The 72,089-nt window shown below is 35.4% G+C and overlaps 2 non-coding genes and 1 pseudogene across 2 annotated transcripts; all 3 read left to right on the plus strand.

Moving 5' to 3' along the window:
• The first annotated feature begins 22,185 nt into the window (after positions 1–22,185).
• On the plus strand, positions 22,186–22,287 carry LOC122121543. The gene has a single exon (XR_006149965.1). It is a non-coding gene; the product is annotated as a U6 spliceosomal RNA (small nuclear RNA).
• Positions 22,288–38,664: 16,377 nt separating this feature from the next.
• Positions 38,665–38,761, plus strand: LOC122121540 (annotated as a pseudogene).
• A 19,467-nt stretch (positions 38,762–58,228) lies between these two features.
• On the plus strand, positions 58,229–58,335 carry LOC122121536. The gene has a single exon (XR_006149963.1). It is a non-coding gene; the product is annotated as a U6 spliceosomal RNA (small nuclear RNA).
• The last annotated feature ends 13,754 nt before the right edge of the window (positions 58,336–72,089 follow it).

Genomic DNA, 72,089 nt, shown 5'->3' on the forward strand with positions numbered 1-72,089 from the left:
GCTTTAAAACCTGGCAGGAAGTCTGCTAGACTCTTTGAAATAAGGCTCAAAGTGTAGAGCTCTGGCTTTGAGCAAATGTTATTAGAACAGTATCCTCATGGTTTCAGTTCAAGATCCATGGCTAACCCTCCCCTCCCCCCTAAAAACATCCACTAAACCATTAGATGTGAACATGTGAAATGATCCTCAAAGAATGGTGATACTGATGAAAGAACCCTAATTCTAATGACAACTTGTGGAATAGAGCTATGTGCTGAGTCCTTCATAGGCTGCTCTGCGCTGAGTCCTGCACATGGTGCTATGTGCTGATCCCTTCACAGGGTGCAGTGTTCTGAGTTCTGCATTGGGTGCGGGGTGCTGTGTCTTTCACGGGATACTTTGTGCTGAGTCACGCAAAAAGTGCCATGTTCTGTGTCCTTCACAGAGTGCATTCTTTCATCTGTTCCATGAAAGAGCTCCACAACTGAGATGATTATGCGGAGAATATTGAGGCACAGATATGTCCCCATGGTAGGGACAAAATTATGTATTACTGAAGACTAGTGAGTTGTCTCCTGCAGACAAATGTTTGGTTTTGTTTTTTTCTCAGTCATGAACCTTCAACTAGTGGCCTAGGTGCTGTACCTTACCTCTTGGGCTCATGGCTAACACTCCACCTGATGGAATCAAGGACCCCCTTGCAGCAGAGGCCACAGCCTAGGGGTTTATAGCTGAGGTCTCTCATCCTGCCTTCTCAGGAAGCTGAGATCTGAGGATATGGTTTCCATACTATCCCAGACACAAAAGATACCATGAGACTATCATCTCCAATTCACCACTAAGGAACATGAAGTGGAAGCTGGGTGCTTGTTGCTCATGCCTGTCATCCTTGCTACTCAGGAGGATGAGATCTAAGGATCATGGTTCAAAGCTAGCCTGGGCAGGAAAGTCCTTGAGACACTTAGCTCCTATTGATCACAAGAAAAGCTGAAGTGACGCATTGGCTCAAGTGATAGAGCACAAGACTTGAGCTGAAGAGCTCAAGGACAGAACCCAGGACCAGACTTCAAGTCCTACAACAATAAAAAAAGACAGAAACAAACTAACAAACCTGAAGTAGAGGGTTGGGAATGTGCCTTAGAGGTAGAGTGCTTTGCATGTATGAAATACTGGATTTAATTTTTCAGGATCACATCAATAAAAAAAAAAGTCTGAAGTGGCTCTGTGGCTCAAGTGGGAGAGGGTTATCCTTGTACAAGAGAAACTAGGTACAGTGCTCAGGTCCTGAGTTCCACCTCAAGGAATGGTGTATGTGCCCATGCACACGTGCGATGGTGTACAAACACACACACACACACACACACACACACACACACACACAGACTAGAAATGATGTTTTTGCACAATATGTTAAAGCTCCGGGCTTCTGCACTGAGCTCATGGTCAGCACCCAGGCCCTGTGTTCAACCCCAAAATCTAGCCACCCAGGACCCAACTAGGAGAGGTCAAAGGTTTCAAAAGCTGATGAGCTTCACCATCCATAGATGACAGGAAGCTTTGTGATATCCGACATATGCTTGGATTTTCCAAGCTTCCGGAAACCTAGGAGAGGCATCATAGACCCATCAATGCCCTCAATGAAACATTTCATAAGGTTCAGTGCCTTAGTTTTCTACCAGAAGGACTCCTGAATTATATTGAGCACTGTATCTGAACACCAGAATATAATCTCACAAAGGCAAGATAAGTGCACAGGACTTGGCCTGCCACGGAAGGTGACACAAATGAAGGCTTCCTGTCAAACCAGAGTACTGGGGAGAGAGATAGGTTGGGGTACAAGGAGACCTTTTTCTCCTGACCTTCAGAGCCTGCCAACACTCATCCTCACTATCTGACCCAGATCGAGTTTTTTGTTAAACAGGTGTACAAGACTGAAACCTTTTGTCTGTCGATCCAGACAATGCAGGAGACTTCTTCCAGCAGGCCTGGAATGCAGAGAAACCCTCAGGCTACATTGGGAACAGTGAGGAGAGCCCTGGAACATGCACTTTCATCAAAGCAGTCTATGTTATGAAATCATTTTATTGAATACAAATTTCCTGGCTTGGTGCCATTCATCATAGCTTCTCTGGAGTTTCACCTATAGGAATATATCCATACGTACACAAAGATATGGATGTACAGTCTCTATTTTTCTAACTACAAAATGTGAATATTTTAGTTTATTTCCCCAATGACACTCAAACTACATTCAATAACATTATAATTGCAATGATTATAAAACAGTATATTGTATTACAAACAATAATAAAAATATTAAGAAGACAGAAAATCAAAGGATTTGGAATTCTGAATACATCCGTTTTTTAAGTACAACAAAAAAATTAAGATTAACAGCACAACATGTTTTATTACTTTAGTGCTATAACAACAATTTCAATACAAATAAGAATATACTCCAATCATCATCTAAATAGATATAGTTAGAATTGTTTTTGAAGCCTAAGAGAAATAAGTATACAATTATAGAAAGAAATAAAGGAGAAAAGATATTGAAATTGACAGAAAATGTTTGCATGGACTTTAGTTTACATGAGAAAGCAAAGTTGATTTTTCACAGAATATAATACCAGCCAGATTCAAAAGTACTGACAAAAAAATATTTAAAAGTCTATACTTTTTGAGGAGGCAATTCCTAGGGATGAACTATGAGTCTAGGCATTGTCCCTGAGTTCCTTTTGCTCAAAGGTAGAACATTAACCTTGAATCACAGACCCACTTCTGGGTTTTCCTGTGATCTCTTAGAAATAACAGTGTCATGGACTTTCCTAAGCTGCTTGGACTCAAACTCAGATTCTCTACATCTCAGCCTCCTGACGAGCTGGGATTACAGAGAGAAGCCTCTGGCACCTTCTTTCTTTTCTTCTTCATTTTTTAATCTGGACAATCTGATGCCTTAATAGGGTCATTTCAATGGTTTGAATCTATAAGTTAACTACCCAAAGTTCTTTATAGCTGCTTTATCTGAGAAGGATTTTCTCTCCTTATCTTCCCATCTGGTCACAGGTCTGAAGACAAAAGTGAGAAATGAGTGTCACCGGATTTGGGAGCAAATGTCCACAGGACATGCCAGCTCCATCACTTAGAATTGAGCTGCAGTGAATTTACTGAGGATGAGAGGACCAAAAGCTGGCGTGATCCTCATACTGTCTGCATTGCTCCTGTTGCCTATAAAATAATATAATTATGAGTGTTGTGTGTCTCCAACCTTAAGTGTCTAGAACACACTAGAAGCATCTTCATGTATCTCTTTTTCTCTAGTGCCGCTTTAGATTTAGACTAAAGGTTTCTGTGGGGGATCTAGCTGAATCCCTGAGGAATGCCGCTTGAAGCCTCTTTGGGAAATCGCAGTTCAAAGTCAGCCTGAGCAGGAAAGTCTGTGAGACTCTTATCTCCAATAAACCACTAGAAAACCAGAAGTGGAACAGTGGCCCAGAGGGTAGAGCTCCAGCTTTGAGAGAGAAAGCTGAGCAGGAGACAGAGCCTAGACCAGGCAGGAAAGCTGGTAAGCGCTTATGTCCAATTAACAACCAAATGGCCCGAAGTGGAGCTGTAGCGGTGGTGAAGCCTCAGCCTTAGGAAAAAGCTGAGGAATGCATCGGGCCCTGAGTTTAAGCCCTGGGATGGCCACAAAAAAAATTCAAAAAGAGAAGGCCATGTTTATGTATCAGTGCCCTACCTACTTATATGAATTTTACTTTCCTGAGTGCAAACAGACCGTATGCATTGCTTCTGCTTTTATTTACTAGTTTATTTTTCAGATATGCTCCTTGAGCATATAGAATCATTCTCTTCATTTCAGGCCCATGGCTTTTCTCTTGCAGGGTTCCAGGCCGGTGTCCTTATATGAGACACAGTGAAGCTTTCAGCAGCCATTATTTACATTTTATTATGAGGCCAATGCAGGAATAGTCACAAATCAGGCAGGAGAAGATAAGATCAGGTTTCGTAGATGTAACCAGTATCCAGAAAATTAAACATGGGGATGTAAAATGATAGCATACACATGTTAAAACTACCATTAAGGAAAAGGTGAGGGGGCTGGGAATGTGGATTACTGAGAGAGTGCTTGCCTAGCATTCAAGAAGCCCTAGGTATCATTCCTCGGAAGCACATACACTGAAAAAAGCCAGAATAGTTGCTGTGGCTCAAGTATTAGATTTCTATAGACAGTGCCCAGGCCTTGAGTTCAACCCAAGCACTGGCAAACAGATACGTAGGTAGGTAGTTAGGTAGCTAGGTAGGTAGATAGAAAAATAGATAGATAGATAGATAGATAGATAGATAGATAGATAGATAGATAGATAGATAGATAGATAGATAGATAGATAGATAGATAGGTAGACAGACAGATAGATAGATAGACAGACAGACAGGAAGGCAAACAGACAGACAGACAGACAGACAGAAAGAAAGAAAGAGAGAGAGAGAGAGAGAGAGAGAGAGAGAGAGAGAGAGAGAGAGAGAGAGAGAGAGATAAGAAAGAAAGATGATTGATGAACCTGGTCTTGGGTGTCAGAAGGAAAGATGGGAACAATTCCCAGTCATGAGACCTTCTGGAATGTGTTAGGCCACCAGCATCACCTTCACACAACCACAGAGCAGGAATACTGCCTCTTTTCCACTTCTCAGGTAGCCAATGGCCCCAGAGACAAGAGAGCAGCGCTAGATTCCATCTCAGGTGCTTGGAGAGAGAAGAGAAACAGCCCTGCTTCTAGTTGGTCTGAGGATTTGCAATAATTATGTGGAGAATGTAGGAAGGAGAATGGACTGGCAGAGGTAAAAGAAGGGCCTTTAAATCTGATAGATGAGTCAAAAACCCACTTCCTAAGACCAGAGAGCAGAATTTTTCTACTCTATTCTTCCCCCCTACCCCACATAACTGGCTCTCTACTGGCAAGGTAAAGATAGACTGAGGGTCCCTTCACCTGAGGAAGGAAGGATAATTAGTCATTGTTTGAAGAGGCTGAGAAAAGCCTGACACTGGTGTAACTCTAACAAATGTTTCAGGTTTCCCCACATTGCTTCCTGTGCCTGGAATGAATGAACTGGTTTTGCAGCTCACTTCCCTGTTGAGTGTGTATATTCTGCTCCTAATCCTACAGGCCTGGTCTCTGTACCTAGCCTGCCTTTTGCAACTGTTTTCTGTCCTTCAAATACAGTGTTACACTGGAGTTCTTTCTGCTAACAGGGCTAGGGCTTGGATCCTGAGAATTTCATTTGAACTCAGGATGGGTCAATAGTGTTTCTTTCCTGCTTCTCTAGCTCAAGAACTCTAAGAACATTTAGAGTGGAAGTACTTCTCATCACCAAGGGAAACACAGGAAGCTGTTGAATAACTGACTTTTCAGAAGTGGAAATCAGAGTGTCATAGACTTTCCTGCCATGGCTGGCTTCACCCTGTGATCCTGAGACCTCAGCCTCTTGAGCTAGAGGGATGGGCCTGAGCTACTGGTTCTCTGCTAGATTTAGAACTGTAATGACATTGACAATACAAGTCAACTTCTTATCACAAAAGGCTTGGGGAGCATATTAAGCTTTTCAACATTGGACCTTTCCGAACCCTGTGGACACAAGGTTACAATGCTAGAGTCTGAGAGGCTGGGCATATGGATGTGCTACATAATTAACAAATAGGAAAGTACTTTGATTAACTCTCACTTTTTTTCCAATTGTGTCTCAAACTCAAGCTTGGGCACTGTCCTTGAGCCCTTCAGCTCAAGGCAAATATTCTACCACTTGAGCCACAGCACCACATGGGGGCTTTTGGTGGATCACTGAAAATAAGAATCTAACAGGCTTTCCTTGCCTAGGCTATCTTTGAACTGTGTTCTTCAGCTTTCAGCCTCCTGAGATGCTAGGGTTCCAGGTGTGAGCCACAGGCATCTGGCCTATTGTTTTTGAGAGTCTTGGGGCTTGATCTTAGGGCCTGGGTACTCTCTCTGACCTTCTTTTTCTAAAGGTTAGTGCTCTACCACATGAGCCACTCCACAGCTTCTGGCTTTTTCTGAGTACGTGGCACTGAGGATTCAAAATCTGACATTCACGCATGCTGAGCAAACTTTTTTCCACTAAGCAACATTTCTAGCCCCACCCTGACAATTTTATCCTCACTTGCTTATCCTCAAGAAAAGGCTTCTGACTATAAACCATCTAAAGAAATCCCAATAGAAAGATTTCCAAAGATAACATAAAGCTCATATTTGGGAGAAATTCTAAACATGTGAGGACTGCAACAAATGCTCCATTTAATTATGTATTAAGTTTCAACACTTAATAAAATACTAATGAATAATGAGTCAATGTCCTAATTTATTGTGTATAATTTTATAATAGAAGTGCAAAATGTAATAAATATTATGTATAATAATTAATACAGTAATAAATTGATGAATCAAAGTAAAATAAAATACCAAATCAGTAATAAAAATCATAATATGAAATTAACATATGTATATAAGTATATATCATATATCCTACATGTATAGAAATATTTTTTCCTTTACAGGGCCTTCATTCAGGCCCTGGGAACTCTAGCCTGAATTTCTTTTCCTCATGGACAGTGAATTTCACCTTCACCCATGGTGCAAAAGGGTTACCTGGACGGTGAGCTCAAATCCTAGCAATGGCAGAAATACTAGCCCCAGTTCCAAGACAGTGACTTATTTTTTTAAAATGGAAGCAGTTTTGTTTATTCAGTTCCATACTGAACGTTTAAAATAAAGCAGTGTAGAATTTTGTAGAGCTATTCAGACATCCTTCCCTTACTTCCAAAATGCTTCTCTGAGAACTACATTCTTTTTATGTAGGTTTTTTATTGTAAAAATATTGTACAGAGTGGTTACAGTTACAGGAGCAAGGTAATGAATACATTTCCTATTGAGCATTTTTGACTTCTCCTTTGTTTTCCCCCTACCATCCCTTCCCTCCCATCTCCACAACTACCTCCCCCTACCGATGTCAGTGACTTAGTATTTCATTTTTGGTTGGCACGGGGTTTGAACTCAAGTAGTGGTAACACTTCCCTCACATTTCTACAGATTTACCAAGACCCTGAGTTCAAATCCCAGGCGGCTAAATAAAACTGGCAGTAATTGGAAACCTGGGGGCTTTATTTTTTTAAATTTAGTTAAATATTTATTCATTTATTTAGGTCAACCATGGGGCTAGAACTCAGGTTGTGGAAACTGTCTCAGCTTGGATCTCCCTAGGCTGGGGTACAGTCTCTGGACCCATAGCCGATCCTGAGATCCTAGGCTCAGAGGGCTTTCAGTAAGAAAAAAAAAGCTGCAAATCACAAAATGTGGAGAGCTTCAGAGGGCTGGGTTTTTACAATTTTTTTCTTTGCACGATGACCCTCCTGGGTCTGAATGATACGGCTGCAAAGTGGACCTGACCTGCCATTGCTGATGGCTGGTGGGCTATCAGTGCAGCCATAGGCCAACTTGCCAACATAAGTCCTGGGTTCAAATCCCAGGCCTGACACCAATGGCAAGAGATCACAAGAGACTCATTCTTATGCATAGGAATACCAATTGAAAGAGTAGTTCATGCATCAGTCTAGTCTAAAATTGGATGCAATAATCCTAGAATGCTGATTGATCTTAAGTAATAGTTTATTAAGCATGAAAAGAATAATATTCCTTCAATGGCGGTATAATAAATACCTAAAAGTTGGTAGAAACATAGTAGGTGTCATTTAATCATAGAGAGACGGTTCTAGCACTCTTTACCTATGTATATTTACTTGCATGCCACCATCTGCCTATTCAAGTATCACTGTTTTGGCCAAACCTGGGGGTCGATCTGAGCGCCTGTGGACCACCTGACAGCTTCATTGGCTAGAGGCTGCCATGCTCAAACACACCCATTCATGAATTGGGCTTGCTATGCCCTGAGTTCAGATCCTAGCACTGCCAAAATTTAATCATAAAGTAAGAAGCAGAGTGTGACACATGTTTTCTTTTTCTGAGAGAGTCTTGAGTGTCAGGCATGATGGAGAACATATCTACAAATCTAGATGCTATGTGATAGGATGTAAACAATGTAATAAATGGTAGAGGTGTCATCAGAGTCAATAAAATAAATGATAAATAAATGACTAAAACAAGAAATAAAATGAATAACCACACCAAACACAATATGGACTGAACATCTGTACCAAAGTATAAATCTTATCTTTTTTTTGGGGGGGGTTGTCTGGTCGTGGGGCCTGAACTCTGGGCCTGGGCACTGTCCCTCAGCTCTTCAGCTCAAGGCTAGTGTTCTACCACTTGAGCCACAGTGCCACTTCCAGCTTTTTTTCTTTTTGCTTATGTGGTGCTGAGGAATCGAACCCAGGGCCTAAAGCACGCAAGGCAAGCACTCTACCACTGAGCCACCTTCCCAGCCGCTATGAATCCTATCATTAAAATGTATATAAGAACTATCTTTTCCAGGCCTGAGGCTTGAGTTCAGCCCCTCTACAAGGAGGGAATGGCTGGAGACCCTGAGATACTCGTTTCTGGAGCTAGGAAGAGTCATGGAATTCGATCGATCTCATCCTTGATTGAGTCATTCGTGCATGATGCAAGTAGGAAATGATAGGCAAGACTCATGGAGTATCGATTATTTCCAAAGAAGAGTTGATGAAGCAGGACAATCATCAGCATCTTGAAATGGAGGCATCAGGAAAGATCCAAGAATCAGTATTCACACAGATTGGATTCCATCACAGGCCACCATCTCTACAAATATGTACTTATATGCATACTAGCTTCAGCTTATGAATAGATGAATATTATGCTCCTCACTTTCCCCTCGGGGGGGCTCAATCTCAGGTCCTGGGAACACCTTAGCTCCTTCATGGCACCCAGGCTGGTGTGCTCATGTGGACCCATTCACCAATTGGGTTTGCTAGACCCTGAGTTCAGATCCCAGCCCTGCCAAAAGATTCATCTTCATGTCAGAAGCCAATTGTTGCACCTGTTTTCCTAGCACCTGTGAAAGTCCTGAGTCTCAGCTATGATGGAGAATGTATAGACAACTCTATACTCATGGGAATAGGTTGTTGTCATCCAGTTCACCAGCGTTATTTCTGTCATCCTATACTCAAGAAAATACATCAATGAATAAGACACAAAATAAAAGAGAATGACTACACTGAATGCAAGATGCTGCCCACCCATGTTTGGAAATATAGATCCTCTATTTATGAATTCATGACTATATTGGCCCCCACCAGGGCTCGATCTCAGGTCCCGGGAATGGACTAGCTGCTTAGTGGCTCACAGAGTCATGTGCTCACCATGACCCATTCACCAATTGGGCCTGCTAGGCCTTGAGTTCAAATTCCAGCACTGCCAAAGGATTCATTCTGATGTGAGAAGCCTATGGTTGCACGTGTTTTCCTATCCTGTGAACGTCCTGGGTCTCATCGAGGATGGAGAATTCTATATAGGCAACTCCATACGCATGGGAATAGGTTATCATCCATGTTAGCACAGTTATATCTGTCTCCATATGCAATAAAAAACAAAATACATCCCTGACGATGACACAAAATAAAAACAATAACTATACTGAACACAAGATGCATACCACACCTGTAGGCAAAGAGAGATCCTATGTTTAAGAAAGGTGGGCTTGAGCCGGGCGCTGGTGGCTCACGCCTGTAATCCTAGCTACCCAGGAGGCTGAGATCTGAGGATCGCGGTTCAAAGCCAGCCCGGGCAGGAGAGACCGTGAGACTCCTATCTCCAAAAAACCACCAGAAAACCGGAAGTGGCGCTGTAGCTCAAGTGGTAGAGCGCTCGCCTTGAGCTGAAGAGCTGAGGGACAGCGCCCAGGCCCAGGGTTCAAGCCCCACGACCGACAAAAAAAAAAAAAAAAAAGAAAGGTGGGCTTGCTATTTTGTCCAGTGCTGGGGCTTCAAATCATGCCCTGGATCAGGCCTGACATTCTAGTCTTCAAGGATTGTGAGCTTCCCCTTCCCCTGATACCTGAGTTCAAATCCTAACACTGACAAAAGATTCATCCTGATGTCAGATGCCAGTTGTTGCACACGTTTTCCTCTCCTGTGAAAGTCCTGGGTCTCAACTAGGATGAAGAATGCATAGGCCACCCTATAACCATGGGAAAAGATTGTCATCCATGTCAGCACAGTTATACTTGTTACCATGCTTAGTAAAACACACAATACCTCCATGAATAAGAGACAAAATAAGGAGAAGTGCACCGAACACAAGATCCTGTCCACACATGTATGTCAATATAGATCCTACATTTAAATTATGAATTTATGACTATAGCCTACCTGGGGATCAATGTCAGATCCAGGGAATGGCCTAGCTTCTTAGTTGGTCACAAGTAGGTGTGTTCACCTTGGCTTATGTTCAGATCCCAGTACTACCAACAAGTGGATTGTGGACTAAGAAGCCGAATGTGAAACTTGTTTTCTTTTTCTCTGAGAATCCTTGGTGTCAGGCATGATGGAGAACATTTCTACAAATCTAGATGCTCTGTGATAGGATGTCATCAATGTAATAAACAGAATATGTTTCATCATAGTAAAATCAATGGTAAATAAATAAATAAAATAAACAATATAAGGAACAATCACACCATACATGTATGGACTGAACATCTATAGGTAAGTATAAATCCTATCTTTACAATGTATATAAATAGTACGTTTGCCAGGGCTGGGCTTGAATTCATGACTAGTGAACAGACCTGACTTTCTTATCTTCAAGTACGGTGACCTTCCCTTTCATCCACATTGCTGCAGATTTACCCACACCCTGAGTTCAAATACAAAACCTAGAAGAATAAATAGTATGAATTGCAGCCAAAAACTTCTCCCAGCAGCACAGGTGAGTGGCTGCCCCAGCACCACTCCAGCCTGTGTCAGACACCCCTCTGGGGACACTATGATCCCCTGCTTGTTTCCCCTCCCTGGCTCTGAAAAGCCACCTTTCTGTCTTGGGCATTTCTGAGATAGAGACTCTATGCTCAGGCTGGGTTGGATCGTGGTCCTCCTATCTGTGACAGGTATGCTTCACCAGGCTTGGTCCTCTGTAGTTGTGATAGTAGATATGTGACGCCATGCAATGTCATCATTTGTTTCAAAGTTCCATTCTTTGGCTACATAATGTCATTCAGTGCACACAAATGCAAATATGAGCCGGGTGCTGTTGGCTCACACCTGTAATCCTAGCTACTCAGGAGGTTGAGGCCAGAGGATTGTGGTTCAAAGCCAGCCTGGCCAGGAAAGTCCATGAGACTCTTATTTTCAATTAACCATCAGAAACCCAGAAGTGGTGCTATAGCTAAAGTGGTAGAGTGCTCAACTTGAGCTGAAGAGCTGAGGGACAGTGCCCAGGATCAAAGTTCAAGCCCCATGACCAAGTGCAAATATGATTTTAAGTTTCCCCGAAAGGAACAACAAGATCAACAATCTTCCCAAACAGAAAAAAAATAATTCCAAAATGATTCAGTACACCTACTTTTGCTGAGTTATTTAAGTTACAGCTTCTTTTCTGGACTTAGTCTCTTCTTGCAAAAATTGTCAAATATTAGATTTACAGTCAACTTCATCTAGTATTTCTTGTATCAAAAGACAAGACTATATAGTTGATGTCACTTAGCTTTCTTACAATCTTAGCTCAAAAGCAACCCAGGCAGGAGAGCCTGTCAAACTCTTATCTCTAATTAAACACCAAAAAACCAGAAGTGGACTTTTGGCTCAAGCAGTAGAGTACTAGCTTTGAGGGCAGGTGGGCAGGAAAGTCAACTGTTCAGTGACAGGGTCTAGCCTTGGGATCAAGCCCCAGAACCAGCACAAACTAAACAAACAATCAAACAAAAAATCCCAAATATTTCTTTGGGACCCTCCTTAAAAGGAGTACTAGTCTGAGAAGAGCCTTCTTTTGCTGATCATGCTCATCCTGCTTTTTTGGAATCCTTATTGCTCTGGAGAACACAGAACCAGACTAAAGGAATTGATAACTGTCTCCTGCAACAAGAGAACATCTCCAGGGTGAAATATCCATCCATAAGACACTTTAAAACCTTCATGTCTTTGTTTCTTTACTGTAGAACACTTTTAAAACAACGTTACTTTTTGTGTTCTGTGCTGGCCTTCAAATGGCACATTATTTCTTTATGTAATACTTTCAACTAGAAATTTACACAAAAGTTTTATATGAGCATAGAACACACTTGAGAAAGTCAGGAACAGAATTTCTTTCAAGCCTTGGATTCTTTTCTTATACAGTAAAAAGGAAAGCACAAGTTAACTTGAACTTTGTCATTCCGCTATATTCAATTCCTCTCCTGGGATCAGTTTCCACATCCAGTAACAGTTACTTCCAGTAACAATCGATGGTGTTGCCTGAGGTATAATGAATGTTTTCTGGTGTTGCCTGAGGTATAATGAATGTTTTCTGGGTTGACTGAAATAACACAAGAACACCTTTGTACCAGAGGTAACACGTGTTTCAGAGAAAACTTAGTAAAGGGAAAATATGAAATTTATATTGCTTATAAATACATTATCCATGAGTACATTGAGTTCAAACTTTGTACGTTCTCTGTAAATTAAGGTGTTTTTTAAATGGCAAGAAGATTCTCAGATCATTTTTTTGTGAGGTTATGTGTTGCGCATTATTTCCCAAGTGTACATGAATTAACAGTAAGGGAAACAATAGCAATTATAGGAGAAAAAGAAGTTCTGTGTTTAAGTATAAGGGTTCAATACACTATAGAATGCCAGAGCCTGCCAGCAACAAAAGGGAATACTGATTTATGGGGCAAGGATGAGAAAAAAAAAAAAGACAAGACAAATGTTACGGTCCAGAGGTCTGCAGCTCAATACTGCAGCACCATTTATTTTTAATATTCCCTAATATATACTGTTAGAAATAAAGAAGTAGCATATGGTTACTATAATCCAGAAAAACAAGGAAAATTTCAGTAAAAACAGAGTGCAGTAAAAACAAGACAAAGTCAACTGGTTAAAAGTAAAACAAACTCTACAGACATAGCAAAGCAATCCCGGGCACCTGGTGTCTTTCAAGTAAGCCAGTTCCTTGTACGTGCCTTCAAGAGAGCACAAGGGTCAAGATGACCTTTGAGCTTTACTGTTGGCTCCCAACAATAGAAGACTCTACAAATAAGACAACATTGAAACAATAAAGCCAAGTCCAGTATGTAGATTTATGAGAGTAATATAGAGAAACCATTACTCCTGCATGGAACACGAAGTATGAGGCCACTCCCTTTCTAAATCATGCTTGCTAACCAAGCAACTTTATAGATAGTAGAATGGAAGAAAAATTCTGGTTCCAATGCAAGTCACATATAAGAGCATGGACTTAACAGGAAAAAAAGTCCATCTTGAGAGTGCAGGGATTATACTAGCAATGAACTGGTGGCTAAAATGACATTTTTTTTCTTTCCTTTACATATATATATATATATATATATATATATATATTGGTGGTGGTAGTGGTCTTGGCACTTGAACTCTGGGCCTGGGCACTGTCCCTCTGCTATTCAGTGCAAGGCTAATGCTTTACCACTTGAGCCACAGTACCACTTCCAGTTTTCTTTTTTTTTTCTTTTATTCTTTATTGTGAAAATACTGTAAAAAGGGTTACAATTAAGAGTCTTTGGGATTTTCCTACCCAGGCTGGCTTTGAACCCCAATCCTGAAATCTCACCGGCACCCAGCTTAAGATCACATTTCTAACATTGTACACTCAGCATATGTAATATATATGTTCATCTATCTTTATATGAATTCTTGTGTTAAAAACTGGGCTATAGCTTAAACTTTACACTCACAAAAATGTTTGTAGTTTAAAAGTTTATACTACTGGAGAAATTAAACCTAAGAATGTAAAAGAGTCTGGGAAGTTCAGCTTGCATCCAGCCTGGACAGAACAGTCTTTGAGACACTATGTATAATTAACCAGCCAAAAGCTGGATTGGAAGAATGCCTCAGGTGATGAAATACCAGTCATGAGCAAGATTGATGAATGAGACCTGAGTCTTTTCCATACGTACATACAAACATACACATACATACAGAGGCACATTTATGTGCACACAGATACATAGATGAAACAACTCTCAGAATATGTGGAAAAGTTAAAAACAATAAAAAATATGTCCTGAGTAAGACTAGAATTAAGGGCTATGTTTTAATATTAGAAAGTCTTCAAGTAAACTTTCTTCAAAAAATTTGAGATTATTTGCATAGGTTGGGATCAGAGATAGTAAGAGAGTCATATAATCAATGTTACAATGATTGGATCCATGGAGGAATAAATCAGAGACCGCTGCATGTGCATCTGAAAATGTTCATATCCTGTGTCAAATGTTAGAACATCTTTGAAAATAGTCCATGAATAGTCTCAGCAGTCTAGTGGATAATATCACTGGGGAAGTTCAGAATTGCTAGTCTGTATCAAGATTAAATAAACCAAGAAACTATGGCTGGGCAATATAATACAAGCCTAGAATTCTAGCACTCAGACTAAGACAGGAGATTAGAGAGTGTAATTACATAGTGATACCTAACCTGGACCAGGTAGTATAATTCAGTCTTAATAAAACAATCAAACAAGAAAGTAATACACAGTCGGAAGTCTGGGCTAATTTTGACACTATGTTTTGAGAAGTCACCTTTCTTATTGAAATGCAACTCATATATAATCCTCAGTTGTGTTTTAAATGCACTCTTCATTACAGAACATTCCTACATGCAAAATGGCTCATGATTCCAATCCAAAATTTGAAAAGTAAGTAATCATCATTCTGTTGATTCCAAAGAAATGATGAAGGATTACAAAAGCTTAAGCCTGGAGAAATAGCAAAGTTTGTCTAATGTAGGACTGTAGATCTTGCCAAATTAGAATTTAGATTTAAAATATTTTGGTTTTGTATGTAATTTTATATTCTATAGGATACTACAAAATTCTTTTTAAGTAGAGGTTTAATTGACAAATTCAAAAATGATTCTTGCACTCTATTTGCTTAAGATATTCTTTCAAGTGAGTTATAATTAGAACTTAGTTAATAGATAACACCAACAGTTCATGTATAAAATGATAATGTGAATAATGTAGACAGAGTTGCCAATAAATATATAATATTAATTTATAAATTTAGAAAAAGAGCAAATTTTTGGACCTGGCCCTATGGCTCAATTGGTAGAGCACTCGATTTGAGCTGAAGAGTGCAGGGAACGCGCCCAAACCCAGAGTTCAAGCCCCATACCGACAAAGATAAAAGAAAAAAAAAGAGAATTTTTTTTATTTTTGTTGGTCGTGGGGCTTGAACTCTGGGCCTGGGCACTGTCCCTCAGCTCTTCAGCTCAAGGCGAGCACTCTACCACTTGAGATACAGCACCATTTTTGGTTTTCTGGTGGTTTATTGGAGATAAGAGTCTCATGGTCTCTCCTGCCTGGGCTGGCTTTGAACCGCGATCCTCAGATCTCAGCCTCCTGAGTAGCTAGGATTACAGGCGTGAGCCAACAGCGCCCGTCTAAAAAGAGCAATTTTTTGAGGCTTTGGTATAACATGGTATGAACAGGATAATTGTGTGACATCTTCTTTCTTCTACTTGTATGTAACACAGGAATCAGTTTCCTTAATTATGTACCTCCGTATACAATGAGAAAAAAGCTAGATTTTGGGCTTGAACTCTGGGCCTGGACACTGTCTCTAAGCCTGTTTATGCTCAAGGCTTGTGCCCTAAAACTTCAACCTCAGTGCAACTTTTGTCTGGTTTTTGCTGAGAAGTTTATTGGAGATAAGAATTTGGGGAACCTTCCTGCCTGGGTAGGCTTTGTATTGTAATCTTCCGATCTTAACATCCTGAATATCTATGATAGTTAAAAAAGTATAAATATAAATAATATTTCCAAGTGTTGTGATCTCAGAAATACCAGTGGGGGAAAAATGATGCAACCAGTTTATTGTTGTGTTCTTTCCAGAACACAGAGGGCATCACATTAGCAGAGGTGTAGTATATTTTTTCACAATAGAGATAAGCAATTCGTGATGTGAATTAAGGGAATTTTAAGGTGCACAATATAAGTTGAAAACTGTTGGACTATGATGACTTTATGGCATAAATCTTGATTGATGGTCTTAGAAATAATAGCTTACTCTGATAAACAATTGCTTACTCTTGAAGAATTAATTATTACCGATGCTTCATAGTTTTATTCTCTACCAGAATGTGGCTATTATTCTGTTGACTACTCAATCTGTAACACCCCTTTGGAAACTGCATCTATAACATGCAAACAGGTACTGTTTTGAATCTCTCAGGTATGGAATGATCAGAATTTGAAAATGAATAGTTAACAGCCATAGGAATTTTGAAGAACAAATACATATATTGTCCTCTTAACAACTTATTTACTTTTAAAAGTTGTGGGTTTCCATAGAATTAAAACTGTTTTCAGTTTTAATATGAGAAAGTACTAAATTTATTCTTTTTTCAAATTATTGGCAAGTATAATGTGAAAATATTGTCTAGTTAGATAGCATTCAAGTTGATTGTCCTCTATTAAAAATGGGTAATTAATTCAAATTAGATGTCAAATAGAATTTATTTTTTAAAAGTTACTACATAAAGAATAATATTTATTATACCAATACAGTGAAATTTTATTTCATGCAGCTTATTTTTTAATTTAATTTTATTTTCAATGTGATGTACAGTGGGGGTACAGTAATTGTAAGGTAGTGAATACATAACTTTTCAAACTTGTTACTCCCACTCTCATTTTTCTGTTTTCCTTCACCCCTTACTTGTGACAAGTTTTAATGTACATTTCCAGCATATTTTCTTATGAGTATTGCTATTACATTGGTTTATCCTTGGTCGTTTGTCTTGCCATTTTGTTGTTCCTCTTCTCTTCCCGAATTAAGGTAAATATATACACAATACACAGGGTACCCAAATCAAATGCAGCAGGGGATAAACCATAAGGAAAAACACACAGAAAATAGAAATCACATAGTACATTAAAAACAACAACCGCAAATAAAAATCTGTTTCCATATCTTGAAGTTCATTTTGCTCAGCATCAGCATAAATGGTCATATATATGCATAACAAAGCAACTGGAAAATAGTAGTTTCATGGACACTATATCATGAAAAAAACATGTGAACTGTTTTTGATGATAAAGGTAGAATTAGGATTGGTGAATTCGCAATTCTGATAAGGGAATTTTAAAAAGTTTTAAAATTATGACAGGTAAATTTTAATTGTACAAACTTTTTTTTAACAACTTAGCCTATTAAGAAAATTTAAAATTGCCTGGGAAAATAGGCTTTCATGCAAACAAATACATGGAGACTTAGTGGATAGAGAGCAATGTGGGTGAAGGTGCCTCATTTTCATACTAAACAAACAAATCTCAGAAACCTTGCTATAAATCATGTAGGGTCCCTTGAGAATTGTCCTTACCCAGGAAATATACTCTCACTGTGTTAAACAAGGTTGTAGTGGAAGTTAAATTCCAAATTCTTAAAAAAAGACATCAAAATTTTTGAATTGACCTTTAATTACCAAACAGTAATTTCCTGAAAAAGATAATTTGATAAAAATATTTAGGGAGAAAGCGCCCTCCACAATGAAAGAAGGTATTGGGTTTACACTTTTCTGATTGTAATATTTTCCACAATATTTTTGCACGTGAAGCACTGAAACACAGAAAAAAATCTGATTGGATAATTCAAACCAATGATTTCACATTTCTAAGTAGCTCAAAAAATATAATAACCTTTTTAACATGAGATAGTGAAGACTTCTCTTATTACATAAGCCAAAAAGTTTGTGGATCAGAAAAAAATTGAGCAAATTGAAAAGGTAAGAAAATGCGTTCTTTGAAGCCCTAGCTAAGCATATTGGCTTGAGCAGTGGAGGGAGGCCAAAACACTTTTATATATATGTGTTAATATTTTTGCTACCTAAAGTGATTTTTCAGAGCCTATTTGGCTCACTACAATGCAGGACAGATTGAATGAAGACATGAAAATAAATTCCACATCCAAATAAAAGAGAAACCATGAAGATAGAGCAGTGGGGGAGGCCTTATAGCCCGTCAGCTTCACTAGACTTGAAACCAAGAAGATGTGATTAATTGGAAATCAGGCAAGAGCTAAGAGGAGGACATAGAAGTTGGACATAGAAGTATTATCCATTTTAACAGACACTGTCATCCAAGGTATGGGTGATTTAACACTATTCTTCTCCATACATATTGTTGAGCAAATGCAAGACCAAGAGAAAAATAATCTATTGAAATAATTTTGTAAATAACAACTTCACTGTTCGAGATTTGGTATCTAAGGAGAGTCTTAAGAGAAGATAAAAGTGGAGTATTTTCAGTTTCCTCTAAGCATCTTGTTAGCAAATTATAACTTTGAGTTTAGAAGTGATTGAACCAAAAAGTTGAGGAGTACTTATTTTTGTGGGCATTTTAGACATAAGAAGACTTTCAAGGTAAAAGAAAAAAGTATAGCTAAATATTTGTGATCACAGCTTCTTGGACTGGTTTTTGGAGACAAAGTTTTACATTATACTTTGTCCTCATTAACATAGATGTTGGGATTTTGTGGCAACCAAATGAAAGGGGGAAGTTTAATGGACTCACTTGGACAAGTAAACAGCATGATAGACATAAAATGGCCAATAATATTTAGAGAATTAGTTTGACCAATTACTTTGCCAGAACAAAGAAGGAAAGATACAGTTCAAAATCACTTGACTTAAAAGTATGAAAAGAGTAGTGAAGAGAGATGAGAGAAAACCTAGAGGACTCTTTTCTCTCCAGTGTAGTAATGGGTTCTTGATCTTGTTTCTTCCATTCTATTCTCACAAGCTATAAACTGTGTCTCAGGACTGGAGTATCCAGTTCAGACAAATAAAACTCGCAGAAGAAAATATTTGCATTAGATGTAGGTGATTTATAACCTTAGGCAATGTATTTAAATTTGTTCAAAATTCTCCCCTAACCCAAACTGCCCAATTTGAACAGCTTTGGTTGCTTTTCCAAAAGACTGCCCTTCACCAACTATTTAAAATTTTGAGAGGTCATATACATACTCTCTAGAGATTTCCTTTTCGTTGTGATTTTTGTGTTTTTGTTGTGTTTTTTTCACTGAATTTCAAAAGGTCATGCAAGTGTGTTACAATTAAATATGTCCATATAATTGTCCAATGCTCCTGAATCAGAGTCACTTCTATCATTCTCAACCAATCCCTTCTCCACGATTTATTTGATTTACCACTTACTTTATCATATGTGTACATTGAGTATTCTAGCTGTACTTGCCCCTTGTTTCATTTTTCATTACTTCTGTATCTTTTCTATTATTCATTTCTTGTTTCAGTTTCCTGATAGTCATTCTGTTAAACTATCTGGTAATAGTTTGAAAGGTTTATATACATACCATTGAGTTTCAATTCTGCATATACTTTAATCGATGTCAGCTTATATTTCCATAAATTATTCATTTGCCATAACAATTTGCAAGACTGGAGATGTGAAGCACCTAGACATGATTTTATTCTCATCCATTTGGAAGATTCATCTTAGTCAACAAGAAAGTTTAAAAATATCTTAGAATGTATTCCTAACTACCAGTTTTTATAAATGGCTTTGTACAATGGTTTGTGATTATTTTATTTTACATGGGATAATATTTTCTACTACCTATAAGTTTGGGAAAAGGAAGAAAATTAAAATTTACTACTATATAGGAATATGATAGAAATAGATGACAGATTTCATGTTTGTCACATCTCTGATGAGTACCCATATTCAAGACTTAAAGACATATTTCTTACTATGCTAGGCAGATTGAGAAAACATAAAACAACATATGATAAGGCAACTATTCGTGACTTTTTAAAATATATCTTATTATGTGATGAAATATTTTAGTTATTGTTTAGGTTTGACATTTGGGGGGCTGATCTACTTAACACATTTCTGGAAGCCACCTACTGAACAACACAAATGGTGGGTGGTATTATTTCTACACTTTTGTGAGTGGTTGAACCGGTTTGCCATTAGTGCTGGGTAAATAAATCAGCTCTATTGTAACTTGCAGCCTAGACTTGAAAAAGTTGCAATGTCACTAAGCATCATTTACTAGTCAAATGTTATTTTGGCAAATGTGATTTTTAAAAGTTTATTTGAAAAGAAATATATTTTCATGAGATTAAATGTAGGTTATCATTGGTTTGAGAATGACAACATTTTGATACAACAGAACCAAGTTTACTGAAGTACCAGTATTTTGAAGAACTAAGGATCGTCTCAATTAATGTTTTTCTGAATTATATTTGACCTCTAAGTCAAGTTTTTCTAGCCTTGGTAGACTGATTATGGATCTATCGTTCCAGCAACTATTTTTTGGCCTACTTATGCTAGACTGAAATCTTTCATTAATCATTAGTAGAGGGGCATTAAAAATAATTTTGTGACATTTGTGAACTTTTTCACTCATATGGGCTGGTCATCTGTAAATTGAAAGTTTGAATTATTGTACTTTCTCTCAGATTTTGTGATCTCATCTTTCATTTTAAGTTGCCTTGCAGTTCACAATTTCTTACTGCTAATTCATTTGTCATAAAGAAGTGGAGCCCTTAAATATTATAGGAAATGAGAAATTGAGATGGGTCTTCAATTACTTTCTGTTGGCATGTTGCATGGGCTTAGGTGAGAAGTCTTGCCCTCGTTATCTGATAATGTAGATAACTGGGACCTGGGATCCTAGGACCCGTGTGTCTTGTAGAAGAACAATACCTATTAGACGTTATATCAGCAAAATTTGGGTATGATCAGTAGGAATGCTTCAGAAATATGGAGAAAAACATTTTGGGACCAACGAGTTAAAACAATAAACAGAGCAACAGAGTAAAATCCCTTATAGATTAGAGGAAAACAACATTTTCTTTTACTAGGGGAATTCAGAAGACCAAGTACACTTAGAAGGTATCACAAGTTTATACCAAAGACATTGCACTGATAATTTTTGTGTTCTAATATATATTCTAAGCCTAACTATTTATATTCCAATTTATTTATTGGAATAAATATCCATTTATTTGTCAAATTATCAAATAATTCTGGTAAGATTCACTGTGTGAAATATAAAATCAGCACATATAAATATAAAATATATAACTATATTTAATATAAGAAAATGTTTTGCATTGTTCTGTTGTGGTTACGGTATCAAAGGCTACTCTGTTTTAAAATAGTACTCCATTATCTCTATCTCAGTGTTTGGTAGAGTTAGACCTAAAGCTTTACCATTTGTAGATTTACAGCCTAGAGGCAAATGGAAGCATTGTGATTAAAACGTTACCAATTTACGACCTAATGTACAGAAGAAACAAATAGACTTCTCCTGGAGATATGGAAATATTTGGTGATAGAAAGGCAATAGTGTAAGTTCCTGCTTGGTTGGAAGGTCGACAGGCCAGCACATTAGGTAATCATGCATATGAACAATTTTTGCACCTTCTTGGCTTTATCTACTTTTGAAATGTTAGGTATAATAAACAATTATATTTTGATAAAATACCTTCTAGCCTGAACTGTTCTGTTTGAACGGTTCATGTCTCTATGATCCCTTGTAACTAAGATTAGTTTTGTTCCAGTAAGATAATCTATGCTGTCAAGGTAATATATCCTGGTTGGTCTGTTCCTACAAGGAAGAAGGGTAAAGGGTCAGAGAGACATATGTGCCAGTAAGACCTCATTTGGGAAATTTTAAGCTGCAGAAATTTAGAAGTAGCTCTTAAGCAAGGCTTACTTTGAATCCATTAGCTCCACAAAGCTAACTCAGTTGATAAAGCCATCACCTGTGGACCTAGCTATAAATGCTTCAAAGTATGATCAAAACTAAAATGAAAAACACTTAAAATAGTCATTGACAAAAAAAATTACAAATGTGAGCAATCAACCAAGCAATATAAGTTTTTTCCAATATACTCAGAATTTTAGAGAAATATGATCAATAGCATTTTTAGGAACAATATGGTATTCTTGTTGGAAATAGGCAAACAGGGGTATATACCTGTATAAAGATTGCATCGTTAATTACTTAAATTTACAGGATACTATATTCTTCAGCAGTACGTCTACACATATTACAACAATAAAGAGATTAAGATGGCACTTGCAAAAAGATGTTATGAAAATTTGTGAAGTATTCCATATTTTTTATTCTTCAGATGTAAGAAATGAAAAACTGGGGCTGGGAAGTTGGGTCAGTGGTAGAGCACTTGGCTTACTTGCCTGAGGCCCTGGGTTCAATTCCTCAGCATCACATAAGAAAAAAGCCGGAAGTGACGCTGTGGCTCAAGTGGTAGAGCACTAGCATTGAGCTGAAGAGCTGAGGGACAGCGCCCAAGCACAGAGTTCAGGCCCCACGAGTGGACCCCCCCCAAAAAAGAAAAAGAATTGAAAAACTGTTATTAAAAAATTGATGACAAAAATACAAGTCTAACAATGCATGTAATTAATTGAATTAAAAGTTAGTTTGACATCAGTGTGTTAAATCTACACCTTAGAAAGGTCTTTACATGGCATAACTTTTACAAAACTTTTGAAATTAGATAACATTGTCATTTTATCCCAGAGAAATAAAATAGTATAAGGACCTAGGGAAAAAGGAATCTTAAACTGTTTCTATATGGAATGCAATCTGAAAGGACACATTTATTAATGAACTTATGTATTATAAAACAATGTAGAATTCAAAGTATTATATTGAGGTGAGAATGAAATAGATTAAGGACATTATACAAACAGAATACAGAATATTTTAAAATATATTTTTTCATACCAGCACCAGAAATATCTTTAATTTCTGTATTACTCATTTCAACAGATAAGTTTAAATTATCTCTGATTAGAAAGTCACAAACTCTGCAGAAATCATTATAGAGATATACAAACAACTCTTGAATACATTCTGACATCAAAGTCAAGCAATTCACTTGGAAGAATACCATGGAATTCATGAATTTTTAAAGTAAGATATTGTTGTTGGTTTGTATTGTGAAAATATTTTGTATGGACACAAAGATGGACTGACATTTTTGAAATTTAAGAAACATAACCAAACCATTTTTGACTTAGAAGAACAATTTGTACAGCCTTCCACAACTTCAAAGAGGTAGTGATACATAATTATCCTTTTGTCAATATCAAATGCAGTTTCTTCCAAATTTTTCTTCAGACCTGGGTTGATATAATGGATCAACAGAAGGAGATCCAGTGTATCTTTGGTATTTCTATTCCCAGCAGCAAGATGCAAGGGGGTCAAGAGAACTTTAGTTTCGGCATTGGTATCTGCATCATGATGAAGTAAAAAAGAAGCCACTCTGGTATTATTCCACATATAAGTACTGTGCAGGGGTGTCCTGCCATTCACAGTTATTGCATGAATATCTGCCTTGAGACACCTACTCATGGACAATGTCTACATGTCCACTGTAAGCTTCCCGATAAAGAGGGGTATACTCATCGTCATCCTTCGTATTCACATGAGTGGCCTTTTTGGAAAGTAATCTCCACACTGTAGTAAGCCGATTATTTTCGGCAGCCCAAAGAAGAAATTTGCTTGGATACTTCTCCATTTTTTCTTGCAAATGATAAAGTTCCTCACTTTTTCATCTTGTTCCTTGTCTTCATCAGAATTGCCTAATCAGAGACTTTGAGTACCAGTGGGAATGAGGTGTCCATGTATTTCCCCAATAGTTCATGTTGGTTGAACTGGTCAGAAAAATCCAGAGAATTTTCTGCATCTGTTTTTTTCACCATGATTTATTTTCTCTGTTTCCATTTTTACTATTCTAAATTATTCTATCTGGAGAGTAGGGAATTGATGGAGAGCAGAGGAAAGATTTTCCTCAGTATTCAAAGGTACAGACTCAAAATGAGGGCCAGTGGTGTCTTCATGTGCAGGTTATTCTAGGAATGAGAAAATAGGAAATAATGCCTTCTATGTAAATGATTTGGGAAATGGCAGAGCAGAAATTGAAATGATGCAACCAAAAATATAAAAGCAAAATAAATTAGGATAATTATGGAACAGTCATATTATCTATGAGAAGCATGAAGGGGAGAGAGGAAGAGAAAGACAGATGTGCAATGACCTACCTGGCCACAAAATCCATCCCTCTTATCAATTTATAAAGCAAATAATTTTATTTTTAAAAAAGATGGAAATGGAATTTATGTATTTACTTGAAAATAGTAAATATATTTTTAGTAGCCTACATGAAGAGGCATAGCTTTGACCAAATTACAGACAAAAATCCAAATCCTTGATAATTCTAGTAACAGATCTGACTGAAATCATTTGAATTACACTTTTCCTATACAATGAAGGAATAGGTCCAGGTTAGGAAAACAACTAGAGAAGGCAGGCCAATTGTATCTGTGACAAAACTTTGTGGAAAATGGTATTGAACATTACTTACTGGTGATCCATTTACGCTGGAAGTGTGATTCTGAACTATTATTGCTTGTTGATTCTGAACTATTGCTTTAATCATTATATTCTCCAAGAAGAAAAGGTGAGATTTAATTGATAGCAAATACTACTAATGCACTTTGACTTCTCATTAAGCACCTTCAATCATCAAAATCACCCGAAGACAGTAGACAGGGCTATTTTTTTAGATGAAAACAAGTGTCTTTTAAAAAAAAAAAAAGAAGAAATTTAAGTATTCCTACAAAGGACTCCTATTTTACTACAGCATTATACATTTTTTCTAATGATGGATAACGATAAATAATGGATTGAGTAGAAAGCACTTAAAGTTCATATGTTCAATAGTGAGTTCTCTTATATTATATCATGATATTTTTTGTTTATGGTCTTAAGAAGAAATTTCCTAGCTTAAATTTCTGACAGGACAATGTCATCACTGTACATCTTGCTTCTATATTCTCAGTTTTAAATTACTATCTAAGTATGTGCTTTAGATAATTATAGAGGAAAATGTAGAAACCACACTGGTGGCTCATGTCTTTAATCCTAGCTAATCAGAAAGATGAAATCTGAGGATTGTGGTTTAAAACCAAACCAAGCAAAGAAAAAGTCCTTAGATTCTGATTTGAAAGTAACCAGCAAAAGCTAGAAATGGAGCTGTGGTACAAGCAGTAAAATGCTAGCCTTGAAGAAACTAAAACAAAAAACCAACAAATTGTGGGACAGAGCCAGGCCCTGAGTTCAAGCCTTAGTATTAGCACCAAACAAATGAATTAATGAATTAATTAAAATAAATTAAGTGGTCACATGTGGCGAGGCAAGTAAAATGTAACACCCGTGGTGACGGGATTGTGTACTATTTTGTATTGAGGTAAATTATCATTGGTCCTAATCACTAATATTTAAGTTGAACCTTTTTTTACTAAACCCTGAATTTAGCATGCATGTATATGTGTGTGTACATGTGCCCACATGTGTGTATGTGTATATGTGTGCGTTTGCTATTGCAATATTGCTTGCCAATGTGGACAGGATGAGGCTGAAAAGAGCTAACTGTGTTGCAATGTTCTATTTATCAGTATTCTCTCATGTCATTTCAGTGGAACCACCCTTCAATAACATCATCATAATCGAGGCATTTACAACAATAAGTTAGATAAAAGAGATCACTTTCAGCTCTTATTGTATGTTAGGGAAGAAGATACAAACATAATTAGGTACTAAGTTATCACTGTAAGATGACTGTCAGTACAAAATATGTATTTGACCTCTTAAATTGGTTATACTTTTAACGTATACTCATGGAGTGAGTTTGACCGACTTGACCAAACAGGTATTTCTCTGTGTTTATTCCTGTGAAACACCAAGTGGATAAACTCTTTCCGGATTTCTGTTGAAAACAACTCTCTTTGTAAGATCGTATCTATTCTTTTCTTTTTTTTTTCTTTTGAAAATACTGTACATAAGAGTTACAATATCATGGGCAAGATAATGAGTACATTTCTTATCAAGCATTGTAGCCTCCTAATTTGTTTTCCCTTCCCATCACTTCCCACCCTCCCCCTGCTCCCCCACAATCCTCCCCCCCCACTCACGAAAGTTGTAAAGTTCGTTTTCGACATAACGACTTGTACATCTCATTGTTGCAATGGGTCCACCTGTACCCCTATTTAAACCATTTGTTTTTCCCTATCCCCTCCACAAATTATACTGACATCAAATACAGTGAAGGCAGGGATTACACTGTGCGGGAGGGACATACAAAGCAACAAAGAAATTATCTTATAAATGTGTTAGAAACAATCGCATGAAAGAAAAAAAAAACCTTTGAATACATATCTTAGGGTTCATTTCCCTAACATCACCTTATCTGACCTTTTGTGCTTGACTCAGACATATACTAGATATTGCAAATAAGGGAAACCATGGGACCTATGTTTCTTTGGGCCTGGCTTACTTCACCTAATATAATTTTTTTCGAAAGCCTTTCCATTTCCTATCAAATGGGGCAATCTGTAAACTTGTTCAACCACTTTGGAAAGTAGTATGGAGGATCCTCAAAAGACTCTTCATAGAGCTCCCCTATGACCCAGCAATTCCACTTTTTGAATTTACCCAAATGTTTACAAACAAGACCACACTAAAGCTATAAGCACGAATATGTTTATTGCAACATTATTTACTATAGCTAAGATATGGAACCAACCCAGATGCCCCTCAGTAGATGAATGGATCAAGAAAATGTGGTATATATACACAATGGAATTCTATCCCTCCATCAGATCATATCTATTCTCACTAAGATAATGAACCCTGTTTTTTATTAGGTTTGAATATCCCATCATTTTGACTGAAAATCACTATTGTGGATATGCTTATTAGATATACATTTCAAAAACAAAAAAAAAGCATGTGTCACCTCCAGATTGTAGATGCATTTGAAGTTGTTTTGTAAATGCAAAGGGGTCTTCACTAACTGCCTTTTGTGGGAGTAACTTTCATAACTTTAACAAATAATGTTTTCAAATATCTTTTCCAGTATAAATAACATCCCAGAGAGAGTCTTGCAATTTCTCAAAACCCTTTGAATATTTTAGTATTATTTCAGTTCATTGACTATAGAGCTACAGACATTTCTGAAATAAATATTGTTAAAATCTGAAAATGTAAGTGGGTATATAGACTTTTTTATGCATCTTTTTATGAAAACCCAGTTTTTCTGAAACTAAATGAAACAGAATATAAGAACGTAATTTAATTAGGTAAGCTAATTATTAGTGTAGCTTTGTTTTCTCTTAATACAGTAATTTGAATGTAGGTGATGTAGTTAAATTATTTCCTTTGTGTCACTGTGCTTCAGTTATTTTTAGAATTTTTCTAGTTGTAAGAGTGAATTTGTAGTATAAATAAAGGTCTTTAAAATGATTAGGATTAATCTTGTGTTTTGTGTCTTACTCCCAAGAAAATACGTTATTTTCAAGTGTTAATAGTTTGTCAATATCATTCTCATTATCATAAGGAATTTAAAAAATGCATTATTATTGTTGTCTTTTTAAACCAATTGTATTCACAAGTTAATTCATGCTTAGGTCTTGGTGTCTATGATTTTTAACCTATCCTTCCTTACACTAATGATAGGTCAGATTGTATTTTTGAGTATATGAAAGGTAAAATATTTATCTGGGTCAAATGTGATTTTTATATCAGTCTTGCTTTAACAGCATGTTAAAGTAGTACCTTTCTCTCAAAATGTTGGGTATAAAAAGCAATCAAAATACTTCTAATGGTAACCAACTTAGGTGAGGTACAATGTGGAAATGATTGGTCCATAAGAGCTGCAGTGTGTTTCCATCAGGAATTGGGAAGATCATTCTTTCAGTAAGACTGGTAAACAGATGGGGTAGAATATGATTTCTACTATTTTGAGCTAGCTGGATGCATTGGATCATTTCCACCATCCTGCACTATCTACAGGCTAAGATTGGAAGGATTGTAGAATCCAGACCAGCCACGGGAGGAAGCTAGACGAGTTGGTGTGCAATTCTGATGCCATTGAAGATGGGAAGGCTTAAACGACAGATCAGGTGCATGTTCTTGTGGAAAGAGAACCCCTATCCTAAAATTAACCACTGATATGACACCAGCAAGAAAAATATCCCAAGTTGAAATCCTCATAATTTTCCACAACCAAAATAAGTATATACATTTACATCCAAAAACTTAGTACAATCTGTTCTTTGCACTAATATCAGCTTTATCTAATTATCATATGATGTGACAGAATAGTTTCTTTATTAAACGTAAGATATATTTGAAAAACCTAGAAAATTCTTTCTCACTTATTAAGTGCAATCGAATGTCAAATTGCCTCATTTCTTACATATTTGATGACCACTATAAATTCATGTTATGATTATTTTTAATAGTAATATATATATATTTATTACTTTATTTGTATCAGTTTTTAAACTTTTTGCTTCTCTGCTGAAGCTAAAATATATTCAACATCAAAGTATACTCCTTGAGGTCTTAGGGCAGTTTTTTACAAAGTTTTTAACAATGGCTTCTAAGAATTCTTAATTGCTATATTATTTGGTTTATTATTAATTTCAATTTCATTTTATTTTAAAGGTAATGTACAGAGGAGTTATAGTTACATAAATAAGGTAATGAGTACATTTCTTATGGAAGGAACATTTTTATCTATTCCATTGATTTTTTTGTACACTCAAACTAAGAACTACTGATGCTTTTACTGTTGCTATTGATCAATGGGTACTTTTATACCCATGTTAATTTATATTTTCATGATTTTTACACATGTAAATAATTCAGACATGTATATTTTCTTTTAAAATATTTAACATGTGAATATTTAAAAATTATTTTCATAATTTTTATTTGGTTTTGAACTTAAATAAATTTATTTTCTTCTAGTTATATACATAATTTTCCAGGTAGCAAATATTCACTGTATTTTCAAGAAGCACATACTTTACTATGAAAGGCTTCATTGTCTGGTCACATTTTGAAAATATTTGTACTTGAATTAAAAAAAAGAATGTTTGAGCTGGGCATAATGATTTCTGGCTTCCATTTTCTAGCTGTGCTGGGAAGTGTAAATAGGGTTTGTAATTTGAGAGAGCCTGAGAAACTATGAGACTTTATTATGAAAATATCCAGAGTGAAATGATTAGATAATACCCATCCCTAGCAAGATATAGAGCACCTGATTATTATATTCTAAATCTTGAGTTAAAACACCAGTAACATCAATCTTTTGTCAAAATAAAAGGATATGTGTTTCAAAATGTTCATTATTTAAAATTTATTTGCAAATGTTCTCATGTCTTCTATTTCTTAATTCTCAGTTTACTTAATCTATAAGAATCCAAGTATATTGTGACTATTTTATTTCTACTAAACTTTTAAAAAGTATGAGCCATATTATGATTTCATATATTAACATACTTTTACTATTTGTGATATGTTCCTGTTTAATACGATAATATCAATATTACAAATGTGTGTATGTGGTGTGTGTGTATGTCTTTTTGTGTTTATGTGTTTGTGTGTGTGTGTGTGTGTGCTTTGTTTGTACTTTGTAATGCTTAGGAGATCACACAATTTTTTCACATGTGCTAGGCCAATGGTTTACCACTGAACTATACTGTATAGTTATAATCCAAATAGTGTTTTAAATTATGACTTTTAAACTTTCATTTCTAGTGTACTTTTTCAAAATTATATATGATAAAATGTGGTGCATATTCTATCCACATTAGCAATTTTTATTGTTATTTAGAATATTTACACTGCCTTTCCACTTCCAATCTCTTGTGTTTGTTATTGACAAAGGTTATACTTTGCTTCTTTTCTCTCTTTGTTCTTTTTCCTTTTAGAGTTTACCTATTCTTTCTCTTAATTCTTTGGAAATTATCATATTTCTATTACAATTTCTTTACAGGTCTATACAATGCATTATTTCCTATTTTATTTTTTCCCATTGTCTCTGACTTTCAGTCTAAACTATTAGGTGGATTAAAAAGAAACTTCATTCAGGACAGTTTATTTTTCTCCTTCTCTTCTCTTAAGACTTTCTGATGTTTGAAACACAATACCAATGACATACAGCTCCTATGTGGTCCATCATTCTTTCCCTCTCACTCACCTCTGCTGTGCAGCTTAAGTTATCATTAAACTTTATTATGCTACAACGTTATCTAAATCTTCACTCATTCCTAAATTAATTTTAGTTGTAACAAGAATTCTCTAAAAACATTTTTCTATATATGATATCTGGGATCTTGTGTTTTCACAAGGTGCAAAATATGAGTGATTATCAAACATCTAGATATCTCTGTAGAATATTGGTCCACCTGCTCAATAAACTCGAATGTAAATTCAAGGAATGCAGGTCAGTCAGAAAAATCTTGTAAAATGGTGTAATGAGACTTCATACTAACTTTGAATCTAATGACAATGTTTAGTAGTAATGACAACATATTTCTACTATAAGAACAGATGTATAGAGAATGTAGCAGATTTGTCAAAAATAAATTTTTAGTTTTATGGTCAATAGATTTTGAAAAGTATGTCATGACATTATGAAATAAAAATAGAATCTTAAATGGATGTATTGACACTATAGCCTCTCTAGATTTAAAGAATGATCTTAGACTATTACCTCAAAGCTTTGTTTTGTTTTATTTTATTTTTTGTCGGTCATGGGGCTGGAACTCTGGCCTTAGGCGCTAAACTACAGCGTTTAAAACAAATATGTCATTTCTGTTTATTTTGAGGCTTTTTTTTCTGTTTATTTTGAGTTTATACAGAGATAACTCAATCAAAAAGGCACTTTCAGTTCAAGGGAGTGCCCTACCGCTTAAGCCACAGCACCACTTCTGATTTTCTAGTGGTTTATTGGAGATAAGAGTCTCATGGACTTTCCTGCCTGGGCTGGCATTAAACTGTGATCCTCAGATCTCAGCTGCGTGAGTAGCTAGGATTACAGAGGTGAGCCACAAGCACCCGGCCTACATCAACCTTATACAAAAATTTGATATAAAAATTGTTATCAAACTAAATGTGATAGGTAAAAACCAATAAAACATAAATGTAAAAATAATGACATTGGATTAGTAAAGGAGGAGAAGAAGTACACCAAATGCAAGATGCTGTCCACACATATATGTAAATATAAATCCTGTGTTTAAATAATGAATTTATGACTATCGTGGCCCACTCTGGGGATCAATGTCAGATCCTGGGAATGGCCTAACTCCTTAGTTGCTCACAGACTGGTGAATTCACCTTGAACTATTTACCAATTAGTCTCCTTCCATTTGGAGGTGGCAGGACCAGGATTCCAACTGTGGCCTCCAGCTCCCACCACTTAAAACTGATGATAGGGAACTCACCAGTCTGTCCAAGAACATCAGCAAGACCTATGATTAACCAGGCATAAGTGGCTCTCACCAGGCCTCCTTGGTACTTACAAGGCTGTGATAGGAGGGTCATGGTCAAAATAACCCTAGGCAGGAAAGTCCTTGAGACCCCTGTCCAACTTGTGCCAACAAAGCCAGAAGTAGAGCTCTGTGGCTCCAGTGGTAGAGAGCTAGCCACACAGGCCCATACTCCACGACCTTATATCCCCTCTCCTCCCAACCACTGGGACCCGTGCCTCCCCCATGCCCCATGGTCTGGCCCCGGCCCTGCCACAAATGCACCCCAGGGATGGGAGTGGGTGTTGGCCCGAAGATTCCACCCCCATATTTAGCACCCAGTGTCCCAGGAAATGGGGAGATGAAGGGTTGGGTGAGGAATAGGCACAGCAGAGCCCCTGGCCTGGAGTAGTGGGTGCCACACAGTGGCGTATCCGCACCCTTCCTCTCCCTGGTGGGAACATGGTATCTTTAGTCAGAGGTGGGGTGCAGAATGTTCACACCTACCTTCAGGGGTTTTTTCCTTATTACACGGGTGGAGGGTGTTGGATGCAGAAGATAGACCCCCCATGCTGTGTGAGCCTTCGTCTTCTGTGCTGGGTCACCCTTTCACTTGAAGAGGGTCCCAGAAAAGCCCAGTAGGGAGGTGAGGGTGCTGGTGGTCAGAATTCATGGTGAATATCTGGGAGGAACACTCCCCACACACACGCACATACACCCGGCCTGTCCCGCCCTCCTCAGCTGTCAACAGTTCTCATAGGGTGATCATATTTCCCAGCTCTGCCAGCTTTGGCTGATGCTCCCTGTCCATCTGGTCACCAACAAACTCCGGAGAGGCACTGCTCTGAGTCTGTGTGTGTGTGTGTGTGTGTGTGTGTGTGTGTGTGTGAGAGAGAGAGAGAGAGAGAGAGAGAGAGAGAGAGAGAGAGAGAGGAAGAGGGAGAGGGAGAGAGAGAGAGGCAGACCGAGACAGAGAGAGACACAGAGAGACAGAGAGACAGAGACAGAGAGAAAGACAGAGAGATCACCTTTCTCCTTGTACAGCCTGACTGTGATCAGGTGAGTGATCAGTTAGCAAATTGCAGGTGCTGCATGGAACTCGGGCTGGCTATGAGCCATGATCCTCATGTCTCAGCTTCCTGTGTAGTTAGGAGTATAGGCCTGAGCCACTGGCACCTGCTTAAGTTTAATTCTGACCTTCTTTCTTTCTCTCTCTCTCTCTCTCTCTCTCACAGGAACTGATTTGAATGGGTGCTGGAGGAGGTGGCCCAGAGTCCTCATGTGGCTAGAACCAAGGTGGCCCTCTCATTCTAGATGTGGGCTGAGGGTCAGGTGCTGTTTCACTTAGTCTGTTGTACCAGCTCCATGAGGTAAGCCCCTCTGTGCCTTGGCTAGACCGTGACAGTTATTCATTGTCCATCTAGCCTTACTGGACTTAGTATTGCATTACATGTACTTTTCTAGCAAAATTTTCTGGCCAAAGTTATGATACATAGTTACCGAATGAAAATGTAATGCCATCTTAAGAAAGTCCTTTAGGGCTCTGGGAAAGTGGCTTCATGGTACGGTGATTGCCTAGCATGCATGAAACCCTGAGATCAATGCCTCAGTACCACATAAACAGAAAAAGAAACCATGAAAATGGTGCTGTGCCTCAAGTGGTACAGTGTTAGCCTTGAGAAAAAAAAAAAAAGCTGAGGAATTATTCTCTAGCCCTGAGTTTAAGCACCAGGACTGGCAAAACAACAACAACAACAATAACAACATCAACAGCAACAACAAACATTTAGTTTGTAAATGCAAAATAAAGAACCCATACTTGGAATATATAATTGCTCCTTCCATAATAATACCTAACAATAATCCTTAACTCATGTACTTTACCTACATTAGGATAGTGTGTTGAAAAAAATGCTTTGTTCATTAGGTCATGGTAATTAATGCCAAGAATGTGCTTAGATGTCAGATGAAGATTAATTCTGGAAATTCAAAGATTCCAGGCTTTTGAGTGGTCACTGCTAATCACAATGAGAAGGGTAGTCTAAGTGAGATTTGGAAACCTTTTTGGCCAGTCTTGGCACCAAAAGGCAGAGGCTAGTTAACGGTTGTGACAGAACGGAAGGAATAACTACAGAAGAAAAGTATAAGTGATAGTATCTAAGATATAGCAGAAAGCGTTCTAGAGAGCCATTTTTGGTTATTGAAGAACTAGTTATCAACTAGTCTTATTCCTCATTGCCTTTAGCATTCTAAATCTCTTAAGCTAGTTCTTAACCTTTGTTTGATAAATGTATCTCTTTCTATGCTGTTCTTTCATACCTGATCTCCTTTGCTTTCTAATAATCTGTCTTTCTCTTTCCCTATGAACATTTCCTGATACTAAATACTCCTACACAGATGGAAGAGGATGCTAATGCAAGGGTCCCATAGCTCATAAGTCATTAATATAACAAAATGGAAAAAGAATATATTTATTGCTACCTCAATTATTCTGAAAAGTTGCAATGCCATATAATTTGAGTCCGATTTCCATTCTTTGTCTAGGTAGTGTCATTAAGTGAACATAAATGCAAATATGAGCTGGGTGTTGGTGGCTTATGCCTGTAATTCTAGCTACTCAGCAGGTTGAGACCAGAGGATTGTGGTTCAAATCCAGTCTGTTCAGGAAAGTCCATGAGACACTGATATTCAATTAACCACCAGAAACCAGGAAATAGTGCTGTAGCTAAAGTGGTAGAGTTCTCAATTTGACCTGAAGAGCTGAGGGACAGCACCCAGGGTCAGAGTTCAAGGCCCACAACCAACAAAAAAGTGCAAATATGACTGTAAGTTTCCCCAAAAGTAATGATGGCATCAATACTAATCTTCCCAAGCAGAGAAAAAATTCCAAAATGATTCAGTGCACCTATTTTTGCTGAGTTTTTTAATTTATAGATTCTTTGTTGGACATATTCTCTTCTTTAAAAATTGACAAATATTAGCTTTATAATAAATTTCATCTTTTATTTCTTGGTTCAAGAGAGAAGTCCATACAGTTGAGGTCACTTGGATATCTTGCTATCTTAGTTCAAAGCCAACCCAGACAGAAGAGTCTTTCAAACTCTTATCTATAATGAAACACCAAAAAAATCCAGAAGTGAAGTTTTGGTTCAAACAGTAGAGTACTAACCTTGGAAGCAGGTGGGCAGGAAAGACAACTAATCAGCGACAGGGTCCAGCCTCTGAGTTCAAGCCCCAGAACCAGCACAAACTAAACAAACAAGCAAATAAAACAAACCCCAGGTATTTCTTTGGGACCCTACTTAAAGTTGTACTGGTCTAAGAAGAGTCTGTTTTTGCTGATGATACTCACTGGATCCTGCTTTTTGGAATCCTTTTTGCTCCAGGGAACTCAGGACCAGACTAAAGGAATTGATAACTGAATCCTACAACAAGAGAATCAGCTCAGGAGTGAAACATCTGTCCATAAGACACTTTAAAACCTCCATATCTTTGTTTCTTTGCAGTAGAACACTATTAAAACAACGTTATTTCCATTTTTTCTATGCTGGCCTTCAAATGGCACATTGTTTCCTTTTGTAATACTCTCAAATAGAAGTTTGCACACAAGTTTTATATGAGTAAAGAACACACTCAAAACAGTCAATATCCTTCAAGCCTTGTATTTTTTTCTTGTGCAGTAAAAAGGAAAGGAAAAGTTAAATTGAACTTTGTCATTCCTTTATGTTCAATTCCTCTCCTAGGATCAGTTTCCACATCCATTAACAATTACTTTCACTTACTTCCAGTTACAATCTATGGTAATGGGTTCTTGATCATGTTTCTTCCATACTATCTTCATAAACTGTCAAGTGTGGCTCAGGACTGGAGTATCCAGTTCAGACAAATACAACTTGAAGAAAAAAGATAATGTTTTCAGCAGATGTAGGTGATTTATAATATTAGACAATCTACTTAAATCTGTTGAAAATTCTCCAAACTGCCCTCTTTTAAAAGCTTTGTTTGCTTTTCCCAGGGCTGCCCTTCATTAACTGTTTTAAATTTTGAAGGGTCATATTCATACTCTCTAGAGATTGATGTTTGGTTTTGATTTTCGTGTGTTTCTGTTTTGTGCTTTTTTTGTTTTTTTCACTGTATTTCAAAAGGTTGTGCAAGTGTGTTACAATTGAATATATCCATCTAATTGTCCAATGTTCCTGGATGAGAGTCACTCCTTCTATCATTCTCAACCAACCCTTTCTCCAAGATTTAGTTGATTTAACACTTCCTTTATCACATGTGTACATTGAGTATTTTAGCTGTATTTGACCCTTGTTCCATTTTTCTTTTTTTATTGTGAAAATACTGTACAGAAGGGTTACAATTAGATGGGCAAGATAATGAGTACATTCCTTATCAAGCATTGTAGCCTCCTCCTTTGTTTCCCCTTCCTATCCCTTCCTATCCTCCCGCCACCCCCCCCCAGTCTTCCTCCGTGCCTCACCAAAGCTGCAATGTTTGTTTTTAACATAAGCACTTGTACATCTCCCTTGTTCCATTTTTCATTAATTCTATGTCTTTACTGTTATTCCTCTCTGGTTTCAAATTTCTGATAGTCATTCTGTTAAACTGTCTGTTGATACTTTAAAAGGTTTATATACATTCCGTGGTATTTCAATGCTACATATACATGAACTGATGTCAGTTTTTATTTCCACAATTCATTCATCTGCAATAACAATTTGCAAGACTGGAGACATGAAACACCTAGATATGATTTTATTCTCATCCATTTAGAAGATTCACCTTTAGTCAACAAGAAAGTTTAAAAATGGCTTAGAATGTATTCCTAACTACAAATTTTTATAAATGGCTTTGTACTATAGTGTGTGATTATTTAACTTTACATTGGATAATACTTTATTCTACCTATGAGTTTTGGAAAAAGAAAAAGAAAACTAAAATTTACTACTATAGAGAAATGTGATAGAAATAGAAAACAGATTTTGTTTGTCACATCTCTGAAGAGTACCCATATTCAAGACTTAAAGTCATATTTCTTACTATGTTAGGCAGATAGGGAAAACATAAAACAAAATATGATAAGGCAATTATTTGTGACTTTTTAAAATGTACCTTACTAAGTAATGAAATTTACTTTATTAGTTAACGTTTGGGTTTGAAATATGGGAGGGTGATCTATTTAACACAATTCTGGAAGGCACATACTGAACAACACAAATGCTGTGTGGTACTATTTCTACACTTTAATGAATGGTTGAACCTGTTTGACATTAGTGCTGTGTAAATAAATCAATTCTATTTAACTTGCTCTCTACACTTGAAAAATTTGTAATGTCACTAATTATCATCTGCTTGTAAAATGTTATTTTGGCGAATGTGATTTTTAAAAGTTTATTTGAAAAGAAATACATTTTCAAATTAAATGTAGGTTAACATTGGTTTGAGAGTGACATTTTTATACCATAGAACCAAGTTGTACTGAAGTGCCAGTGTTTTGAAGCACTAAGGAGCTTTTCAATTAATGTTTTTCTGAAATACATTTGACCTCTAATCAAGCTTTCTGAAACTTGGTAGAACAATTATAGATCTACCCTTCCAGAAACTATTTTTTAACCAATTTATGCTGGACTGAAATCTTTCATTAATCATTAGAGGAGAGGTATTAAAAATAATCTTATAACACTTTATGATCTTGTTCACTCATATGGGCTGGTCATATGTAAATTGAAAGTTTGAATTACAGTACATTCTTTCAGATTTGTATCTCATCCTTCATTTTAAGTTGCCCTGCATTTCACAATTGCTTACTGCTAATTCCTGCATATCAAGAAATTGGGGCCCTGAAAAAAAGGAAATGAGAAATTGAGATGGGTCTTCAAGTACTTTCTGTTGGCATGTTGCATGAGCAGCAGAGTAAAATCCCTTATAGATTAGAGGAAACATTGTTTTTTACCATGTGAATTCAGAAGACCAAGAATACTTAGAAAGTATCACAAGTTTATACTGAAGACATTGCATTGATAATTTTTATATTCTAATATATTTTCTAAACCTAATTATTCATATTCCAATTCTATTTATTGGAATAAATAAATATCAATTTATTTGTCAAATTATCAACAAATGCTAATAAGTTTCACTGTGTGAAGTATAAAATCAGCACATACAAATATAAAATAGATAACTAGGTATAATATAATAAAAAAGGAACATGTTTTGCATTGTTCTGTTGTGGTTAAGGTATCAAAGGCAACTATGTTTTAAAGTAGAATTCTATTATCTCTAACTCAGTGTTTGTTACAGTTAGACCTAACGCTTTACCATTTGTAAATTTAAAGCCTGTAAGCAACAGGAAACATGGTGATTAAAACATTACCAATTTGAGGCTTAATAAGGAGGAGAAACATAGGGACTTGTCCTGCAACTCTGAAAATATTTGATGATAGAAAGGCAGTAGTGAAAGTTCCTGCTTGGTTGGAAGGTAGACAGACCATGACATTAGGTAATCATGCATATGAACAATTTATTCTCCTCCTTGACTTTAGCTACTTTTGAAATGGTAGGTATAATAAACAATTATATTTTGATAAAATACCTTCTAGTCTGAACAGTTCTGTCTGAAATGTTCATGTCTCTATGATCCCTTGCAACTAAGACTTGTTTTATTCAAGTAAGACAGTCTATGCTGTCAGGGTGAGATATTCTGTTTGGTCTGTTCCTACATGGAAAAAGGGTAAAGGGTCAGATAGACATTTGTGCTGTAAGACCTCATTTGGGAAATTTTCAGCTGCAGAAGTTTAGAAGTAGCTCTTAAGCAAGGCTTACTTGGAATCCATTAGCTCCACAAAGCTAACTCAGTTGGATAAATAAGTACTTGAAACAGCCATCACCTTTAGACCTACCTATAAATTCTTGAAAGTACAATCAAATCCCAAATTAAAAAGACTTAAAATAATGATTGACAAAAATATTGCAAATGTGAGCAATTGACTGAACAATATAATTTTTTCCAGTATTCACAGAATTATAGGGAAATAAGATCAATAGCATTGTTAGGAACAATAAGGTTTCTTTGTTACCAATAGGTACCCGATAATATAAGCCTGTATAAAGATTGCATCATTAACTACTTAAATTTAAAGGATATTACATGCTTTAGCAACACGTATACCCAAATTACAATACAGAGATTAACATGGCTCTTGCTCAAGAATGATATGAAAATTTGCGAAGTATTCCATATTTTTCATTCTTCAGATGCAAGAAATGAAAAACAGTTATTAAAAAGTTGATTACAAAATTACAAATGTAACAATAAATGTAATTAGTATAATTAAATGTTAGTTTGACATCAATGTTTAAAATCTTCACCTTAGAAAGGCCTTTACATAGCATAATCTTTACAAATCTTTTGAAATTAGACAACTTTGTCATTTTCTCCCAAAGAAATAAAATAGTATAAGGACGTATATATAAGTATAAGGAAAAAAAGGAATCTTAAACTGTTTCTATCTGGAATGCAATCTGAAAGGACACACTAAAGAACCTATATATTATAAAACAATATAGAATTCAGAGTATATCTAGGAAGAATAAAATAGATTATGGACGTTATACAAACATAGAATATAGAATATTTTATACTATACTATTTTCAGACAATGACCAGACATACTTTAGTTTCTGTACTACTCATTTCAACATATAAGTTAAATTATTTCTGATTAAAAAATCACCAACTCTGCAGAAATCATTATAGGTGTATATAAAACTCTTGAATACATTTTGACATCAAAGGTAGGAAATTCACTTGGACGAATTCCACAGAATCCATGAATTTTTACAGTAAGATATTGCTGTTGCTGGGCGCCAGTGGCTCACTCTTATAATTCTAGTTACTCAGAAGGCTGAGATCTGAGGATCTCGGTTCAAAGCCAGCCCAAGCAGGAAAGTCCGTGAGACTCTTATCTCCATTATACCACTAGGAAGCTGGAAGTGGAGCTGTGGTTCAAGTGGTAGAGCACTCTCCTTCAGCTGAAGATTGCAGGGATAGCACCCAGGCCTAGAGTTCAAGCCCCAGAACCAACCAAAAAAAGATTTATTTTATTTAGATTGTGAAAATATTTTGTGTGGACACAAAGGATGGTCTGGCAATTTTGAAATTTAAGAAACTTAACCAAACCATTAGGACTGAGGAGAACAATTTGTACAGCCTTCCACAACTTAAAAGAGGTAGTGATACATACTTATCCTTTGGCAACATCAAATGCAGTTTCTTCCAAGTTGTTCGTCAGGCCTGGATTGACATAAGGGTTCAACAAAAGGAGATCCAGATTATGCAAGTGGATCAAGAGGCCTTTAGTTTTGGCATTGGTAGCTACATCATGATGAAGTAAAAAAGAAGCTACTCTAGTATTATTCCAGATATATGCACTGTGCAGGGGTGTCCAGCCATCTACAGTTACTGCATGTTCCACTTGAGCAATCAACTCATGGACCATGTCTAACTGTCCACTGTAGGCTTCCCGATGAAGTGGGGTATATTCATCGTCATTCCTAGTATTCACATGAGTGGCCATTTAGGAAAATAGTCTCACACTGTAGTAAGCCGATTATTTTCAGCAGTCCAAAGAAGAAATTTGCTTGGACCCTTCTCCATGTTTTCTTCCAATTGATACCATTCCTCACTTTTTCATATTGTTCCTCATCTTCATTAGAATTGCTGAACCAGAGACTTTGAGTGCCAGTGTGAATGAGGTGTCAATGTATTTCCCTAATAGTTCACGTAGGTTGAACTGTTCAGAAATATCCAGTGAATTTTCTGTAACTGTTTTTTTTCACCATGATTTATTTTCTCTTTTTCCATTTTTATTACTCAAAATTATTCTAACAGGAGAGTAAGGAATTTAGGGAAAGCAGAGGAAAGATTCAAATGTACAGACTCAAAATGAGGACCATTGGTATCTTCATGTGCCGCTTATTCAAGGAATTAGAAAATATGAAATAATGCCTCCTATATAAAAGGCAAATGACAGAGCAGGAAGTGAAATGAGGAAACCAAAAATATAAAAGCAAAATAAATTAGGATAATTATGTAGCAATCATATTATCTATGAGAACCATGAAAGAGAGAGAGGAAGAGAGAGAAAGATGTGCAATGACATAGCTACCCCAAAATCCATGCCTCTGATCAATTAATTGAGCAAACAAAATTTTATTTTTTTAAATAGATGGGAATAGAATTTATGTATTTACTTGAAATTAGTAAATACATTTTTAGTATCCTACATAAAGAGACACAGCTTTGACCAAATTACAGATAAGAATCTAAATCCTTGATAATTCTAGTAATAGGTCTGACTGAAATCAGTTGAATCGCACTTTTTCTGTGCAGTGAAGGAATAGGTCCAGGCTAGGAAAGCAGCTAGAAAAGGCAGGCCGATTGTATCTGTGACAAAACTTTGTGGAAAATGGCATTGAGGATTAACTGCTTGCACTGGAAGCATGATTCTGAACTATTGCTTGCTGATTCTGAACTATTGTTTTGATCATCATATTCTCTAAAAAGAAAAAGTGACACTAAATAGCAAAGGACTACTAATACATTTTGATTCTAATTAAGCACCTTCAATCATCAAAATCACATGAAGACAATAGACAGGCCTACTTTTTTAGATGAAAACAAGTGTCTAAAAAAAAGCAAGGAACTTAAGTAGTCATGCAAAGGACTTTGATTTTACTACTGCATTATACATGTTTTCTAATGTTGGGTAACAATAAATAATGGCTCTATTAAAAAGCTCTTAAAGCTCATACGTTCAATAGTGTGTTCTTTTACTCTATATCATGGTATTTTTTGTGTATGGCCTTAAGAAGAAATGTACATTACTAACTTGAATTTCTGACAGGACAATATCATCACTGTACATCTTGCTTTTATAATCTAAGTTTTAAATTATTGTCTGAATATGTTCATTAGATAAACATAAAAGAAAAAATAGAAGCCAAACTAAAGGCTCATGGCTTTAATCCTAGATAATCACAAAGATAAAATCTGAGGATTGAGGTTTGAAACCAGACCAAGAAAAAAAAAGTCCAGGGGCTGAGAAGGTGGCTCAGTGGTAGAGCTGTTGCCGTGCATGCATGAGGCCCTGGGTTAGATTCCCTGGCATCACATAAGAAAAAAGAAAAAAAAAAGCCGGAAGTGGCGCTGTGGCTCAAGTTTTAGAGCACTAGCCTTGAGCTGAAGAGCTGAGGGACAGCACACTCCTGAGTTCAGTTTTCACGACCAGACCCCCCCCCAAACAAAAGAAAGAAAAGGAAAGTCCAGTCGATTCTGATTTGAAAGTAACTAGCAAAAGCTAGAAATGGAGTTGTGGTACAAGCAGTAAAATGTTGTCCTTGAGAAACTAAAACAAAAAAATAACAAATTCTGGGAGCCAGGCACTGAGTTCAAGCCCTAGTATTAGCATCAAAAATGGATTAATTAATTAGTTAATTAATTAAATATAAATAAATTATTTGGTCACATGTGGAGAGGCAGGTAAAATGTAACACCCGTGGTGACTGGATTATGTATTATTTTGTAATAAGGCAAGTTATCATGTGTCCTAATCACTAATATTTTTTTGAACTTTTTTTGTACAATAAACCCTGAATTTAGCATTCATGTAATTGTGTGTGTACATGAGCGCACATGTGTGTATGTGTATATGTATGCGTGTGCTGTTGCAATGTTGCTTGCCAATGTGGACAGTTTGAGGCTGAAAAGAGCTAACTGCGTTGCAATGTTTTCTTTATCAGCGTTCTGTCATTTCATTTCAGTGGTACCATCCTTCTGTACCTTTTATTTGTCAAATAATATCATCATAATCAAACCATTTACAACATTAAATTAGATAAAAGAGACTGCTTTCAACTCTTATTACATGTTAGGTGAGAAGATACAGACATAATTAGTAGTAAGTTATTTCTGTAAGATGATTGTCAGTACAAAATATGAATTTGACCTCTTAAATTGTTTATATATTTAAGATACACTCATGAAGTGAGTTTGACTGACTTGACCAAAAAGTATTACTCTCTGGTTATTCCTGTGAAACACAAGGTGGATAAACTGTTTCCGGATTTCTGTTGAAAATAAGTTACTTAGTAAGATCATACCTATTCTCACTAAGAGATAATAAACCCCATATTACATTTGAATATCCCATCTTATTGACTGAAAATAAGTATTATGGGTATGCTTGTTAGATATTTCTTTCAAAAACAAACAAGCAAAAATCATGTGTCATCTCCAGATTGTGGATGTATTTGAAGTTGATTTGTATATGCAATGGGATCTTCACAAATGGCTCTTTTGTGGGATTAACTATTGCAACCTTAACTAATAAGGCTTTTAAATATCTTTTCCAATATAAATAACATCCCAGAGAGAGTCTTGCAATTTCTGAAAAGCCTTTGACTGTTTCTGTATTATTTCAGTTCATTGACTGTAGAGCTAAAGACATTTCTAAAATAAATATTGTTAAGATCTGAAAATGGAAGTACATAGGCTTTTTATGCATCATTTTATGAAAACCCAATTTTTATGAATGTAAATGAAATAGGATAAAAGAATGTAAGTGAATTTGGTAAGCTGATTGTTAGTATAACTTTGTTTTCTATTAACACAGTTCTTTGAATGTTGATGATGCAGTTAAATTATTTCCTTTGTGTCTCTGTACTTTAGTTGGTTTTAGAATCTTTATACTTCTAAGAGTGAATTGTAGTATAAATAAAGTTCTTTAAAATGATTAGGATTAATCTTGTGTTTTGTGTCCTACTCCCAAGAAAATAAGTAATTTTCAAGTGTTAATAGTTTATCATCATCATTATCATTATCATAAGACATTTTGAAAAAATGCAGTAGTATTGATGTCTTTTTAAACCAATTGTATTCACAAGTTAGCCTTTAATTCATACGTAAGTCTTGGTGTCTATGAGTTTTAACCTCTCATTCCTAACATTAATGATACGTCAGACTGCATTCTGGGGTATATGAAAAGTAAAATATTTATCTGGGTTCAAATGTGATTTTCATATCAGTCTTGCTTTAAGAACATTTTAAAGTAATATATTTCCCTCAAAATGTTGGGTATAAAAAGCAATCAAAATGCTTCTAATGGTAACCAACTTAGGTGAGCTACAATGTGGAAATGATTGGTCCATAAGATCTGCAGTCTATTTCCATCAGGAATTGGACAGGTCATTCTTTTAGTATTACTGTGTTAAACAGAGATGTGGTACGCAGGCAGTGCAGAGTTGAGTCACGGGATAGAATATGATTTCTACTATTTTGAGCAAGAAATCAAGAATGTTATGGTTTAGCAGTTCCTTTCAGCAGGGAGGTATAAATTGATTATGATCATGGAGTTTTCATATTACAGTTACTTATTTTCTTTTCTTTTTTTTTTCTTTTTTTGGTCAGTCGTGGGTCTTGAACTCTGGGCTTGGGCACTGTTCCTGTGCTTTTCCACTCAAGGTGAGTGCTCTACCTCTTGAGCCACAATCCCACTTCTGGCTTACTAGTGGTTTATTAGAGATAAGAGTCCAAAGGAGGAGGCTACAATGCTTGATAAGAAATGTACTCACTATCTTGCCCATGTAATTATAACCCCTCTTTACAGTATTTTCACAATAAAAAAAAAAGAAAAAGAAAAAAAAAAGGAGTCTTGCGGCGAACGCCTTCTCGGCCAGCGAGGAAGAACGACCACCACACCAGGAGTCTTCTCAGATCACACTTTATTGGAGAGCCTTTTAGTTGAAGGGAGAGCTTGAGCGCAAGAGAGCGAGCAAGGAAATGCAGCCGCTTATATAGGGTTTGGAACACGGGTCGCTTCAGGATTGGATGAACCTTCTACCGTCACCAGGTGCCACGGGATTGGCTCAGGATTTACAATGGTGGCGCATGCGCAAAGCTAGGGACCCGCAGTCCCGCCAAGCACTGCCTAATGTGGAGTTGTTTACCTCTAAGCAGAAAGGACGTGGGCGCCATCTTGTAATGGCGTTTGTCCCGGCTCCCTGCAGTTCCCCCTTTTTGTTTTGGTAACAGGTAAGAGTAGAGGTCGGGCCTCTGTCTCAAAGAGAGGACCTTGCACTGGCCTTCGCCTGGGGGGCGCCTTCCCCAGTGACGACCAGGCCCGTCCGATGCCTTTTTTGCAGAGGTGGGATCTTGGGCATCAACCCACTTGCAGCCCAACGTGCTCTTCTTGGGCTTACGCCAGGAAGTGATTCCCATGTGCAGTGCGTTTGCCCAAGTGCAGTGCGTTTGCCTTACACCCTGTTCCAAGTTATCAGTCACATACCCGTCCCGGTGCAATGGGATCCCCAGATCCCTCGGGGTGCTAGGGCTATGCGAAATGATAAGGCTTAATGACCTCTCAGGGCCGACAGCCAAATTTGGGGTGAGGATCCACTCTCCAAGGCGGCTAATGCTTGCGAAATAACAACTTTGTCCCTACTGGCTTGGGCTCGAAGGCGACAGACCAACCATAGGCAGACCACGCATCCGCCCAAGCAGCAGGCTAAAAACATTCCAACTCCCACCCACTCCTTAAACCAGGAAACAGCGGAGGAAATCCAGGACTGGAGCCCCTCCACAAATCCGGGATCCATTCGCGTTGAATTAACAATCACAATGGCAATCCGCAGCTGCTCCAGCATCTCATCAAACTGGCCAGTCCAATTACCTAAAAGATAACTTGACAATTGTTGAGACAAATTTGCAGCTCGGGTAAAATTATCATATTGAATGCTTGTCACACATAGTTCCTCATACTTCCATTGACAGCCAAGCTGAGCAATTTGCCAAAGAGTATTTTCAAAAACTGGAAAGGCGGCCGCCAGCCGAGACCAGGTGCTCCCTTTTATAAAGTGACTCCGCCCCGCCGGCGGGTACGGCGGGGGAGGGGGGCCGACGGGTGAGGGCCAGCTCCTTTCATTATCAGCTGGATCGAGCTGCTCTCCCTCCTCCTCTAACATTTCTTCCTCTGAGTCACTCACAGGATCACTGCGTTCTTGGTCCTGCCCTTCCACATGTAGGGCTGAGAACCGGTTTGAAAATTCCTTCAAAGAAGGGTACAGGGGTCTCCTTGAGACCCCCTCTTTGTGGTCATCCCCACAACGCAGACAGGCACAGAGAACCACCAGAAAGACAAACCACAAAGGAAGCAGCAATGCAAACAACCAATAGTCCATAGTAAAAAACAGCATACCTAGGGATACTTACCGACGTCTCCTCTCCGTGTGTTGAGTTCTGGCTCCTGTTGGACCTCTTGCGCAGGTCCCGGGTTTCGGCACCACTTGCGGCGAACGCCTTCTCGGCCAGCGAGGAAGAACGACCACCACACCAGGAGTCTTCTCAGATCACACTTTATTGGAGAGCCTTTTAGTTGAAGGGAGAGCTTGACCGCAAGAGAGCGAGCAAGGAAATGCAGCCGCTTATATAGGGTTTGGAACACGGGTCGCTTCAGGATTGGATGAACCTTCTACCGTCACCAGGTGCCACGGGATTGGCTCAGGATTTACAATGGTGGCGCATGCGCAAAGCTAGGGACCCGCAGTCCCGCCAAGCACTGCCTAATGTGGAGTTGTTTACCTCTAAGCAGAAAGGACGTGGGCGCCATCTTGTAATGGCGTTTGTCCCGGCTCCCTGCAGAGTCTCATGTTCATTTCTGGGTGTGCTGGATTTGAACCATGATCCTCAGATCTCAGCCTCTTGAGCAGGTAGGATTTCAGACGTGAGCCACCAGCACCCACCTTAGTTACCTATTTCCTAACAAAGTTAAACTGAAATATTATTAGAGTGTGCACAACAAATTTGGGAAATTTTCTTAGAATTAGTAGTCTGAGTGCTGATATTTTAGTCATAAAATAGAATGAGGTTATTTGATATGGTGGGAATGGGCCTCAAGCTAACACTTACCATGTGTGCAATCTTGTACTAGTAATTCCAACTCAGAAGTCTTCAATATCATCATCTTAGAATTAAAAATAGAAGTAGTTCCACTTTATGGGATTATTGTGAGGACTAAATTAGATACCATAGGTAAAGTGCTTGGAAAAACAAGCAGTATTTAATACTTTCTACCTGTTATTTTATCATGTGATGAATTCTAATATTTTTACTATGATTTTTATATTGTGTCTATTTAGGATATGCAATGTACTGTATTAATATTCATTGCGTTGTTCACTTTTCTGTCATTATGAGAAAAACACCTGCAAAGAAAATATCTGAGGAGGAAATTATTATACTGATTCATGGTTTAAGAGCACAAAGTTTAAGAGCAGATATCCCCATTGTTTTTAATTATATTTTATTAAATAGTTGTACGAAGGAATTTCCATTCAGCAAATCAGTTTGTAAGTACAATGGATCTTTACATAACTTTCCCACACCCTTCCAAACCTCACCCCACTTTTTTTTTTTTTAGTTTCCTGCTATCTGCATTGAATATTATGCCTTAACTCTCTTCCTCCATAGCTCTCTTCATTCCTTCCCTTTGACTTCCCCTCACATCTTCCAAGTGATAGTTTTCTGGTATTCATTTTATAGGATTAAAAGTTCAATTTTATAAGAAATTACACCTTTTAACTTCTCTGCAAATAGCATGGTTTGGATAATACTGTTGTGTAAACTTGCATAAAGTTCTAGCTACCAAATACACAAAAGAAGTGGGTCCTTTGTGTGTCTGGCTCTGACGTAGTTTACTTAACATATTTTTAGATCTATCCATTTCTTCGCAAATGATGTAACAGTCTTCATAATGGATGGGTGCAATCCAATTGTGTATATGTGCCAAACATTCTCCAACCATTCCTCCCCAAAGGACATCTGGGTTGTTTCCATAACTTGGCTATGGTGAATAGTGCAACAGTGAACATATTTGTGAAAGTGATTTTACTGTAACCTTTTGGAAAAATTCATCACTATCTTTCTGGGAGCAATCGTCTAGCCAAGTTTACAGAATAAGCACATCACTCCCTTCATCTCTATCACAAAGTTTTGCAAGTCCTCAAAAACAAATTAACTCCTCCTAATGATCTCAATAAGGTAAAACCACACGGTGCCCATATTTTTTCAAAACATTTTTTCATAATTATTTAGTGAGAACCTGCTATGTACTTTACTAATGTGGGAATGAGGGAAATGACAATAAAGTAAGAAATATGTAATTTAATTACCTATTATCATATTTAAAATCTTTTTCAGCTCTAACTCATAGCCTCACTATTATTTTAATCTTTATTTGATTGCTTCATCTCTCCCCTAAATTATAACAGGTGATATAAATATAAAGGCAAAAAGTGTGGTTTGATTTTGACACTCATGTGTGAGGATGCACAATACGAGCAAATAAATGGATTGGAATTAATAATTATTATCCATTTTGTTAAAGTAAAGGTGGTTTCTCCAAACTGATTCTCGCAATACATATTCCATTCAATAAGAAACATGTGACAATTCCCTTTTTTTTGCTCCTCATTAACTTTTGTTTCCATTTTATTTTATATCGAAGGATGATTTCATAAATCTACTATAGATGCAATAGTAGATGTTAAAATATTTCTATCTGTATGCATTGATATATACATACACACATATACAGGACATAATGATAATTTATAACTTCTTAACTGTACAATTTACTAAATTATTAAAAACATAGATGACTTATGCCTGGAATCCTGGTTACTTGGGAAGCTGAGATCTGGTGATCATAGTTTGAAGCCATCCTGGGAAAGAGCCTCTTTTCTCCAAACAACCAACAGAAAATCAGAATTGGAACTGTGGCTCAAAGTAGTAGAGTGGTAGCCTTGAGAGAAAAAATTCAGGGACATTACCCAGGCTCTTAGTCCAAGAACTACAATCTACCTAAAAAAGTCTATTTAATTTATCCCTGGGTAATCGAGTATTTCCATCACCCAAATGTAGATCCATGCTCATTTACAAGGTAACACTGTTATGTCTGGAGTACCACATAACATTATCACTTAAGTAGAAAACATTGCAACATGGGTTCATTCTATCTCTCTCATGGATTTTTCTCCACTCAAATACTCAAATGTTACAATTATTCCAATTATTTAAAGCCATAGCTTTTTTCTTTAATACCCATAATATTAGAGTTTGAATTGAGTGTCTTGTTTCTCCTAAATGGGTGTTCGTATCATTTTGTCATGCTCCCAGACAAAAATTATCCTGATTAATTTTCAGATAGGATCTGGATTCTTACTTGTGTATGATCCTGGGCTCAGTCCACTTGGTGTTATTTTTCCTGGAATTTAGAATAACAGTTGCCTGGAATTGTGTACAGATTGTTCTGCCAGTCTGGACTTTAACCACTATCCTCACAACAGTACACTCCCATATAGTCAGGATTTTCATAAGCTTATAATAGCTGATTTTTAAAATATCTGTGCATTTCCTGCAGGTTCTTGAATACTGAATTAATTTGTGTTTTTTTTGTTGTTGTTTTCTTTCATTTGAAAGTATGTGTTGAGTTGCTCCTCTCTTTTTTTTTTGTTTCTTCCACTCATGTTCTTACCTAAAGTGCTGAGAAACCAATTGTGCTTTCTCAAGATAGTGAAGGTGAACATTACTTAGTCCAAAGCAATTTCAGTAATATTTAAACACCTTCATATCTATGAATGGTGTACATATGCTAAGTGCTGAGAAGAGTCTTTTTATTTTCACAGTTGTCTTTGGCATACACAGACAGATCATGAATTATATGAAGATAATAAAACTACAGATGTTTGCCTGGAGGAGAAAAACCTATTATTAATTGTTTGACAGTGGATTCTTTCTCATGAAAGAAATATGCTGCTTTATGCAAGATTTCACAAAATCATATTGATAGGAAGAACCTAAACAATCATCTAACACTACAGAGTTGAGGGAGATGAATTGACCTCCTGAATAATTTACTTTTGGGTCAAATAAAAGCATAATGAGTTGTAGTAAATAGGTGCTTAGCTGAATTTGTCAGTTTGTGAACTAGTACAGGTAAATAAAGTACAGCAAGGTAAGAAATAAAGAACTCTGTATTGAAATACATATTTGTGTGTATGTGTGTGTATGCACACTTGTCATGTACACACACGCACATGTGCATGTGCTCATGCATGCATTCATCATTCCTGCGGCTGATAGTGCCTGAGCACTATCCCTAGGATTCTGTGACCAAGGATAGTGCTCTACCACTTGAGCCACTGCTGCACTTCTGGTTTTTTGGAGATAATTGCATGTATTTTCATGATTGGAAAGGCTTTGAACAGTGGTCTTCAGATCTCAGCCTCTCAAGTAGCTAGCTAAGCTGATTCAGCCTCTTAGTAGCTAGTTAAACCTGTCCTGTATGCTTCACTGCTCTTCTATTCTTTCCCTGCGATAATCACAAGCCTAAGTCATATATGTGTCTAATTTCTTTAAAAATACTGTTACTGCTCTGCACCAGAAGTTCCCATCTGTACTCTTAACTACTGAGGAGGCTTGAGAACAGAACCCAGGCCAAATTTTAGTGGCCTTCCTTCTCAATCTATAACTGGGTGCATTGGATCATTTCCACCATCCTGTACTATCCTAGAGACTAAGATTAAAGGACTGCAGGATCCAGGCCAGCCAAGGTAGGAAGCTAGACAAGATGATGTGCAATTCTGATGCTATTGATGATGAGAAGGCTCAAAGGACAGATAAGGTGCATGTTCTTGTGGAAAGGAAACCCCTATATTAAAATTAACCACTGATATGGTGCCATCCTAGCAAGAACAATATCCCAAGTGGAAATCCCCACAATTTATCACAATCAAAATAAGCATATACATTTACATCCAAAAACTTTGTACAATCTGTTCTTTGCTCTAATATCATCTTTATCTCATTATCATATAATGTGACAGAATAGTTTCTTCATTAAACTTATGATATATTTAAAAGACCTAGAAAATTCTTTTTCACTAATTAAGTGCAAACGAATGGTATATTGCCTCATTTCTTAAATATTTGACTACCACTGAAAATTCATATAATGTTTATTATAGTAATATATTCTGATTTATTACTTTTCTTTGTAAAAGTTTTTAAATTTTTTCTTCTCTGATGAAATTTAAGTATTTAAATATTATCATCGAAGTATATTCTTTGAATACTTGGGGCAGTTTCCTACAACGTTTTTAACCAATATCTTCTAAGAATTTTTAATAGGTGTATTATTTGGTTTATTTTTAATTTCTATTTAATTTTATTGTAAAGGTAATGTACAGAGGGCTTACAGTTACTTAAGTAAGGTAATGAGTACAATTCTTATGGAAGGAACATTGATACCCCCTCATCGATTTTTGTTGTACACTCAAACAACTTCTGATGCTGTTGCTGTTGCTATTGATCAATGGGTACTTTTGCTTCTTTGTTCATGCGGTTTTTATTATAAAAATTTATATACAGAGGGTTTACAGTTACTTAAGTCAAGTAAGTGTGCACTTCATTTCATTTTCTAAATGTCAAATTTTGAAAATAATTACTTATTTTCTTTTGTTTCTTTAATGTAATTTTTTAAGAGTTGTAGGATTAGTTGATTTACTTTTGCGTGACTTTTACACATGTAAATTATTCAGACACATATATTTTGCTTTTAAAATATTTCATATGTGAATATTTAAAATTGTTTTCCTATTTTTATATGGTTGTTGAATTTAAATAAATCTATGTTCTTATAGTTATAAACACATTGTTCCAGGTAACAAATAGTTACTGTATTTTCAAGAAGCACATACTTTATTAAGAAAGGCTTCATTACCTGGTCACTCTTTTGTAAATATTTGTACTTGAATTAAAAATGTTTGAACTGGGCATGGTGATTTGTGGCTTCCATTTTCTAGCTATGGTAGGAACTGCAAAAAGGGTTTGTAATTCGGGAAAGCCTGAGAAACTAAGAGACCTTTTTATAAAAATATCCAGAGTAAAAGGATTAGCAATATATCCATCCATAGCAGGATATAGAGTGCCTGGATATAATATTCTAAATCTTGAGTTAAAACACCAGTAACATCAATCTTTTGTCAAAAGGATATATGTTTCACAATGTTTATTATTTAAAACTTGTTTGCAAAATTCTCATGTCTTCTATTTCTTAATTTTCAATTTACTTAATCCATCTGAATCCAAGTATATTGTGATTATTTTATTTCTACTAAACTTTTAAATAGTATAAGCAATATTATGATTTCATATATTAACCTACTTTTACTATTTGTGATAATTTCCTGTATTTAATATGATAATATCAATATTCCAAATGTGTGTATGTAGTGTGTATGTGTGTGTGTTTATGTGGTATTTTTGTGTATGTGCTTTCTGTGTACTTTGTAATGCTTGGGAGATCATACCATTGTTTCACATATGCTAGGCCAATGTTTTACCACTGAACAATATCGTATAGTTATAATGCACAAAGTTTTTTAATTATGACTTTTAAATTTTCATTGCTAGTATGTTTTTTCAAAATTATGTATAATAAAATGTGTACTATATTATATTCACGTTAGCAATTTTTAATGTTATTTTATTGTTATTTAGAATATTTCCACTGCCTTTCCTTTTCGATACTCTTGTGTTTGTTATTGATAAAGGTTTTACTTTGCTTATTTTCTCTCTTCATTGTATTTGCCTTCAGAGTTTACCTATTCTTTCTCTTATTTATTAGGAAATTAATTATCATATTCCTATTACAATTTCATTACATTATAAGAGGTCTAAAGAATGTTTTACTTTCTATTTTATTTTTCCCACCTTCTCTGATTCTCAGTACACACTATTATGTGTATTCAAAAGAACCTTGATTTAGGTCACTTTGAATATTTTCCTCCTTCTTTTCTCTGAAGTCTTTTTGATTTTTGAAACACAATACCAATGACATACAGATCCTATGTGGCCCATCATTCTTTCCCCTCTCACTCCCCTATGTCTTACAGCTCAAGTCTTTATCATTCAGATTTTTTAGGCTATAGTCTTATCTAAATCTGAATTCATTCCTAAATTAGTTTTAGTTGCTTGAAGCATTGCCTAAAGACATTTTTCTGTATATAATATCTGGGATCTTGTGTTTCACAAGCTACACAATATGAGTGACTATCAAACATCTAGATATCTCTGTAGAATATTGGTCCACCTGCTCAATAAACTCATATGTAAATTCAAAGAATACAGGTCAGTCAGAACAATCTTGTAAAATGGTGTAGCTTGAGCCCTCATATAAGATTTGAATCTTATTACCATGTTCAGTAGTGAAGACAACATATCTCTACTATAAGAACAGACACATAGAAAAGTGTAACAGATTTATTAGAAATAAATTCTTAGTTTTATGGTCAATAGATTTTGAAAAGGATGCCATGACTTTATGAAATAAAAATAGAATCTTAAATAGGTTTATTGGCACTATTGCCTCCATAGATTTAAAGAATGATTTTAGACTACTACATCAAACCTTATACAAAAATTTAAAATAAAAAGTGGTTATCAAACTAAATGTGAGATGTAAAAACCTATAAACATTCATGACATTAAATCAGTAAAGGTTTCTAAAAATTTGACACGGAAAGTATTAGTTGCTAAAGAAAAGCAATAATAAACTGGTTAATATCAACTGATAACCTTTCATAATTCTATGAAATAAGTGAAAACATATCCAACAGATAGAGGACACGTATTTTTCAATGCTACAATGTTAATACTACAATGGTCCTGAGTCTTAAGTACTTTTACACCTTCCAGCACTATATAAGTTTTTCCCTGCAGGATAGCTTTTAAAAAACATATGTAAGTTAATAGTAAATAGGAGGAGCACATGAATTAAGCTCCTCATTAGGATCTAAGAACAAATATAAAAAACTCACTAGTATGATCATCATATAAAAAATGACAAAAATATAGTAATGCATTTGTGGAGAAATTGATATACTCCACATATCAGAATGATTTGTATAATACTGCAATCATTTTAAGCAGCAAATTTTCGAGTCTTCAAAAGGTGAAAGAGAATTGGATGATCCAGCCATCACACTTCTATGTATGTATTAAAGAGAAGTAAAATCACTTGTTTGGACTGGGAATGTAGTTCATTGACAGTGCACTTGAATAGTATGTGTGAGACCCTGGAAATAATCCCCCAAAACAAACTTTCAAAAGACACACTATAGAGGATGTACTCTGCAAAAATTCCTGTAACTGAATTTTATATCTATTTTAATGTCTGTTCTAAAATTTACAATATTTCTATTTGAAGAAATGCAAGTTTGTGAAAATTAGGCTTGGAAAACCTGTGATTGTACAATTCACTTCCAAAGCACTAAAATGTATACAGTAAAAGGAGATAATACATTGCATATAAATTATATGAGAGCAAAAATAAAAACTATTGTTAAAAATACTTTACACAAATTGCAGAATATCTGAAAAGATATTTTCGGAGTTGGCTAAAAAAAACTACAGCTTTTAAAAAAAGATGATATTTCTGTTTATTTTTTGGTCTATTGTTTTGAGTTTATGCAGAGATAACTCAATCAAAAAGTGTATGTGATAAATGGAATATCTAGGAATTATGCATCACTTATGAGTAATTGATAACCTTTTCTGGAAGAAACTTTTAGCAAATGACAGAAGACCCAAATCTATGCATCTGCATTTTATGAAAGCCATATGTTACTTGTTCAATCCAATTGCTTTTCTCTACTTTGCTAGGAAGAAAAAGTATTCTCAGGTTAAGAGGCAATAGCAGTGAAAAGAAACAAAATAGACAATCATCTCGATTTATTTGTGAAAATATTAAATAAAACAATTCCACTCAATCGACTCCAAATTTGGTATCTATGAAGATGTTCCTGATTGCCAACATCCATTGAATTTTTGGAATTTTAATTTCTACCAACATATGAAAACTAGAACAAGAAAAAAATTACAGTCTTAGAGCAAACCAGCCTTGGAATAATTTTCTTAATTGTTGTGAAATTACAGAAGAATTGATACTGTTAAGAAAATGATCCTTTCCTATGGAAATCAGTTAAAAATGGTTATCACTTATTATAATTCCAATACCAAACAAGAGTAATTTTATATAATCATTAAAATATCATTTCTTACTATTGTAAAATAGAATAAAAGACCAGTCTCAATATATTATCATTATTCTTAATTTCTAATCATTATCTAAATATCTTAAACAATCTAAATATTCATGTCTTTAACATAGACGTAAATATTCTATACTTTCTTTTTTTTTGGGGGGGGGGTCCGGTCGTCGGGCCTGAACTCTGGGCCTGGGCGCTGTTCCTCAGCTCTTCAGCTCAAGACTAGTGCTCTACAACTTGTGCCACAGCACCAATTTGGGCTTTTTTCTTTTTGCTAATGTGGTGCTGAGGAATCAAACCCAGGGCCTCATGCATGCAAGGCAAGCTCTCTAGCACTGAGCCACTTTCCCAGCACCAAATATTCTATAATTTTTACTTAACATTTTCCAGGTGCATGTATTCATGTTTCTAAGAAATGTTCATAGCAGTTAAAAGATGTTTTGTGAAATTAATGTGCTATATTTTGTTGTTTTTGTTGTTAGTGTTTGTAATTGTTGGCATTGTCCCTCAGCCTTTTAGTGCTCAAAGCCAGCACTCTACAACTTGAAGCACAGAGCTAATTCCTGTTTTTAGTGGTTAATTGGAGAAAGAATCTAACAAGTACTTTTCTGTCTAGGCTAGTTTCAACAAAATTCTAAGATCTCATTACCCAGAATAGCTCGAATTATAGGCGTGAGTCACTGGCACTTGTTTTATGTGTTTTTAAATTTTTAATTATGTTTTATGATATTTGTTTCACTATATTGTATACTGTTCTACACATAAATTTAGATATATGTATATATTTCTGATGACAATGATCTCTAAAAATGTATGGTTTTCTTTTTTTTCTTTGATTGGAGCTTTAAAAAAAAAATTGGTAGAATACCGTACAGAGGAGTTACAATTACATGGGCAATATAATGAGTACATTTCTTATCAAGTATTGTTGCCTCCTCTTTGTTTCAACTTCTCATCCCTTCCCATACTCCTTCCACCTCCCTCCACCCAATCCCCCCCCCCCCACCATAGTTGTAAAGTTTGTTTTTCGAAACAACGACTTGTACATCTCATTGTTGCAATGGGTCCACCTGTATCCCTATTTATAAGATTTGTTTTTGCCCTTTCCCTCCAGAAATTTTACAAACATCAAATACAGTGAAAGCAGGGGGGAGGGACATTCAAATGAACAAAAAATCATCTTATGAATATGTTCTAAGCAATCTCAAGAAAGAAGAAAACATTTGAAGTCGAATCTTATCTCTTAAAACCTACCAGTTTTAAGAGATAAGACGAAGGACAAAATTTCTCTTAGAGACCAATATATCTTCAACATATTTGGTTCTAAGCATTCCGTCTAAGGCAAATTCAACAACTAGTGAAACTTGTGTTGGCTGTAACTATGTGTCTTTCTCCATGTGTTCATGTACACGTGGGTATAAGTATGTGTGCATTTGTGTGTATAGTAACATACATGTGTACACATATAAGGACTTATACACATATATGTATATATAAATAACTATGCATTTAAAATATATGTGCACACACTAATATATATATATATATATATGCACACACACACATATATCAGGTGTTCAGTGATTTAACCTACAGTTCCCAGCACATTGTCATTCTCACAAAGTGTACATGATAAACTGCTCTGAGGTTCTGTGGTATATAATGTGTATCACTTTGTACTCATTTCCCCCATTACCTTGTTTCTCATCCCTGTGAACAACTTCAGTCTATTTTCCATAGGACAGCTTTGTTTTCATTACATGTAGTTACTTACTGATAATAAAATAAAAAGGTTGTTTGTAAAAGAAAAAGAACTTTTAGGTCACAGGTTAAAAGTATCATATTCATCCCAATGTTTCCTATGAGATAAAATTTATAATTGTGGTAAAAGAGAAAAGGAATTCCTAGATCTGTTGTTTTGCCATTTAGAATGACAGAGAATAATATAACGTCACTGTTATAACTCTTAAAGAATGCAAGGGTAACTGATGGTCCCTATCATGTTCCTACAAAACCAGTGGAACCTGAAAGATAATAGTAGACTAGCAGAAATTCTAAGTAGCAGACATGCAACATGAAAGAGAAAGAGAGAAAATGAGAGTGAAAGAGAGAGAGAAAAATCATAATACTGAAAGTGCATAACAGATAAACAAGAGCTGTATGAGAATACTCATACTGCTATCCTTAGATTCTACATGTACGTTTGAATGTATTTGATGTATGATAACCCATCAACATAAAATATAAAGTAATTTTGATAAAACATAAAAATGACTCAGAACAAATTATAAATGCTAAAACAATCTTCACAGAAGTAAACTCTCAGAGATATTTCATGACTTTGAAAAGAATAAAGTAGCTTTGGTTAATAAAAATTTAGAAATATGACAATTCACAAAAATATAAAATGATATTCATATATTTCATTATATAACCCAAAGTAGAAAACAAATGTTGTTTAGATGATTTTTTAAAACACAGTATCTCAGGTGCTGGGAAGGTGGCATAGTGGTAGAGTGCTTGCTTTGAATGCATGAGGCCCTGGGTTTGATTACTCAGCACCACATAAGCAGAAAAAGATGGAAGTGATACTGTGCATCAAGTGGTATCGCTTGATAAAATTTTTAATCAATATTTTGTTTTAATTTTGTTCTTTGTAAATTCATGTGCATCTATAAAAAAATGCTGTGACAATCCCATTAACATCCTCAAAGTACCTCTTAATGATGACTTAAAACGTTGTATTATAGTACAAGAAAAAGAATGCTACAAATAAAGAAAACCAATAATTAAATATTAATGATTAATAAAGTAAAAAAAATTACCAGTGTTTCCAGGACTTGAAGTGTATTACATATTAGATTTTTACTATTTTCTCGTATTCCTGTACATTTAAAACTGGCTAAGTTTATGATGTTCAACAAGAGTTTTATAGGCGATGAGTAGGCGATGATTAGTATATATGGCTCATTTTATCGTTTGTACATGGCTTATATCATCATTTGTTCTTCGCTAACATAAAAAGTATGGAAGCCCTAAAGTTTTAACAGAAACTGTGTAATTAACAAAGTCTTAACTCTTCATTCTGCTTCTTTAGACAAAGACTTTGCAACTTCTCAGTAAAGTTTCTATAAACTCTGAAATGTATATATTTAGTAGTATATGTCTGCTAATATAAATCTTAAATAGTTTATGGAAAAGTATTTTCACCTGCCAGACTTCATTTTGGCATATATAAGCAAATTCTCAAAATTAAATGTTTAAGCAGTAAAACTTTAACAAATCTTTACACTTGCTGCAGTGTTCATTATGGCAGGTGCCTTGTATACAATAATTGAATTCCTCCTCCTACAATTTCTTGAACAACAAATATCTGGAATTATTTTGTTGTGGACAGGTTAATCTTGACTTTATTCTTAATTGTGTGCTTATGGAAGAAATACATGATTCTAAAATTTCACGACAATTCTTTTGAACTTACTTTTTCTTTAATTGTCTAGTTTAAGAAAATCAGTTGCACTTTAGAGATTAAAAAAAAAAACTGTTCTGTGCTCAATTTGGCAGGACATACACTAAAATTGGAACAATATAGACAACATTAGCATGGCAGCAGTGCAAGGATTACAAATGCAAATTACTGAAGCATTACATTTTTACAACAACAGCTGGAGGCGATGTGGCCAGAAGGGAACCCTACTGCATTATTTGTGGGAGGGTAAACTTGTCCAACCACTTTGAAAATTAGTGTGGAGGTTCCTCAAAAGAGTCCATATAGAGCTCTCCTATAACCTAGCAATCCCACTTTTGTGCATTCACCCAAATCACCACACGCAAGACCATATTAAAACTACCAGCACAACTATGTTTATTGCAGCATCATTTAACATAGCTAAGATATGGAACCAAACTCGATTCCCCTCAGTAGATTAATGGATCCAGAAAATGTGTGTGTTTGTGTGTGTGTGTGTGTGTGTGCATGCGTGTGTGTACATGAATTGTATGCCTACATCAGAAATAATGGCATCACCCAATTTGTTAGGAAATGGAAATACTTGGAAAAAATTATATTAAATGAAGTAAGCTAAGTCTCAAAGAACATATTTCCCATGGTATCCCTTATTTGCAATAATTAATATATGTCTGGGATAAGCAGAAAAGATCATAAGCTATGTGCATAGGACTAGATAAGATGATATTAAGATAAATGAACCCCAAGATAAGAACGTAAGTTGTTTTTTCTTTCTTGCTGTTGTTTCTAATGTATTTATAATGTACAATGTGATTTTTTTCCTTTTTTTTATATAATCCTCCCTCATAGTATAACCCTTGTTTTCACTGTATTCAATGTTGGTGCTCCTGCATCTTGTATATCTACTTCGCTAATTTGGGGAGGGAAAGAGAAAAAACAAAATGCTTAGATAGAGATGCAGGTTGACCCATTGTAACAATGAGATGCACAAGACACTATGTTGAAAAACAAACTTCACAATTTAGGAGGGCAGGGGGTAGTGAGGGGTGGAGGGCTTGGGGAGTGTATTGTGGAGGTGTGAGGGAAGGGATGGTGGGAAAAACATTTAAATAAAAAAATAAAATACATGAGAGCAGTAACACAAGAGATGGGAGTGGGGGAAATACTGTACTATACAAAGAAGAGTAGAACAGCTGTGGAGAGCAGTAATTTTGCTTTAACATAGGAGGAATAAACTAGCAAACAAATTTTCAGCCTCATGTCAGTCACTAAGAAGAGCGGAAAAATGCACAATCAGTAAACCAATAGCGATAAAATAGAACACTAAACAATGAAGAGGAACAGATGACTTGGAACAAGAATAACAAATGACACAATTAGGAAACAAATAACAAGCTGGTAAGTTTAAAAAAATTAACCATACTTCTATCAAATCTTTTTTACCTCATAATTTGTTAGAACTATAACTTAAATCACAGATTAATAGCATATTATTTTAATAATAAGTTACTTATTATGGATTTCTTAAGTTTAATGTTTAATATATAATTTAAATTTTAGTATCTATGGCAACGAAGAAAGTGAAACTAAGTTTAATAAGTTTAATAATATATTTCATGAATTGTAAAATTGAGAAACATTAGAATTTAAACAAATAATATATCATTATTGTTTCAATTCTGTGAATTATGTAATAATTATGTAATAATTCAAAGTGTATTCTTAATGTTAAATAATAAATTATTGCACATGACTCTTGGTATTAGGCAGAAGGGTTCAGCACCGTGGTAAAATTCACACAATACTGTACATGAGCATATGACTCCTCTCTAGCTTATATTGTGGAAATTTGATTTCTACATGCATGTTAAATTCCTGTCTAGGTGACAGCTATACAATTATATATGTGAGGAGTATTTCAGATGATACTTAAAAGTCATATTCATTAATTAAATTTTTATTATTTTGTACTAAATAAATATTTATAGACAGACTGAATTTCTGAGTAGATGATGGTGTATGTGTGCCAGATTACATGTATTGAGGATTATTTAATATTTCTGACATTGTTTCTACGGTTAGATTTAATTTTCCATAAGGGGTTAAGTGTATTACACTGGATATATGAAAGTAAACTGAATGTTTATTCCATTAATCCTTTGCCACTTGTCTAATCCCAATATAAATTATCCATGTGTTTGAAGTAATGAAAATAACAACAGATATAAGCAAGATAAATCAGTCATACTAGACAAGTATTTTCACCTTTATTTTGATAGTTGGTCCTCTTTTACACTACAGAATATTCTTGGGAAAATGTGCTCCAGGCTGACCACAACTGCAGAATATTTTGGTTTGATCTGTCATAAGAGTAGGAAAGAAGGTGAACCTTCCTTCCAAAAGTCAGCTCCCAAGGATGTGATCTGTTTTATGGTGGTGACTTGGAAATGAACATTTTTCACAGTTAATCTTGAAAAGCAATCTTGATAGACCATTTCTGTACATGGTTACAAGGATTATTCATGGCTTTTCAAGGATGCCAAATTGCCTCATTTTGAGACAATTAAAACAGGAATTTAGTTAGCTGTTCTTTGTATCTTTAGGAGAAAAAACCATTGACTCTAGGCCAGAGAAATCAATGAGGCCCAGAGAAGCTACTACCTTGAATAGTAATCCTAGACATCTAAAAACAAACAAACAAACTAAAACCTCCAGTAAGCACAGCCAGTCAGGGCTGCTATCACAGTCTACATGAAGTCAGTCAAAAAAAAAAAAAAAAAAAAAAACAGAAGCTGAGAATCAGTTAGCTGATAACTAATATATTTTTATGAGGGAGAATGAAATGAGATTCCAGAGAGAGGGTCAGAAAGACTGATCAGAGAGACTAAAATTGGTCACACGAAGATTGGAAAATAGAATTCCTTGTAGAAGAAATAAATCATACAAAGCCTGTGCATGTAAGTACAAGACAGCAGACCAAATTTCAGAAACGCACAATTTCTTAGAGGTCAGCTTAATGAATTATCCAAGGAAATCTTTCAATTCTTAAAAATTTACCACATGTGGGAGAAGGCCAATTGCTGAAGAGAAAGAAAATGGCATCACTCTGATAGGAGGTCCAATATCACATTAGGAAGCAATCGAGCACAGATTTGTAATAAAAAGAGAAAAAACATTATTCCAAATGAGGGTTTCATTTCTTATGATGTAATAGTTCCTGATTTAGGTGCTAGAGATTACCGTACAATTGATCCAGTCTCACAGCTCAGTTAATATTGACTGCAATATTCCCACATGTAGGAAGGAGAAAATTTACAAATGTCTGATGACTGAGTTGAGGGAGAAGTGTTCTAATAGTGATATCTGAAGTTTAAACCCAATATAAGAGACGGATTTTCTTCTTTTATAAAAAAACAAAAAGAACCATTTTTAGCCTGGTGCCAATGGCTCACAGCTGTAATCGTAGCTACTCAGGAAGCTGAGATCTGAGGACTTCTGTTCAAAGCCAGCCTGGGTAGTAAAGTCCCTGAAATTCTTATCTCCATTTAATCACCAGAAAACCAGAAGTGACACTGTCGCTCAAGATGAAGAGCACTTACCTTGAGTTGAAGAGCTCAAGGTCAGTGCCCAAGTCCACTCTTCAAGCCCCTTGACCAACAACAACAACAAAAATCTCCCTTTTCTTGGACTGCCTACATATTTTCCTAATATTCAACAAAGAAGGCATTTTATCACCCAGTATATTTAAGTCCTATCCTAGCTACTGCAAATAGAATGATTTGGTATCTTATGTCAAGAGATTCGTATTTGCGGAAACAAATACCAGCAGTAGTAACTTTCTTTCCAGTCCTTGAACTCTGGGCCTGGGCTCTGAACATGATTATGCTAGCAGCTTTAACATGAGCTTGTTTGTTATTTATTGGATTACTGTCCATGAGGAGTATTACTGAGTCATAAGGGAGATCTAGGTTTAGTCTTTTGAGGAATCTCCATACTGCATTCCAGAGAGGTTGAAAAGTTTAATTTCCCACCAACAGTGTAATAGACTTCCCAATTTACTACATCCATGCCAGCATTTGCTATTGTTAGTTTTCTTGATAATGGCCATCCTAAATTAGACGAGGTAGAATTTGTCTTGTTTACTTGTAGATTTGTAGGCACTTTCTTGATACCATAAATGAATCAATGAAACCTATATTTCTCTGAGTCTGTATTCCTTTCTCTTAGTATAATTTCCCCAACCTTTCATTTTCCTTAAGACTGGTGAAAAGTCATCCTTTTTGATGAGTGAATAGAATTTCATTTTGTGTGTGTGTGTGTGTGTGTGTGTGTGTGTGTGTGTGTGTGTGTGTGTGTGTGTTCATGATGCCTATAGGCCCATGAGTTCATTTCTAAGCCTTCTGTTTCATCTGTCATTTTGTAATTCCATATTAAATTTGGATTGCTTTCAAGACTGCGTTGAAGAATATTATTGGGATTTTGATGGGTATTGCAATGTCAATTGTTTGGGGGCAGTATTTTTCCAATGCTCCTGTTTGGAAGAATTAACATCCTTAAACTTGCAATATTGAAAGACTTTCCATTTCCTTTAATCTGCTTCAATTTCCTTTTTTAGATTTTTAATGTTTTCACAGTAGAGTTCCTTTGCATATTTAGTTAAATTAATTAATTCCTAGTTGTATTGTTGTTTCTTTGTTTAGATTTGATTAGATTTTGAGGATAATAAATATGAGTTTGCTTTTTGGATTTCAGCCTCAACCTTCCCATTGTTGGTAACACAGAAAAACTACTGATTCTTGTGGGTTTTACACCCTGCTACATTGCTGAATGTTAGCATAACCTTTACTAATTTGAGGGAGGAACATATAGGTCCCTTTAAATATAGGATCATTTCATCTGCACAAAGGGTTAGATTTACTTCTTTCCTATTTGAATTCCCTTTATGTGTTTCTCTTGCCCTTACCTCTTGCAACATGAAATATATGTTACTACATTAAAAGAAAGAGAGCAGACTTTTTAACCTGTTTGCTACAAGAAAATTAATATTAAGCAGAGCTAATTGAAGTAATTACTTATTTTCTCTTCAGATGGTGAGTATAGTTCTCTTGGATATCTTGGAAGAAAACACTTTACTGGTGCATTACATTGAAATAACTGGCTAAACTTTCTTCTTCAGAAAGGCAAAAGCACATTTCTTTCATATTAGTATTATAAAATCATAAATAGCTGCATGTTGAATTGTTTTCCTCTGTAATTTTGAATTCTATTCTTCATCCATCAGGTATGTAGAGCTTTGAATGACCAATTATTTAAATTCCTATATTGCTTATATTGTGATGTAAATCTTAGGAATATTAATATGGATTTATCTTTGAGTCTCATCGTAAGCTACATTCATATTAAACTTATGCAGTCTCAAGAAAGAAACCTGAGTATTTTACTCTTTTCTATGTTTTATTCAATAAATCTTTTCTTTTTAGAAATATGCTCTCATCTTTAATATTGTTCCAGTAAACATCATGTATTTCTAGTAGTTTTACTGAAATAAATATCAAGTTTGGAACAGAAAGACATACCAAACTCAGCGTTATCACTTTAAAGTAAATCCTTGGGGATTATTTTTATACATAAAAATATAAAAGTGCAGTGAACATGTTTATACACGAATAATATAATGGTTAAGTCAATTAGACACAAGAACTACCACATCAAATCTCAATTTACTTAAAGGCACCAAAATATTTGTGTTCATGAATTTTTAGAAAATGACTAGTCAAAACAAAGTTTATATAATATTTGAAATTTAAAAAATGAAAATTAGACCCAGATTTGCTGTCAATATCCTGATTCAAGGAATACATTTACTCAGCAAACCGAGAAACAAAAAATAAGGGATTGTCACATAGAATGAAAGATGTAGAAGCACACTGTCTTTCCTTAAGATGTTAAGCACATGCAAATAGTCTGATTTTTTTCAAAGATACTATAAAAATTCACAAGAGGATTTGAGATCAGAAGTGATACATAAGCAAAGTAACTGGAAAACTGTATATGTAAATTGGGCTTTCAATATAGGATGACAATTTTTGAATAAATGAGCCTATAGAAGATGATTTTGTATCTCCAACACACAGCCAGTATTCTACATTTCCCTACATACTCCCATTCTCTAACCTCAGTTTCTGATCAATATGCTTCTAATTTCATCATGTCAATTGCTACTAAAATAACAAGGTGGGTGGTTTTTTACGTTTCTAGATCCAATAAATTTTAGTATTTTGGAATAGTAATATAAAATCATGAAGTTTGACTTGAATAATAAATTTGGGGATATTGTATTCAGGATACTGTTAATTGGCCTGAAGCAGCCAGGGATCCTATTATGAATGCACAGACATACAGTATACTAAGAACAAGGGACCTGATCTCAGGGAAAGATACAGGACCAGGCACGATCCTAAAGCAAAGAAAAAGCATAGGAGCAAACATCAAACCACTATCAATACAAAAGAATGAAACTGATCTCTGATGGGTCTGGGTGGTAGTTCTGTCTTTGTGTGGGAGAGAGAGAGAGAGGGAGGAAGAGAGAGAGAGAGAGAGAGAGAGAGAGAGAGAGAGAGAGAGAGAGAGAGAGAGAGAGAGAGTGTTTAGAGTGGCTTCCATATTTGCAGTGCATAGAGCATTACTTGTTAGGGAGAAGGTGCTCATATTAGAGCTCTGATACCACTGTCATCATTTTTTATTGTGAAAAACACTTGCTTAAACTCTAATTAAAAAAGGGAAAAGTAAACTAACATTTTACACGATTGTTTTCAGAATTAATTGGTATATTTAAGGCCAAAAGGAGAAACTGGAGATTAATATGATATATTTGTCCCTTCTGAATATTACACAACAATAGCTGTGATTTCAGGAGTCTCCAGCATTGTCCTCACAGCTGAATTACTAATATGCTTAAGAATATGAAACATATGATAGAGAAATAGATCAGCCAGCAAGCACAAAGAACTAGTGATAAAATCGAACTTTTAAGCAGGTTGCCACATCTTTTAGGAATGTAATTCCTTCGTACGAATTTTAAATTTTGTGGCTTCCCTCTGCGATTAAAAGGTAACAAAATACTATAGAAACAAGAATTCCTGTTCAGCCAAGTAGAAAGTGCTTGTGATCCCATCCTCACGTTGCAAATTTCCATTTCATAAAACTCTCTTTTAGAGTGCTTTCATTTAATACACTTCAGCACCTCATCCTTCCCTGTGGAAGACAGGAAAAAAGATAATTTTGTTTTAATATAATCTTACGTAAATTAGAGTGCACAGACATGATTTGTATAATTACAGAAGTTAGTAATAAATGTAAGTAGGGATCATGTCACAACGAAAAATATAATTAAATTCACATAACAAGTCTAGAAGTCACAGCATTTTGTGCATGAAAACATATATTAGATTAGTTGCAGAATTTCTATTCTGAGATTAACTTTATATTAAAGTATAATACACTTTGCCTAAGGATTGAAACATTTTATTGAAAATATATTTCTTAGAGATAGTTTTTGCTGCATAATTTTAAGAAGAAAATAGTCCCAAAGTAATCATTTTTCTTATTATTTTACAGTTTCCATGTGATTAAGTTCCAAATTAGAAATCCAGGTATGATTTAATTTAATATAAACAAAAATATTATTAAGTATAAAGACCTTATACTCTCTACATTCTTCACACTAAGGTCATCAAATATGGTGAGTCTGAATAATTAGTCTCTGTGTGAACTATGTAAATATCACTTACAATGTGAGTGAAATGTTTAGAAAGTAGTATGTATTTTTGTTTAATTGCTCTGAAGAGAAAATAAATGTTATAATCAAAGGCTAAAATGGTTAGATTTAAAATTTAGAATTCAGGAAATGATTTTGACCACACTGGTTATTAGAGCCTTCACAAAAACCTCATGAGAAAATTCATATTGATGAAGCAAATATCCCAGAGGTTAGACATTTACGAATAGAAAAATCCTGTCATTCTGAATATATAGAGCTACATATCAAACATAGAAAATTTAGCTTTTAAATACCTTAATATATTAATATATTTACTTGCAAGGTAAATACTTGTTCTGAAAGGAGAATTTGAAAAATAAACATAAGTATTCATTTGATAAAAGACAATGTTTAAATATCTCTCATTCAAGAAGCAAGATGTACAGTTTGTTCTTTTTCAAGCCAATTATGTTCTCTAGACTTACCGCAAACAGTAGATTCGTAAACCTAAATCATTGCTTTGTAGGGAAATAGAAATTTATTGTCCTAAAAGTCATGACTATAACTTTTTTCTCAAACAATTACTAAGTAACTGTTTTATATTTTTATCATGGAATCATATTTGAGATATTTTTATTGATTAAGTTAACTAATTCATCAATAACAATATATAAGTTATGCATGAACAAAGTTTATCTAACACAAGTACTTTCTTCACAAGTCATATCATGGCTCTGCTGAAGAACACCAGAAAGAATGACATTGCCTCATTTGTTAGGAAATGGAAAGATTTGAAAAAAATTATATTAAGCCAATTAATCCAGGCCCAAAGAAATATAGTTACCAAGGGTCCTCTTATTTACAATTACTAGTATAAGTCTGAGACAAGCAGAAATGGTCAGATAAGTTGATGTTAGGTGAAATGAACCCCAAGATAAGAATTCGAACGCTTTTTTTCTTTCTTGCTATTGTTTATAACATATTTATAAGATGATTTCTTTGTTGCTTTGTATGTCCCTCCCGCATGGTGTAACCCCTGCTTTCACTGTATTTGATGTTGGCATAATTAGTGGAGGGGAAAGGAAAAAACAAATTGTTTAAATAGGGATACAGGTTGAACCATTGCAACAATAAGATGTACAAGACGTTATGTGGAAAACCGAACTTTACAACTTTTGGGAGGGGGAAGAGGAGAAGTGGGAGATTGGAAGGAATGGGAAGGGGAAATAAAGGAGGAGTCAATAATGCTTTATAAGACGTGTACTCATTACCTTGCCTATGTAATTGTAACCCCTCCGTATGGTATTTTCACTATAAAAAAAGAACCCTATTAGGTAGTGTTATTTATTTCTTAATTTTGAGTTATTTTGTTAATGGTTATTACTTCCCAGAATTGGCAGTTTCATTATGCTCTTTCCATAATATATTTAAAGCATTTGATTATACTTCCTCTATTTACTTTTTCGTACTCCTTGCTCCAAAGAACTTCTGTTTTTTACATAAAATTACATCTTTATATATGCACATATAATTTAATTTGGAAGATTTAAGGTGAAATGCTACTTAGTTCAAGATGTACAGTGGATTAACAGGATGAATAAAAACTTGAATATTTTTGTTAAATTCTGAATTGAGCTATCATTATAGTTATGGTTAGGGTTAGGATGCCAGACAGAATTAGAATGAGGTTAAGAGAAATAGAAAATTTAGGTTCAACACAGGATGACTCATTGCAACAATGATACTCACAAGACACTATGTTGAAAATCAACTTTACACCATGGGGAGGGAGGAGTGAGGGAGGTGGGAGAGGGAAGGGATAGTGGGACAACAACAAAGAAGAGGGTAACAATGCTCAACAAGAAATATACTCATTACCTTACGCATATAACTGTAATCCCACTGTAAGTGTCTTTACAATAAAATAAAGTTTTAAAAATGAAAAAATAAAACCTGACATGAAATAGAAAAACACTTTAAAATTTTAGGTTCAAAATGTAAGTAAAATTTAGACCTACATGCCTAGCAAGAATTAGGATAATTTTGAAATAGAGCCTTGCTATTAATATTATGATTCAGTTATATATAGGTTTAGGATTAGGCAAGGTGTTCAAGTTAGAGCTGGGGTAAGGATGAGAAAAATATGTAAGATATTGTATAAAACTGCAACATGTTTTAAGAAGAATGAATGGCATCAAAGTTAGAATGAGAGAAAACCAGTGTCTGTGTTACTTTAAATATTCAGATATAATTTGGTTTAAAGTGTGAGTTTTTTTAATTTCTTGTTAGGATTAGGGAAAGATAAGCTTTAGTTTTCCACTAAGAAGTAGAAACAAAAAATGTTTGATTGAATAAAATCTACATAAGTTTCCTTACATTAACCATTTGGTGTTAATTCAGATTTTTATTAAGATTAGGTTTCTGGTTAAATGGGGTTTAGGATAAAGAAATGGGTTAAACTGGTGGCTCATGCCTATTATCCTAGCTACTCTGGAAGCTGATTTCTGAGGATCACAGCTCAAAACCATCCCAGATAGGAAAGTCCAGGAGAATGTTATGTCCAATTAACCACGGTAAAACCCAAAAGTGGTGCTGTGGCTCAAGTGGTAAAGTGCACACCTTGAGCTAAGGAACTCAGGGACTGTCCCCATGCCTAGAGCTAAGGGATCATATTGAGGCCCAGAGATCAAGCCTCTCAACCAACAAAAAGAAAAAACAGGAATTGGCTAAATGTTAAGTATATCCGAATTTATTTCAAGTTCTAGGAATTCAGGAAAAGCTGAGGTAATAGAAGTACAATGTATTTCATAATATCATTATTTGAGATCAATGGGTATAATGATTCCTGCTGTGGAACAAGATAGATTCACAGTGAAGAGTGAGAAAATCACTAGGGTTTAGGAAAACCTGCAATTTACTTCAAGAATTAAATCTCTATTGAATTGAGATTGGAATGTCAGTTAGGATGACACAAAATCAGTATTTTTCATAAATTCAAGAATTAGGATAACATTAGATTCAAAGTTATGGTTAGGATTCCAACCATGTTTAGGGTTAGAGGGAAGGAGAAAAAAATGAGGCTCAAATTGAAGCTAAATTTTAGAATAAACCCGATAAGATTAGAATATTTGTGAACGAAATTAGTGCTATTAATATTAGAATCTACTTACAATTAGGCTTCTGGTTATTCTCAATGTTCCAGTTAAGATTAAGTTTAAGGTTAGAAAATGACTAAGATATTGGAAAAAAATTGAAATCTTTGTTTGGAAGGCTTATTTCTATAAAGAGGATGTGAAAATTACTGTACTTCTGTTACTGTTATTATTATTATTGACATAAAATTTCGATTAAGATTAGGTCAATATTTTGTTCTTATTATGATTACTGATATGAAAAAAGGTTTTAGTATAAAATTGAGTTTTCACCAACAAGTAGAAGAAAAAAATGTGAGATTGAATAGTAACTAGAGCATTATCATTATATTTAGAATTTCTCAGTGATCATTCTTGTAATGATTAATAAGAGTTTTCCAGCCAGGTTTAGGTTGAGAGTTAGTGTTAAGTAATGAACTAGATGGTAAGTAAATCTGAAACTGTTTTAGGTCACAGGGGTTCCAGAAACGGTAGGATCAAATGAGACAACAGTATTTTTCCTGATAGGAGAATTTGAGGACAAGTAATATAGTGGTTCATGTTAGGGAACAAGATCACTTCAAAGGTAGAGTCAGGAAATTTGTGGGAATTAGGGCAAATTGAAACATTTCCAGAGTGCAAACTGGAGTATTCATTACAATTAATTAAAACTACAGTTTTTTTCTTAAACATTAGAATTGGACTATCTTTAGGGTAAAAGTTAGTTTTCAGTTCCAGTTGAGCGTAATGTTAGCATTAGGGAAATGGAAAATTTAGGGGTCAAACTGAAAGTAAATCTTCAAATAACAAATCAAGTTAGAATTATGATATATGTGAAATAAGAAACTGCTAATAATATTAGGATTAGGGTGTGATTAGTGTGAAGGTTAGCCTCAATGTTCCAGTTAGGGTTCGAGTTAGAAAAATGGCAAGATATTGAGTAAACCTACAAACTTTTAAGAAAGATGAGTTAAATCAAAGATAAGATGAATAAAAACTCATGTATTTTTATGGCTTTTAGAATCCTAAGGCAATTAGTTCTAGGGTTAGGGTTATTTTCTATTACAGGTTAGACAGGGTTAGGGAAAGGAAAGTTTTAAGGTAAAACTGAGTTTTCTTCTAACACTTTCAAATAAAATTATTGTGAAATTTGACAAAAGGTACAGAGTTTTCCTTAGTTTCATATTTAGTGTTCAATAGGGTTAAATTAAAAGTTAGGTTTTTAGTAAGGTTCAGGTATGTAGTTAGGTTTAGGAAATAGAGTTGATTTTACGTAAACCTCCAACTTCTTTTTGGAGATATAGAAGTAGAGTAATAGTTAAGATCAGTGGAAACTAGGGTATTTTTCATGATATGACGATTTGAGGTTAATGATTCATAATAGGGAACAAGATAAATTCAGATACCAAGTTAGGGTATCTGTAGGATTTGGATCAAACTGCAAATCATTTCAAAGACAATGAGTATGTGTTAGGATGTATCTAAACTTGAGTATTTTCCATTAACTTTAGGATTGGGTTACTATTATCATCAAGGTTACTCTTAGGGTTCTGACAAAGATTAGAGTTAGGATTAGGTAAATGGAAGGTTGAGCATAAAACTGAAGAGTAAATCTGAGGACTACAGGCTGAGGAAGAGTTAGGATGAATGTTAAACACAGGATTGCTATTTACATGAGCATTCAGGTACATTTAGTGTTAGGGTTAGCCTCAATGTTCCCATTAGGGTTAGAATTAAGGTTAGGGTTTGAAAAAATATAATATATGAGGTACCACCACAAACTATTTTAAGAAGGATGTGTTGAACCAAAGTCAGGATGAGTAAAAACCAATATATTCATATGATTTTTATTTTAATCCATAGGGTTAGGATTACTTTTCTAATTCAGATTAACCTTAGGGTCAGGGAAGGGTAAGATTTGAGGTAAAACTGTTTTCTACTACTAATAACGGGTCAATTATTTGTGAAATTTAATGTAAACTACAATGTTTCCCCTACATTTCCTATCAGAGATCATTTGGGTCAGGTTTAGGGTAAGGTGTCCAGTAAGGTTAGGGATAGGGTTATGGTTAAGTAATAAACTAGAGTGTAGTAAATCTGAAACATTCTTTTGTATACAGGAATTCAGGAAAAGTTAGGCTCAATAGAATCTACAGTATTTTTTGTTATGTATTTTAATATTGTGAGCATTTGAAGTCAATAGTTAAAACTACTCCTAACTGAGAATAAGATAGATTCAGAGTTTGAATCTATGCTGAATCAAAACTCAAGTTCTTTTTATAACATTAGGATTGGGCTACCATTCGCATCAAGGTTATGTTTAAGATTCATGTCTGGGGGTGTTGGTGTTTATGGAAATGGAAAATTTACTGTCAAACTCAAACTCAAACTAAACTTTAGATCTACAAGACAAATAAATTTTCAGATGAATGTGAAGTAGACTTCTGATACTAATATAAAGATTCTGGTGCAATTAGGGTTATAGTGAGTTTCACTGTTTGATTCTGGATTAGGGTTAGGCTCAGAAAAAAGGTTTCGATGTCGGGTTAAAAATAACCAATTTCAACAAATATCAATTCATTCAAAGGTAGGATGAATGAAACGTAGTACATTAGGAGGGTTATTAGGGCTAGGTTTAGGTTTGTTTTTCTAGTTCAGGCTAGGTTTTGAGTTGTGGAAGAGGAAGCTTTAGGATAAAACTGAGTTTATTTTTATTAACAGATGTAAAATAAGTGTGAAATATTCTAGAAAGTGTAGTATTTTCCCTACATTTACTTTTCATTGTGTATTAGCCTTAACTTTATAAATTTCGGTTTTAAATTACATGTAGATTTAAAGTTGGAGTTAGGAAATGGATTAATGCTAAGTAAATGTGAAAGTTATTTTAGGATCTAGGACAGAAAAAGCTACAACCTAGAGAAATCATAGTATTTTTCATGATGTCAACATTCCAGGTCAATTGATAAAATGGTTCATGTTAGGGACCAAGGTAACTTCAGGTCTAGAGTCAGGAAATCTGTAGGACTTAAGGTCAACTGCAACTTATTTCA

The sequence above is a fragment of the Dipodomys spectabilis genome, unplaced genomic scaffold (assembly GCF_019054845.1).
Source record: "Dipodomys spectabilis isolate Male_0828 unplaced genomic scaffold, ASM1905484v1 ptg000189l, whole genome shotgun sequence".
NCBI lineage: Eukaryota > Metazoa > Chordata > Mammalia > Rodentia > Heteromyidae > Dipodomys > Dipodomys spectabilis.